The sequence below is a fragment of the Thalia democratica genome, chromosome 4, assembly GCF_965202585.1.
Source record: "Thalia democratica chromosome 4, ktThaDemo2.hap1.1, whole genome shotgun sequence".
Lineage (NCBI taxonomy): Eukaryota > Metazoa > Chordata > Thaliacea > Salpida > Salpidae > Thalia > Thalia democratica.
In genome coordinates this window covers 2,958,274-3,030,362 of record NC_139168.1, presented here as the reverse complement: position 1 = coordinate 3,030,362, position 72,089 = coordinate 2,958,274, and the positions used below count along the sequence as shown (strand labels likewise).

Sequence of the window (72,089 nt, the reverse complement as noted above, 5' to 3'; positions counted from 1 at the left end):
CGTTTAAACCATGATATATATCTATAGTTTAAAATGGCTTTAAGTTTAAGTAGTCTTTCAAAACAGGAGAAAATGTAAATTATAGATATCCAAAATTTTGAAAAGTTTTAAATGACAATAACTTAGTTTAAATCTGAAGCTGAACTAATATATTGTGGTTATATATTTTTTTGTAATGTATTGTGTATGATGTCTATGCTTTTGGTTTTTTACTTTAGTAATTTAGCTACATAAGGTAAAACTTTGATATATTTAAGAGATTTAAATATGTGGGTCTACTTGGTTTTAAAATACAAAATGAAATGGTCAAATTGTTTAAAATGTATAAATAACAAATTCTTACCTGTGAAACACAGTAAGTAAATAATCAACTAAATTTATTCAACAACTGTTGAAATCATTAAGAACTTAATAGAATTTCTTTAAAAACGTAAAATTTTGATCAAAAAGATCAGTCTTTTGTTAATAAGTAAAGATCTTTAACTAGTACTTTAACACATAAGAGTATTAAAACCATTTATAACCAAACAATTTTTTACTGGTGTTTTTATAAGCTAAAATTCAAATTTAAATATTTAGTCATTTATTGTTTGGTAAAAAAGTAGGTTTAATAGAGTTTTTAAAATTTTTAATACAGTAACTAGTAAACGTATGTATACAACTTTATAATTGCATTGTATGTCTACACTAGTATTAAATTTTGAAAATTAACCATATACTTTTCTAAAATGTACCAAAGTTATTTATAAATGTTTTTTGAGATGCTTTTTATTTAGAACAATATTTTCTGTCTCAATTTAAGTTCCATTGTTAGCTTTTGACCATTTTTAGTTTCATTAAAGCTAATTTTTGAGGTTTACACAGTATTAACATTTTTTAATTACTATAATATAATATCATAACTCGTTTGAAAAGTTTATCTCACTGAAAATACGCTAATTTTATACATATATTCACTTACTACTATCATAACTTTTCAGAAAGTTTAAAAAAAACATATTTCATAACAAAATGATACAAACACTACAGAATTTTTCTACCAGCATAACTGTAAAGATTACGCTGTTTATTTATTTGTACTTTCTTGTACCCAACGTACCAAAAGTCTTCTTCAAGTTGCTTCCCTACTTCTGCATATTTTTCCTCCTCTTAAGTGTGGTATGCATTTGGGCAGGATTCAACATTCATAGGTTAATTGCATTGTTTAGATTTTGAAACAGATGATGGTTTTTTGTTTAGTTTTTTCTATTACCATAGTTGATCATGTAATGAAAAGATTTAATTTTGATGTTTATTAACTTGTTGCAAAACAACAAAAAACATATCCTTTTACTATTTTGTTTTAATTTATAAAGGCTGAACTTTGTTAAGTAACTTTTAGTAAACAAGTTTTAGTTTATCAATTGAATATTATTAACACGTTTAGTTTATGCAACAGACAAAACTCACAGAACTCAAATATGTACATTGAAGAAAGTTGATGAAGACAAACTTAATTTGCACGTTCGAGAAGCAGCAAATGGTGTGTTTATTTTAATGTGCAGTCTCTTCTCTTTATTTTTAATAAAGTTGCATTTGCTTTTACATCAAACAAATTGTCATTAAAATGCAATTGATAGTATTTAACACTTCAATTTATTTACTAATAAATTTAAAAAGGTACGATTAGTTTATTTTATTACTATTATTCACTACTTTTCAAAACTGTTCATGTTTTGCTCAATATTTAATTTATAACTTCTAAAAAACTGAACTTTTTATGTAAATTACAGTGTACTAAGTACGTAATTTTTTCATTTTGTTGTATTAGTACTAGTTAAAGATTTAATTTCTTGAAAATTTAACAAGCCTTCAAAACTTGATAAATTGTAGCTTAAAATAATTTGTGATAGATTTTATTTTTAGAAATCTTTTACAACATCTTACTGTAAATAAGTGCCGTCAGAAGTAACTATACGCTAATTTTTATTTGAAATAAAACTTAGGAGAAAAACGTTAATAAAAACAACAGAAAGAATAGATAGTATTTACATTTATTTTCAAACAACGTTATAACCATTCTTTGGTCATTAATAATTTTAAATATTATAATGTTTAAACATAAGCCACAATAATAACACTATAAACACGCTATTTATTATTTTTTTAGATTTAGAAATCTCGTTGTTTACAAAATTTCGGCTTGCGAGTTCTAATGGACAAATTCTATTCAAAGCGAGAAACTCTTGCCATATTATCAGTTTTTAGCAAGCTTATTCTGATAACGCGCTAAAAAAAATAATTAATAAACTTTATTATAATGAGTGACTTATATAAAACTTTTATAGTTAAACCAGTACCAAAACCAAACTCTTCAAAATATTATAAGTGATAATTTTTCATTAGTAAGGGTTAGAGTTTATAAGTCAGTGTATTTTAAGGTGCCGAAGGTAAACTAGTTTTAATTTGCTTTATTAATTTGTAATTTTTATGTAGCTGCAATGAAAATTATCTATTTTATGTAAGCTTAACGCATAGCTAAGAAGATAGAACAATAAATTGTTTAATTGTCTCAGACAAAATTACTTATAAGTTACGTAATATTTAAAGTTCAAAAACATTTAAATCAATTTTTAACTAAACAAGTAGTTCAAATTAATTCAAGAGGTAATCAAATTAAATAAAAACTTTTGGTTAATTTAAACTATTTCGTTAAAGAAGGGCATAAAATTTGCTAAAAAATAAAATGTAGTTATTTTAAGTCGAGACATTAAACTGCATCCGTTGTGTACGACTCAACAGTGTACACCATGTCTTTGGACACCATTAGTGTACACCATTAGTACACCATGTCTTTAGACTAAAATTTTTTAGCGCATTTTGGTCGAAAATAATCAAAAGATGTGAGCTAAAAGTTTTTTTAGTTTATTGCAAAATACACTGAAGCAAAACTTATTTGATTGTAGAGTTTTTTATAAGAATATTACTAGTTGAAACTTTTATCTTCAATTGCTTAAAATAAATATGTATCATAACTTAAATCTGTTTCTTTAGTTTCAAAACTTTGCTTATCAATAAGTTTTATGTTGCTGGTTTACCACAATAGTATAAAAGAAAGTTTAAACTAAATATTTAGCTTAAGCTTAATTTTGAAGCCTTATATAACTTCTAAAAAAACATGATGCTCAACAAATTCTTTTTTTCTCCATAGTCCAGTAGAAGTTATAAAACTCTGTAACAATATATTAATATTTTATTTTAATAAAGTTTTAAAAAATAGTTAAGCTAAAGCCATAAAATCTAAAAATTTAATAATTATTTCGAAAGTTACTTTACTAGCTTATACGCTGCATTGGTAATACAAACTCGAAAACACGCAACAAAAGTTGTTTTTATAATCATTTACTGTAACAATATGATGTTGACATGTAGTTTTTACAAATACAACACCATTGGTTGAAACGGTCAACTTTAAACAAATATGAAAACTATAATATTTTTCGCTTAGTTTTATGTACTTAAGTTATTTTTGTTTCTTTATTTCTAAAGGTTTATAACTTAAGATTAAAAAAGAAAGATTTTAGCTCGTAAGAAGTTGTATAAGCATGTGATGTACGACTCGATAACCGAAAGTTTTTTCGTAGACCAGGTCCTTGGACCAAAATTTTTGAGCGCTTTTTTCATCGTTCAATAAAGAATAATAATTGTTCATTTTCATGTAATCACAATGCTTTTTTTTTAAACTAGTATGTACTAAGCTATTTAAAAAAATAACGTATTTTTGGTAAAAAATTTGTATTGTAAGGAAATTACGAAATTTGTAAAGTAACAGTTTAAATTTTAATTTTACTGTTTTAAAAACGCTTACAAGTGTTTTTTATATCAAACAAATGTTAAATTTTATTTTATACAAATTTGTATTATTCTTAGCGATGTTACCAAAAACGTTTCGAAATGTAACTTTTAAGAAAATATAATTGATGTGAATGTTAAAGTATTGTTGTTTCAAAAGCAGAAAATTTTTAATGAGTATTACAAAAAACATTATCATAAAATTGTATTAAGAAAAAAAATTACTCATGGTATTTAAAAAAAGAAAACTTATAACGGAATATCTTAATAAAAGTATAATTTAAACAAGCATTGTTTTAATAAAACTAAAGAATTTAGGCAGCTCAAGCTTAAATAATAAAAAAAATTTTACAATGCAAACAAAAGTATAACGTAAGATAAGCTAATAAATAAATATTTTGATAAATGACCTCATGAAACTATTCAAAACTTGAAAACATAACAATTATTTAAAACTTATATATTTTAGTAAATTAATATATAGACAACATATTAAACACAGTGAGCAGTGGTGAAGCAACTGTTTAAATGTTTGAAAATTAAAGTTACTTTGAAAGCTACAAAATAAATATTCTTTGCAAAAATTAGTCATGCTTTGTCGCTGCCTTCACTGCCTAAACATTGCCATGTCTTAATCATCACAGATTCCTGTTACTGAGCTTGCAATTCTTACACAGATTCACTTCTCCGACATTTGCCATCTCAACTAATTCCAAACACAACTGTTTAATTCATGGTTCAATGCTTCACGTTATGAAAAAAGCGACGATCAGTGACGTCACGACTAGTATTACGTTTGATGACGTAACAATTGAACTGCTTTCTAAGCCACGGCCGCCCTCACCTGCAAGACACAAATAAGATAAATGTAAAACTAAGCACTTTCTGTTAACTTTTAGTACATTACTTTTAGTTTTAGTGCATTAGGTTATTTCAAAATATATTATTGACACCGAAAGAGCTGTAAGCACAAAAATAAAACGCTAAAAATGTTTGGTTTCTAGCGCCAGATTTTTTCAGTAACACTTTTATGAATAAAAATTTACACAAAATAGTTAACCAAAGCTGAAACTGGTTTATTGTCTTAAATTTCCGACATTTACTAGTCTTTTCTAAAACATAAGTACTTTTTTTTAACTAATTGATATAATTCGTATTTTTTACTAGTGTCACTGCAAATAAACAGCATGTGCTGCAATTTAACAAAAGATGAACTTCATCATTACACCACTTGAAACTGCACTTGATAAAAATAATAAAAAGGTCATCTACATTTAGTCGAGTGGGCAAAAAAAGCACTTCAACGAAAAATACTACATGATCGTTGAATGCTTAGTGAAACGGAAAGCATAATATCATATGTTTATTTATAGCCAATATCAAAAAAATAGTCAAATGACAAAAAATACTATTTTTACTACAAAAACCCTTGTTTAAGTATTGTGCAAGTTTGTTGTCTAATTAATATTATATATTTGTTATGACTATAAAATTGATTTATTATAAACAAAATTATATTATTTATTTAAAAGTTTTAGTAAACATAAATCTTCCTTTATTAATTTAAATCACTATAAAAACATTCAAACCTTTATAAAGACCAGCTTGTTTGACTTCAATATAACTTGTAGTTGTTGTAGTTGATTGTGTAGTAGGTTGTTGGTAGGGCTTTGTAACCAATAATTTTGGCGATGTCCTAAGTATATTTGTTGTAGTGGAAACATTTTCAGTTTTCTTTACATGGCTATGCTTTCTTTTCGGGCGAACTTTAATCTTCATTCTCATTTTATTTTCACAGTTTTCTAATGAATACTTTGCTTGATTGTCATTGGAGTATGCTGTAAAAAGTTTATTAAATTAAAGATTTTTGGTAAAAAAAGTTAGTTTTTAGTAGTAAAATCATATATACAATACAGTGCACAAAACTTGGATAAATTTAAAGGTATTAAAAGCAAAATTAAACATAGATACAGAGATAAATCTTTGCAGAATAAAGAGTTTTAAGTATGAACAAGCACTTATATATTATTCAACATAACTTCTTAGAAAAGCTTTTTTAAGTTCGATAACAATTTTACAACGCTATCTTGAGAAGCATAGGCAATCATACATAGAAAAAGCATCTTATAACTCTAACAAATTTAACTTGATACCTAGATATTTTAACACAGAAATTAACATTTTATCATTTATATTGATAACAGTTTCTTTAACAACTTAAGGTGCTTTAAAGTGATTTAATTTTAATATTTATAATTATATAGTTTATATGAACCTACCCATAAGGTAGTAAGACTCTCCTGGAATGAATATAAGTCCTTTTGGGTTCGGGCTGAACTTTTGGAACTTCATTGTCAGTTTTGTGGTTTTTGTCGGTCTGTTACAGTTCAGTAATTTTATTGCACCTATAAAAATGTATGTTATAAATAGTTATTAACAATGTTTAAACATAGTTGGTAATCACTTGATAACTTATTTAACTTTATTTTTTGATAAACAAAGCTATTTAAATAAGAAATAGTCTAAACTTCAGTATTGTGAGTAAGGTATTCTACCAGTAAAAAAAATCTATTTGATATTGGTAAAAAAGCAAACCATCATTAATTTTTCCACAAGACTCAAACACTTCTTTAGTGACGTTGTAAATAACAAACGTCATAATTTTTGTTTCATCTACGTCATACTGGGGACATATTATGTCCATATATTCGCCTATTTTTACACTGTACTGGAATACGTTACCATAGGATAAACTGTTGAGAAAAAAAAATACTATACAATTTTTTTATAAATATGTTGTGAAAATGACTTAAAAGAAGTACATTAAAGTAAAACTAATTAGATGCTTAAAATTTTACCATTAAGATTATTACTAGTCTTTGTAAAAACGTTTTGGTATTAGCAGTAATAAATTTTAAGCATTAACAGTTTTTAAGTAGATAAATTTACAGAAAATTAGGGCATTTTCAGTTACTTATGTTGAACTATGTATATCTTTATACTTGTTTATATCTTACTTGAATTTTATTATTTATTTTAAGCATAAAATATCTAACAAAATTATATGTAACAAGTAAACTGTTTTTTATCAAAACAAAACGTAAACATAGATAACTTGAAATTACACACAGCTAAAAAAAATCTTTAAAGCGAAACAATTTTTAGGTAAACAACTTCTCCACTAAAATTTTCTAAACATATTAAAATCTTTTAAGTTAATTTTTAAAAAACAATAAAAAGATTTTAGAAATTCCTTGCACCTTTGCTTTCAAGTTGTTTAGGCCTTACTAGAAAACAACTGAAATTTTTAACTTAGTTATAAATTTAATAACTTAATTGATATTTAAAAAGTTTGACCAAATATTAAGTGTTTTGTACTTTTGTTAAAAATAATTATAAAAAACATTCACTTATACTTTTTTTACAGAGAATATTTCATTTTAAAATCACTATATCTTAAAGATAAAAGCACAAGTAAAAAAAACTACCAAAAAAGTTCAATTTTATTAATTTTAATGATTTCAAAACAAACTTACTTTTCAGTAATTTCTGGATTCCAGCTCACATCATGTTTTATTTTTACAGCTTCTACAATATAAATAAAAAGAGAAAACAAAAAAAATAACATTTTCACAAATTTGATTCCCAACGTCGTAGTATTTGTCTTTTATCTAAAATTTTTCATATACTTTTAAATCTCTAAAAGCTTTGTTTGAATTTAAAAAATACATATTGACAACTTTGTTACCAAAAAACCATCAATTGAAAAAAGTAAAATTAATTAATAAGTTTAATCACAAAATCTTTTCAAGCTAAGACCCTGAAATATTGCTGTATAACTTATCTGAAAAGATATTTTAGTCCCATTATAAGAAGTCAGTTCACGTTTGGTTATTTTAATACAAAATCCTTTCAAAATCATTTATGTTTTCAAACGAATGATTTAACGTAAAGTTTGTTTAGAATAGAACATAAACTTTCTTGAATAGCTAAATTAGCTGTAACTGAAATATTTACAACAAAAATTTCGAAAATTTAGACTATAAAACGAAAACTTAAAAATCAGAAAAAAAAATTTAGTCACTTGGCTTCAAGTTTTCATCTGACATGCTTTCGTAACAAAACTAAATACTAAATGAAAAAGCAAAAATGAAAAAGTTTAACGAAGTTCAGAGAAGCGAGAGAGAAAAAAAAAGTTTGTCCGTTTTACCTTTACTCAAACAACCAATAAATTTTCGGTTCTATTTTTCCAACATTAATCCATATAAAAATTGTGACACTTTTGTTTGAAAGTGTATAAATATGAAAAGTTTGAAATACATTCTATGTAAATATTCTTAAAATTAATTTTCAACTTCATATAAATTAGTAACTTATTTTTTAATTTAATGTTTTATATATTTCTTTCAAATGAACCTGACTACATTCGATCTATTAAAGCAATAATGTTCAACACTTTACAGCGAAAAGTAACCGAAAAATATTTATGATCTTTATACTATTATTTTCCATTTTCTGAGCAGTCAGAATTTCAGTGTTCAAAGAAACTACTCTAAGCTTACTTATGTATAAACATGTTATGATGTTTTCACTGTATACTTTTTGAAAACACAGTTGTACTTTTAGACATGTTTGTTTTGTGTCTGTTTTTAATTGTGTAAATAAAAAACAGCTGTAACTTTTGTTTAATGTTATTCGCTTTCGATGTACTGATTTTAACTTGAACTAATTTAAAAAATACGTAACTCTGTGCAGTATTTATAGAAACAATTTTTGCATGCATAAAAATAAGTGCTAGTTTAACAGTGTAATTTAAGCAGGTGTCTAAAGTTGTAACATAGATTTAATTTATGCAATTCGCTTCAGGTAACCTAATTTAAACTATAACTAATTTTAATGTAAACGTAATTTGTAGAAACATGCAAGAAAAATAAAACAGCAGTTACAATGTTTTATTTCAATATTGCAATCCAACGTCGTAATAAATTGATTAACTTGTTTGGTTAAGCTTTACTTAAAAAAAAAACGTGTCAACCTATGTTCTCTATAATAATGAAAATACAACTGTTGTTTAATAAAAGTTTAGATTCACCAATTCACACTTTAAGTTTTTTAAGTTTGCAATTGTATTGCTTATATACAACGCTAAAGCATGTTTATTCAATTAGTGATCGAGTTTTGGTGATTTTTTTTAATCATCTAATTAGGTGTTTTGTTTTGTCATAAATCAAGACGTTACTTTAAAAAAGTAAACCAAAATTTAAAGTCACACAGTTACTTAAGCATTTAAACTTAAAATTTAAGGTTATCTTTTTCATAACGTTTCATCTGCTGACATTTCTTTCGAAAGTAAACATTTAGTTGGTATTTTTTCTATCATCTTAAACATATTTATGTTTGAGAATGGTTAGAATTAACTTTAATTGCAATTGCATTTAAAAAAGAACAGTTTTATAGAAATTAAACACATGTTTGTATAAACATGATTTGAGTTCAACTTATAAAAAAATACAAATTCTCTTTGATCTAAGTATGTTTCGTTTTAAGCCTTGTTAATCAACTTAGACATCTGTTACCAAGAAAACATTCAAGCCGATAAGCTGGTTATACTACAAAGTAAATATGCTTTCATTACTTTTAAGCAAAAAATAAAATAAACAACTTGCAAGACCGCATATAGAGAAAAAATATGATAGACTATAATGAATATATATATTTTTAACTTAATTTATTTTAAAAACTATATCCTAAATAGAGTTTTTGGGTTTTCTCTTTTACACCTAAAAATTAAAATTTAGGAACATTATTAATAAACAAATAAGTAAAAGTAAATTAAATAGATTTATGGCCGAAACTTTATTTCGAATGTAATTTAGTCATTTTACGTACCATGAATTAAAAACAATTAGTTTTTAATGCATATACAAACAACCTGAATACAAATTAAGTAATTGGTTTTTATTGACGGTAAGCGCTTCAGATAACGCTAATGTGTTTAGTAAATAAAGATTGTTGGTTTTTTATATGAATTTTCTCACACTAGTCTACAAAGTTTCACACAAATACGTTTTTGATCGGTTTTTATCGAAAGTACTTAGTTTCAATATGTTAATTAGAAGTATAATTTATTAGATAATACTCTATATGGAAATAACATGTTAGATTGAGCAAATAAAGTAAAATATAACAAATTAACTGCACTTTTCAATTTACAAAGTAATAAAAATCATCAATTTTCTTTATAAATCATAGAAGTTGAATGACTAACGCTAAAATAATTTGTCGTTTTTGAAATTTTAGATGTTAGAAACTGAGCTATTGTTTCTTTAATACTGTTAACAGATTTTTTAGATTTAATTAATTTTTTGTCTAGTATTAGACTAATATAATTCCGAAATTGCTAGATGATTGTAAAAAAAACTATTTAAGAATTAAAACTAATTAAATTTAAGAAAAAGTTAGTAAATTAATATTTAGTTAAACCTAAAACAAATAACTTCGTATTAAGAGTTTTAAATATTTTCCAAATACACTTTTCTTTTAAAATAAACTCTTTAAATTTTAACTAGTACATTTTAGACTTTATAATATTTAAATTATCTGTGTACCTCAAGCTTTGTACAAAGTCATGGTAAAAATATTTTTTTTTGCATAATATAAAAGCTTAGATGTGAAGCTATAAAAACACTGTATTTAAAAAAATACTAGCTTTCAATCAGATACTATTATTTAATTTTATGATTTTTAATTAAGATCACAAATTACTTTTAGTGATAACAATTTAAAAGAAGTACTTTAATTGGTTTCCTAATACGTTTGTTGCAAAAAAAATCTTTATAAAAAATATTCATTCAACTAAACTATTTTTCTAACGAAAAAATTATACTTCAGTAAATTAAAAACATTTTTTAGCTTTTTAAATACTCAAACACTTTAACATTTTAATCTTATTTAATTTGGGTAAGCTCAAAAAGATTATATGACCAAAGAAGTTCATAATCTACCTAAATTAAACTTTTAAAAGCAAAAATAAACTCAAGTTTTATAGTTACTAAAACCATTAGTACTTCATTTAATGAACTTTAGTTGAACTAGATTTCTCAGAAAACCGTTGTCAAAAAATAATGTTTGTAACTGCTACAAAAAATAAGACTAATTAATAAAATGTTTTTTAATAATCAGGATTATATGTCAATTATTAATTGTTTCGAAACAATTGCACTCAAGCAGTTTTTATTTTCCACTCAATACTTTGAAATACATTATGTGTCATGATTTACACTATAAACGAGTATTTACTAGAAAATAGCAAAACATGTTGTACTGAGTTTAGTTTTGACTTATTATTAAACAAAAAAGTTTAGTGTGATTAATTATTTTTGACTAATTCTTATGAAACGTTAAACACAGCTAAAGGCTTTAAACAATAGCAAACTATATACTCTAAAACTAACTCTACTTGCTTGTACATTGTGATCTTATACTTTTATTAATATCACTTCATTACAGAGTATAAAAATTAAGTTTTTTAAAAAATATCATCATACTTTATTACTACTAAACAGTTGAAATTATAAAATAATTATATGTAAATTACGCATATAACTGATTTAACTACATTGTTTTACGATAAATCAGTGGTTTTTTAAAAAGGTAGTATTTAAGTACGTGTTTAGACTTTGAAGAAATCTAATTCGTTAAATTTAAATAGAAAAAACTTTGACAGTAATAAAAATTGTCTAAACAAATACTTGTCTAAAGTACAATTCAAAAAAAAAAACTTTAAACTTACCAAAGCTGATTTAGTTCAAATTAGGTGTAGTCATATAAAAAATTTTAATAAAAAGTATTTAGTTTAATAGTTTAGTGTATGAAATTAAATAAACTCTTTGTCGAAAAATTATAGATTTCTTGTTGTCTAAGTTAGGGTTAATAATATTTTATAGATGTTAAGTTTGAAGTTTAATGTATAGTTAATGTTACATCGCTTCTATGCTAAACGATTACGTAGTTTAGGATCAAAATACACTTTATTAATATTCAAATAGTTTATCATAAAATAGCAAAAAATAATTTTTTAAGAGTTTATAGAAAAGCACTAACGGAATAATAAAGGCATAAAATCAAAGAGAGCTTTTATTATTAACTTTGTTTAATGTTTTACAATATGAACCCTTCATAAATTTTTGGGTTGAGCTAGTTTATTTTTTTTTTTTTGTTTTATTGGTAAAGTTTTTCATGTAACATATTAAGTGTTTACCAGTGTCTTGATAAGGGTTAATAAAAATAATTACATAAGGTCATATTTTCAAGAAGCTGACAAGTAACTTGTTTTTCTATTAAAACAGTTTGTATATGTTTTCACTACCTTTCTTTAAAACATTAATGATGAAAATTAAAAGGAGTTTTATTTTGCAGAATTATTATTAAAGAATCAAAAATTGTAAATATATTGACTACTTTTCGTAAATAAATATTTTTTTGAAAAATAAAGAACGCATTTTTATCTAAAAAGCTATTTGGCTAAGTTTCAATATTTTTTATTTCCTGAAAACTATAGAAAGTTACATAACTAAAAGATAAAACACGATTCATATTACTAAAACAAACTTGGAAAGTGTCATTTATTAAAACTTGATAACTACTGTTGCATTTAGTTTAACCACTTAAACTGAATCTACAAAATAAACACCGTGTCCTATTTATGTCTTTTAAACTCATTACTTTCAGATGTTAATAAAATTTAAAATTAATTTTGCAATCTTAAAGTTAAATACATTTTAAAACAGCTGAAACATACCATAAACATTACATGAGTTCAATCTGAGACAATTCAATTCAATTTAAATACTTTTTTAAATTATCTAAAAATCATTTCGTCAAAAGTATTTTAAGATTTTAAAACAAAGGAATTATTGTTTAAAAAAACCTATTGTACTGCTTAATTGTATTTAACTGTTTTAAAAAAGTGAAGAAATGCTAAGAACAATCTTTAATTCAGTCTTCATTTTCATATCTCACACGGGCTTTGCAACAATTTGCTTTCATTTCCTGGTAGTTTTTCTTCAATTTCTTACAGAATCTTACAGGATAAATTCACACAAGGACATCTCTCAGCATCATTTTTCAATGTGGACAACTTATCCTCAATATTCCTCTTCAAAGAATCTCGTTCTTCTGAATTCCTCACTTCAGTTGTAAACGACCGAATCCGCACAATATCCTCAGTAATTGTTGTTTTGAGATCCATGTAAGCGATGAAGTTCTTGAACTCAAAAGTAAGTTCCTGATTGTCTCCAGTATAATTGCAAATTTCATTAAATTTTGCGATAAATCTGTCAAAGTCTAATTGCTCCCATTTTTTCTCAGACATTTTTCTTGTATAGTACAATCGTGGTTCTGTCTCAATGTAAAATACTTATTTAGTTTTGCTAGCATTGTTTTTAGTTAGCTGTTAATATTAAATTTATTGATTATAAACTTTAATTACTTGAATAAATAGAGTTTTAACTTTCTAATGTGATTTTTAAGTTTTAAAAGTAACTAAATTAAAATTTTATTTAAAATTTTAGAAATTAAACAAATATATATATTGAAATAGATTAATATTTTAAAACAACTTATGTTTTTGTAAAACTTTAAAAACTCAATATCATACTAATTTTGATATTGATTAATTTTTTCTGATTAAAAACTTTATAAAAAGTTAATAGTAAGTATGTTGTTTTATGCAAACATATATATATATTTTTTGTCCTAAGAGCGTACTCAAAATTACAAAGCAGAACTTTAAGATTCCCATTATGTATGAACATTGCATATAATTAATTACAAATAGTTAAATTATTATTTAATGTTTTGTTAAGACTTAAATAAAAATTGTTATAAAAATAACCTATATAAAGTAAGTGTCATATAAATTATGTAATTCTAAGAGTCAAACTTTTTCGTCAAACAGTTATGTAACAATTGAATAGTCATAATTTTTTAGCAGCGTTTTTGAGAATATTTAAATGCTTAAATTTAATTTTTAAATTTGATGTATTACACAGCTAAAATTATTTACGGAGTTTAAGGATGTTTGTTATACTTAACCAGATTTGCTTACTTTTATTTTTTTCTTATTTACTTTTTTATTCGAAATGAGGTATTTGTAAAATTATTAATACAAATTTGAATCTATTTTTAACTGTTTTTAATAACTTGATTCCAAAAACTCTAATTAATTTATACCTTTACTGTTTTTGTTAGTTATGATCACTTTTAACTTACAAACAGTTCAAAATTAATTCCGAAGTTATTAATTCTTTATACATAATATTATAAGTTCAATAAGTAATATTAAAACTATTAGGTACTACTTCATAAAAAAATACTTCATGCTTTTCAGACTCAAAATGTTTAACTTTATACTAGTTTCTAAAATCCAAGTAAAGTAGGAAAATCAATAAGGTACGAACTTTAAACCCAGGCAAAAGTTTTAAAAAGAAGTTAAACTTTTTAAATCAAATAATAGCCAATATATAATTATTTCTAATAAAACATGAATTAAGTAGACTTTGCATCAAAAGGAAAAACAAGTGTTGTATACTCACAATGATCAAGTTTTAAACGCCATGTTTTTGTTTATTTACTTTCATTTGTTTAAAAAAAATACTCTACATTATTAATTAACTTAAATCCGATAAATTTTTGGGTTTTAGTTCGTACCTTACGCGAATGCAAAGATCTTAAAATGCGAGTTATTTTTAGATGTTCCTACTGTACCAACAAAAACAAAGAGAAATACGCAGTCTGTTTTCAAGGTTTCATTTAAAAACATCATTAACTGAAAAGTTCATCAAATAGAAAATCTTATTAAAATTTTGTTAAATACAAATAGTAAACTTGCTGTTTATTTGGGTCAACAGTGTAACTTTATATTAACAATAGATTTAATCAAATTAATTTCTAATAGCTTTTTGTTTCACTTTGGTTTTGCTACAAAAACCTTCTTGGTACAATTATTCAGCAATTGGTACTTTTTTAACAATTGTATCGTTGTTTTACTTTACTAAGATAAAAAAAAAATTTGTATTCTTAATCTAGTTTAAACTAAGTGAAACGTACAATAGATATGTTTATTTTGTACAACCTCATTAAGCTGTAATAAAAAAAACTGTCTATTTGAAGAACATTGTAATCATAACTCGAAACTTCTGATAAAGTTAAACATTGTTAATAACGTAATTCTTTGAAACAAAGTGTTTATACTGATAACTTAGACTAAAAAATTAATTCTACATCCAATTTGCTGTTTTTTTTTACATCTAGTACAAATCATTTTTTACTATCAAAATTTCTTTTAGTAGACATTGTTGATATTATCTAGTTATTAAACTAGGATTAAAAACAGATTTAAATCTTATGATATTGTAAGTAAACCTTTTATTTACAAGCTCTTTTGTAACAAACTAAACTAGTCCAAAGTTAAAGATCAATTTGCACTTATATTGATAAGTTTACTTCTAGAGTAGATATATTAATGTACGATAAACATATATTCTATACTTCATGTCGTTTTTCAATAGCTCAAGACTAGTTAGAAACATAAAATTAAATGTCAGAAACTATAATAAAAAATATGTTATACTTAACCAGATTTGCTTACTTTTATTTTTTTCTTATTTACTTTTTTATTCGAAATGAGGTATTTGTAAAATTATTAATACAAATTTGAATCTATTTTTAACTGTTTTTAATAACTTGATTCCAAAAACTCTAATTAATTTATACCTTTACTGTTTTTGTTAGTTATGATCACTTTTAACTTACAAACAGTTCAAAATTAATTCCGAAGTTATTAATTCTTTATACATAATATTATAAGTTCAATAAGTAATATTAAAACTATTAGGTACTACTTCATAAAAAAATACTTCATGCTTTTCAGACTCAAAATGTTTAACTTTATACTAGTTTCTAAAATCCAAGTAAAGTAGGAAAATCAATAAGGTACGAACTTTAAACCCAGGCAAAAGTTTTAAAAAGAAGTTAAACTTTTTAAATCAAATAATAGCCAATATATAATTATTTCTAATAAAACATGAATTAAGTAGACTTTGCATCAAAAGGAAAAACAAGTGTTGTATACTCACAATGATCAAGTTTTAAACGCCATGTTTTTGTTTATTTACTTTCATTTGTTTAAAAAAAATACTCTACATTATTAATTAACTTAAATCCGATAAATTTTTGGGTTTTAGTTCGTACCTTACGCGAATGCAAAGATCTTAAAATGCGAGTTATTTTTAGATGTTCCTACTGTACCAACAAAAACAAAGAGAAATACGCAGTCTGTTTTCAAGGTTTCATTTAAAAACATCATTAACTGAAAAGTTCATCAAATAGAAAATCTTATTAAAATTTTGTTAAATACAAATAGTAAACTTGCTGTTTATTTGGGTCAACAGTGTAACTTTATATTAACAATAGATTTAACCAAATTAATTTCTAATAGCTTTTTGTTTCACTTTGGTTTTGCTACAAAAACCTTCTTGGTACAATTATTCAGCAATTGGTACTTTTTTAACAATTGTATCGTTGTTTTACTTTACTAAGATAAAAAAAAATTTTGTATTCTTAATCTAGTTTAAACTAAGTGAAACGTACAATAGATATGTTTATTTTGTACAACCTCATTAAGCTGTAATAAAAAAAACTGTCTATTTGAAGAACATTGTAATCATAACTCGAAACTTCTGATAAAGTTAAACATTGTTAATAACGTAATTCTTTGAAACAAAGTGTTTATACTGATAACTTAGACTAAAAAATTAATTCTACATCCAATTTGCTGTTTTTTTTTACATCTAGTACAAATCATTTTTTACTATCAAAATTTCTTTTAGTAGACATTGTTGATATTATCTAGTTATTAAACTAGGATTAAAAACAGATTTAAATCTTATGATATTGTAAGTAAACCTTTTATTTACAAGCTCTTTTGTAACAAACTAAACTAGTCCAAAGTTAAAGATCAATTTGCACTTATATTGATAAGTTTACTTCTAGAGTAGATATATTAATGTACGATAAACATATATTCTATACTTCATGTCGTTTTTCAATAGCTCAAGACTAGTTAGAAACATAAAATTAAATGTCAGAAACTATAATAAATAATAACTTGTTGTCTAAAAATAATTTTATTAATAATTTATTTTATTTACCTCTTCAAGTTGAAAATTTTTAGCTTAAACAAAATTAAACACCTAAGTTAAACTTTTAGTAATTTTGTAATGACAACAGGTTTTTTAAAGTTACTTTTACAGATAATTTTTGTAGTACAGTTTTAGTAAAAGTACTTGTTGTAAAAGCAGAGCTTTAAAAGAATAAGATAAATTTTAACTCTAAATCATAAAATTTTTACTTAAGTTCTTATTACTTTTTATTGTTCTAGTTTTTACACTTTTCTATAGTATAATAAACAACTTGTATTAAGGTTATAATACTTACAACTTTTTCAGTCCTTTTGAATTGTAATTTTAACCTCAATCTATCTGAGCATCTTTTGAGTGCACTGTGAATTTGTAGGCACAATGCAGTTAAATAAATAAAACAAACACTATTTTCACGTTTTATCATTGCTTTGTTGATATTTTCAAAAAGTATCAAAGTCAGACAATATTCAAAACGTTTAATATTTTAAAAGATATCAGTAGTAGCTTAACGTTTCAAATATTTTTTCTTGTTCTGAAATTTTTGCAAATAGTGTTTTGTAAAACAAAAAACTTCTTAAATGAGCGTAACACAGTTTTATTGTGAGGACAAAAATAGAGTTTTACTTCAATTTTATTTATTCTTTTAGGTTCGGATGGGGACTCAGCGTTTTACTATCAAGCATGAAGTGAGTTATAAAAACAAAAAAGTGTTGGAAATAAAAAAAAATCGCTTTATTGTTTTTATTTTAAAATTGAATTCAAATATTAAGCAACAAACTAAAAATTCAAATATATCAAGTAGTTTATTTTTATCAATACTGTATAAGGCTTTGTATGAAAAATAATAATTTTTGTACCTAAGTAATTAAAAGGAATGATTCTAAGTAGTCTGCATAAGTTAAACTCACCTATATTTATATAAAAAACAAACTTATTCTTTAATTTTTTATATTAAAATGAAACAGACAAATTAAACAAAAGCATTCGATCAAAAACTAAGGTGTTTAGTAACCTATAACAAAACTGATAAGATCATACAATGAACTGCAAATGTCACAACCATTAAGTCATAAACAATTTCAACAATCGAAAACTCACAAGTACACTTCCCGGTCTGGTACCACCATCTCCAAGTTGGCGTTGAACCTCATCACGACAAACTGACCGGCAACGATGCCTCGTCTGCATTTTGGGCACTGCCCCATTGCCTCGATTCTATCGCCACACCTGCCCCATTGCCTCGATTCTATCGCCACACCTGCAACACAGAGGGTGGCCGCACAACGGGACTACGATGTGGAGCTCCGCATCCAGAATCTCCTTGTAGGAGCTCAGACACACGGAGCACTTGTTGTCATGGAAAAACGCCACGTCAGGCTGGGGCGTCAGAGTTTGGGGCGCGTGATTGTCGCACGAACGGTGATCTTCTCTCGGCAACACATGGATAGTTTTCCAATGCGATTCGTCGAAATCAAAACTTATTTCGCGTAACTCCTTGACGACCTCATGAACGGAGTCTCTCATGTGTTCCAAACCCCATGCTCCGAGAAAGCCATCCACGCGGAGTCTTTCATCTCTGCCCGCGTCCACAAACCTTACATTTAGTAAATCATCATCGCCGTCTCTGAACACTAATATAAAGCATTTCAACTGACGTTGCTCACTGACCCCGTAAATATGAAACACCGACATTTCAGTAAAAATTTTCCACAGTCTGTAAATTATTACTTTGTTCTTATAACAGTTGTTAAGACAGAAATAGTTAAATTTAGTTTTTACTACTTAATTTGTTGTTTTTTTTTTGTTAAATATAAAGCAAACGTTTGGAGCTTAAACTTTCTTTGTTTTAAATTTGATTTGAAATTTTTTTTAGATATTGAAAGCTAAAGTTTTATCAAGTTCTACTAGTATATTTAAATATTTCTAATCATTAAATTTTTTGATATGTGCTGTTATTCTAAAAGTAAATTCGTCTTATACTTACATTTTAAGTTTAAAGTTCTACTACTTTTAATTATTACTATACACTTTTGTAAAAAATCAAATGTGTTTACCAAAACAGTACGAATATTTTGTAAAATTATATATCTTTTTCATAAGGTAAAGTTTAATAAGCTTTGTAATAATATTTAGAAATTTCTATCTTTATACTTAAAACTTTGTATTAAAATAAAAAAAAATATTTGCAAAATTTTATAGCTGTTAACATAGCAACTTAAAATCATTAATTGGCCTTTCATCCAATTATAACTTAATTATTTCGCCTTAAGAGTTTAGATGTCAAGTAATGTTAAACAAAGTTATTAAGTTTTAAAACGGATGTTAGAATTATGAGGAAGACAAAAGTATTTATTCAACTTCACTTTTATCATCTCAGTTTGTTTATATGCTGAAGTGTGTTATTTAAAATTTTCTCTTATCAAACCTTCGTTGTTTACAAATTACATTTAAAAAATCAAACTTAAAAGGCATTAGCCTATCGCGAAACTTAATTTAAACTTAGTTCACCTGTCTCATTAACTTTAATATAACAGTTTATGTCTAACCTAGCACCTTTTACGGTGCTTTGCATTGTTGAAGCAATGCTTTTTAATATACTTAAGAAACCCAGCATTTTTCAGTTCTTGCCTTTTTTTAAATTTTTTTATAGAAGACATTTATGTAGCAAGGTTTGGGTCCTGAGGTAGATATACTTATATATATATAGAGCCCACTCGAAGGGCTTTTAAATAGTTTTTTACGAATATTGGAATTTAAAAAGAACAGTAAATATGTTTCATAAAAACAGTAATGTAGGTTTTAATGTTTTATAGTTTATTGAACGACAAAAAGACGCTCAAAATTTTTGGTCCTGGGACCTGGTCCACGAAGAACCTTTCGATTATCCAGTCTAAGCTTATAGAGGGTTGATTAAACAAGAAGAGTGAATTTTGTCTTCTTGTCGACATATTGAAAAAGCTTTTCTTTAAATTCAATAAATTTAAAGTAAAATGTTATAGTCAATTGTTTGTAGTTTTGCAAATTTTATTTGTTTGTTTTTAAGTTAAGGAAGAAAATTAGTATTCTTTTACATTTCATTAAGTATTAATTCGTATACAAAACAGTTTTAATTTAATTTTTTAATGAATTTTTCAAACAGTTTATTTATATGGAATTAAGACGCAGTATCATAGTATATCGTTATCAAACTCATTTTATATAAGTGTGCTTTTCAAATTTTAAAACATTAGTTTATTTAGACGTTTCAGTTTAAATTTAAATTAGTTATCAAAATTATATTCAAAAGTAAACGATTTCATTAACTTAAATGTTTTTAGTTCAGATAACAAATACAAATCATTATAACCTAACTTTATGAGCACAAATAGAAAAAACTTTATAATTAAAAAATAAGCAATCAAGTGTTGAACTCTATGAGATTAAAATAAGCAAAATGGTTTAAACAAAACATTTTGAAAAAATTGTTTTTGTATTCAAAAACTGTTGTAAACGTATTTTATTGCTATAAGTTCCTTGACTAGCTTTAATATTAGAGCACCCATAAATCTTTTTCAATAACCAACTATCTTGTTGAAAATAACTTGAATGCTGTTGTAAATTAAAACTTTTCAGTGTTTATTTTCATTTTACTTTTGAAAGTTTTTAAGGCTAAAAATTAGTCAAACGTTTACTTTTTTTAACTACAGTCTGTTCGAAAAGCTTTAAGGGACTTTTTTATAAAAAATTGTTTTCGGTAGTTGTTTTTGAATAAATTACAGGTTGTTAAAGAAACACTGTAAATGTTTTATTGCGTATTATCATCGTTTGTTTGTTTATAAGGTTGAAAAAGTTTCACAACACTCTCTGTAACTGTTTTCAACTAATTTTGTTTTAGTTTTGGTGATGTATTTTTTTATAGTTAAATATTATTAGTTATAAACATTATCGTAATAAGTATGTTATTTTTAAACCAGAGCTTCTTTGACTTAAACTTTCTGATTTATTTAAAACTATGCTAGCAAAAAGCCTCAAACATGTTGAACTTTTTATTTGTTAACTAAGATTTTTTATATCTAAATAACAAAAGTTGATAGAATTATTTGGCATTTATTACTTCTTAGTTTTGTATAACTTTAAAATTGATGAAAAAAAAGTAAAACCAAGGCTATGAAAGTAATTTACAACATTTAATTTCAAATCGATAACTTTTTCATTTATGTTTCTTTTATTTCAAGTAAACACAATCATGTATAGTAAATTAATTTTTTATTCTTATTGTTGTATACGTTATATTAACACACCATACTCGTATAAAAAATAACGTAACAAAGCGTTAAATCGTAAACATCCAATCCAGAAGAGCTAATTAGATCAAACAAACGTTTGTTTTTGCGAGCCAACACAATATTGACTTACGGCGTTTTGCAGCTCGTAAAATATTAACAGCTCTACGGAGTTGATGTTTGCAAAGTATTTTTATTATTTTGTTAACTACAAAACTTATAAACAACCATGGTAAAAACATTAGTTGGTATACTTCTATTTTTTTAGGGTTTTTATATGGGTTTAAACTAATGTATGATATACAAAAATTAAAAGATAAATAGTTAAATAAAATTGATAAAGTACGCTTAAAACAAACTTTACGTTGAGAATTCTACTAAACTAAACAAAAAAATTGATTTTTATTTCCGTTTTTTAATAAAAGCTGTGTAGTAAAATAAAAATTAAATGATTTTAAAATTAAAAAAAAGGTCAATTAGAAGTTATTCTACAGTTTATTTTTAAAACAGTTTCAACTGTTCGCCTAAATATTTTTTTATGTTATTTTATTTTCAGCTATGAGTTTTGGTTAGTAGAAAATAAAATGTTTTAATAGGCTTTAAGTTAAATAAAACTAAAGACATTAAACTAGTTAAACAAATTAAATTTTTAGTCATAAAACTTTATAGTTAGTCGTAATACGTACTTATGTAAAAATAAACTTTTTCCAGATTTTTATTGAAAAAAAAACACTTTTAAGTTTACGATTTGAGCTAACAAAAGTTTTATTGGCTTTGTCATATTTTTTTTACTTTAGGTGATAAACCACGAAAAATTATTTTATTTACTATTTTAATTCACCAAGTCAGTAGTAAAAGTTTTAGCTAGTTTTTTTTATGTTACCTATCTTAAAAAAACTAAAAGTTTCAACTAAAAAAATAATTGTATAGCTTTAGATGATTTATTTTAGAATATTACTAATAGTTGGTTAATTTTATCAAGTAATGAACAAATTAGTAATAAAGACTTTGGTATTTTTTATTTTAATTGTTTTGTTTTAAACCTTACGAAACCTTATATCCTTTATATTGGTATTATACACCTCACAAAGTATAACAACCAAAAATTTAAATAACTAAAATGATTTATAGAATCATATATTTTCATTATTAGTTAAAATTTCTACCTCACAGAAAAATCTTTTAACTAAAACTCCGTAAATTTTTAATTTTCTATTTTATATTTCTGAGATGAGATTAATCTAAGCAGCACGAAGCTATTTATTGTCAGCTTTTTATGAGTTATTATTTTACTTTAAGGTTTGGTGTTTTTAAAACTACCACAGTAAAATATAGCAAAAACCAATTCAAGTTATATTTTTAAAATGTGTATTAACATGATGATAATAAAAAACAAGTATAGTATACATAAGCATTTTTTTATTTTATATATTGTTGTAGATCATATATTGTTGTAGATTATATATTGATCATTATATACTAATGTTTTATGTTATAAACTGTTGTATTTTTGTTGTTTTTTGTACTATGTTGACTAAAAAACCTAAAAAAAACTATTTTAAAAATTTAGTTTGTACACTAATGTTTTTATGGTTGTTCATAAATAGTTTAACTAATGTATGTTATAAATAGGTGATAACACTTTAAAGCAAGTTTAAAAAAAAACGTAATACTTAAAGAACTGTTCTTTTAGAACATGGTTTTACTTTCACTTGAGTGATATAAGAAAAAGTGAAATGATCACTAAAAAAAGTGTTGAGTTTAAAAACTTTAAAAATTTTATATTTAAAAAAAGTTTTCATTGTTTTCTCTTTTTACCTTTGTTTTTATAAACAGTATAATATTCTTTTAGAACTAAGTTTAAAATTAGAAACAAAAGACACTGTTTCTGTCAAATAACTTTACTTTTTAAGTCATAAATTTTTATAGTTTATTTTATTGTAACACGTACTTATAGAAAATTAAACTTTTGTCATTTAAAACTTTGTTGCCATTGTCACAACCTTATTACTCAAATAAACCAAAAACCATGAAACATTATTTTATTTACCCTTTAAATTAAAATAGTTGGTTTGAAAGTTCTAGATAATTTTTTAATACACTTTCTATTTTAAAAAATTCTAAAAAAAATAAAATCTGTGTAGAAAAAATTAAAATTTAAGTACTGAACAATTATTAAATATAACTGCAATTTAAAACAGCATTAATCAAAAAATATTTTTTTACATTCGTAATTAAGTTTAAGAGAAAATTTTATGACTCAAGTCAGGAAAAAAGAAATTTTATAAAAATTAACAATTTAAGATAAAGAAACTTTGTACGACAAGTAAAGATTAAATAAAAATTGTAATTAGGAAGGTTTGACAACATCCCAAGATTTTATCAAATTTTCATTTCTTTCTTTTTCCTGAAAATAACAAATTATTCCTTTTTTTTTTAATATTGAAAACAGTAAAACAAATCTATAATATTACTTTAAAGTTTAAAATTATTATTTAAAAAAAGTTTGACATATCAGTCAAATACTTTTTGTCTATTTGTATTAAGAATCAAATGAGAATTTTCAAGTTTTTAATATTTTTTTCTCAGAGGTAGACAAACAAAAACATATTTATAAAAAATAGAAAATTTTCTCATTACAAGTACTTTTTTTTCTTAATTAAATTCTTAAAAATATACTACTATGGTTTACTTATTTTATAGGAGTCTAAATGAATCATAAATTTTTAAGACTATAAAATAAATTTTAAAATTTATTAATTTTAAACTATAGTAATGTATATTTTATTTTATTTACTTAAGTCAAACAAAAAACCCTTAGAAACACCTACTACAAGGTTCTAAACATATTTTAAACACAGTATTAACCTTGTCTTTTTAACAAAATTACTGTAAAATATTATTGAATTAATTTAAGATACTTTGAAAATAGTATATGGTGTTGATAGGAGTAAAAAATTGGTTTATTTAAATAAAAATGAAAAATTGTGAAAGCACAGTAGTAGTAAAAAAGTTAATGCGGGTAAATTTTTTAATTATGAACTGAAATAAATTGTATATTAAACGTAATTTACTAAACTATTTTAACAAAAAAACGATATGAAGTATAAAATAATTAATTGTTATTTAAAAAATAGCATAGAAAGCATTTATTTATACTCATTGAGACTTGATAAAAGTAGAAGCTTAACTTATAGTTTCCTAAATACTTTAACAGATTAATGCAGAATTTGTTTTTAGAATACAGAAAACATAGATATTTTTAGATAAACACCTAACAAAAAGAAACGAATTGACACACATACTTAAACTTCTCAGTTTAAAAACACTTAAGCTATTTTAAATGATTGAGCTATGAAAAATTATTATTTTTACTTATTTGGGATGAATAAGTATCATAAATGTATTGAAACAATTATATTAAAATACTTGTTAATTTTTATACAAATTAACTTTTATAAAACTTCTTAAACATGGTAATTACAAAAATAAACCTTAAGAAACATATATAAATTAAAAATATAAAAAACTATAAATAACAGATAGATTAGCTAGAACTAATTTTACAGAATTAATTGCTATTGGAAGTAGGTAAAGTTACAAAGTATTTACTACCCTATATATAAATATTGTGATGAAGTAAGAACTAACTTATTTTTTTTAAATATAAAAAATTCAGTCTTCGGGGTCTACAAGCTTTATAATTTTATATTAAAAAATATTAAAATTTTAAAACATTGAGATATAAGTTTTTTTCTTCAATTATGATTTCATAAATTAGACTTTTGATACTTGTTTTATTTAACTGAACACAAAAATAGGCATTTTCAATAAAATATAAATTAATATTTGTTTAATTAATTTAATAACTAAATTTAAAAATAAAAAAAAAAAAAAAAGATTAATTACAGTTAAATTCTGCCTATTGGCTTCTTTAGTAACTAAATTTGAAATAAGAAATAAAATTAAACAAAAAAAAAACGCTTAAAAAATTATACTAAAATTATCAAAAGTCCTACACAGCTCAGATGTCAAACGAAATATTTTTAACATGTACAAAACTAAATGATCTATAAACAAACCAGTGTAACACTCAGAGAAAAGCCCTCATCTTGTTTTTCTTCAATTAGGGGATTTTTTGTGATCTTCCGAATAAGCTCTTCATCCTCATCTTCGATTTTCAAGCTCTTTGACTGAAAATATGACAAAAAAAAATTTTTTAGTAACAAATTGAAAAAAAATCTGAAAAAAAGTTCGTTAATGTTAATAGTTTTTGTCAATCTTAAAGCTTGAATTAAGAAAATTTTGAAGTTTGCAAAAGTGATAATCTGAATAAAATTGACAATAATCTTTTAATATCTTCAATTATTTCATTCCCATCATACTGTTAATAAACTTGCCAAATTTGCATAAAATTACATTTGATTTTGTTTGATATTAAATTTTTTGATGCTTAATACTTTTCTTTAAGAAAAATACAAGCACTATAGGTTTTTTTTTAATAAAATTTGTAGAAAAATAATGTCAGCTTCTATTATTTAGTAAACAAAAAAAAAAGTCACCTACCATATCAAGAGATATGTCTGCCACTTTTTCACATAAACTAACATCTGTTTCTAGTTCTTTTGAAAAGTCTACAGTGGAACTTTCGTCCTTCAAAAATATGTAAACATAAATTAATTAATTTAAATAGTTTAAAAATACACTGTATGTTTTAATTAATTAACAGGTCATTTGTTAGGTTTAAAGGCAAAAGAAACTAAAAAAAAAAGAAAAATAGTTTAATATCTTGGTGTGGTATAAGTTCTAAACAAGTCATCAATTGCTTTTTACTGTTTAATAATAAGCAAACAAACGTCTGAGATATTTGAAATACAGTAGATCAAAGTTTGAGAGTTCAATAGATTGCTTCAAGAATATAATTAATAAAAATACAAAATAATACTTTAATTAATTAAAAATGTTCCTTTTCCCACAATTTTCAAGCAACAATATTCAAAGGTATAGCAAACGGTACTTCTCTACTCACTATACCAAAGGCTTTATAAAAGCAATGTACAATGACATGTTTTGTTCATTACATTTCTTTTACAACTATACAGTACTATACACACAGAGATAATACAGTACTTTTACAACTGTACAGAGAAGATCATTTCAGTAATCATTTAGACCTAAATCCACATTGAGACTTAAGGTATACTTTCCTTGGAAGCTTCTGGCGTCGAGGAAGAACAATTTTGCAAAATATTTACAAGCAATAGAAGAAATTTCTCTTGTAATCATTGCAGTCCGACCTAAAACCCTTGATTTTATATAATTTTTAAATATTAGCATGCTTTGTAGGCACCATACCTTCCCATAATTAATTAGTTGGTTCTTTTTTTCTGAATTTTGGTTATTGGTTAAAACTTTGTAATAGCTAAATCAAATCTCTACAAAATAAATAAAGATGGAGCCACTTATGGCCTTAAATGTTAATACAAAAGTCTGTCTCTAGCAACAAAAAATACTATTTGAATTTTTTTTTTTGAAATCTAAGTTGTACACAAAACTGTACATAAGTTTACCCAAAAATTTTTAGCTGTTCTTAAAAAATTGTGTAAGAATAAATATACAGCTAGCTATATTATTTTTACTATCGAGTTTTTAAACTTTTTTAGGGCTATAAATATTTTTGTAAATTTTTTTCCAGCTAAAACTTAATATTATTCTACTTATAAAAAAATTAAATTGATTCTTCACGCTTGATTTTTATCTAAGTTTTACAACGTAGGCAATACCACCCCTCTGGGGGCAATAACTAGTAAAGGGTCGGAAGGGGGGGGGGTGGTACGTTTTTCAAATTTTAGGCAGTTGTAAAAGTGTTACTATTTAGCTTGCTAAATTACTAATACTTACACTTGATATTCTTGATTTGCAGATGAAGAGCAAAGAAAGGTTCTTAAGAATTTTTAAATGGTAGTTTTTTGAGTAGTCTTGTATGAGGGGGCCATTTGAAAAAAAATCAGAAACCTTGGTCTTAATACTTATGTGAATTATAGTATAAGTAAATTAATTGTTTAATAAATAGCAGAGACTATGTGCTACGATTGAAACTTTCTCTAATGTTTTTAATAACATTAAAACATTCAATTATGAAAAACTGCAAAAAACAGAACACAAAGTATGAGAACAACTGTATTTAAGTGCTTTATGTTTCTCCTTACCCCAAAACTAGCCAAATAAATAGTATAAAGATTTTAAGAATTATCATTTAGTTTAATATCAAAGTTGTTTTATTTCAAAAATCTAACAGGCAACAATGATTTTAAAAATCTATAATCAAAAGTTCAAAGCAATCACTTATACCGTATTTGACCATTTAAAAAAATATTAAATTTAAAATATTTACGAGAAGAATACATAAACTTAAACTTTATAATACAGTTTTATTATTCTTCTCTCTTTATAAAAACAAAAAAAAAGACTTACTTCAGATTGGAGATACTTTTTGTCCAAATATTCCATGAGTTTCAATACTATCTCTTCAGTATTAGAAGGCTTGACAAAGGATTCAGAATATTTCTTAAAGAAAATATAAAATTATTTATTCAGTTAATAGTTAAGTTAAAATTTACAAAAGTTACTTATAAGAGTTTATACTAATAAGTTCTTTATAAGTTTTTATGAAAAATATAAAGTTGTGAAAACTTAATACATGTATCTAGCTTTTATGAATAAAATCTAATAAAATATTTCTAAAATGTAAACACAAGGAAAAACAAAACCTTCTTAACTTTGTTATCTATAAATATCTCCTATAATGCACCTTAACAGATAATAAAACTAATATAGATATATATCAACAACTTCAAAAAATTTGCTTGAAGTAAATTTTTAATTTATGAAAAATACTAACAAAATTATCCACTACGGCAAATGAAAAATTTATAAGTTTTCAAAATACTGTTCAACTATTTATACAAAACAAATGCTAAAGAGCAATAAATAAATTGAATCGTATTAAATTTTACTTTTAACTAACATACCTCATGGTCTCCAAAGTAGCTTCTGAAAATACTATTTATCAAAAAAAGTAAAAATAAAATATTAAATTAGTTCTACAAAGTTATGATAGTTGCTAAAATTTTGATGGAGTAGAACTCAATGGCGTTCTAAAAATGTCAAAATCTATAATGAGTGACTTTAAGCATAAAAGTTAAGTTTCCTTGCTTTTGTCACTTTGTCAACCAGTAATGACTTATTTAAACTTAAATAAAATGTTTAAACTGTGTAAATACTTTTAAGTTACAAAAATGAGTCTAATTATAACTTTAAATAAAAATTTGTTCCGTAGTATATTCTTATTCTGTTGTATATGAACATATAAACTACTTACTTTTCATATCGAATAACAGTTTGATTACGAATAGGTCTTTTTGATAAGCTTTCAGTGCCACTCATATCTCTCAATTTTATAATTTAAGTAACTATTTTAACACTAGATGCCTGTTTTCAAACATGACTTTAAACATTTTATTTTAACAATACTTCAAATAACATTTAATAAACAATACTTTAGTTTACAATTTTTAAATGTCTTATAAAAAGCTAAACCTTTTGAGTCTTAAAATTACAACAAAATTATGTAAATTCTTGAATTTTGTCTAAACTATTTGGAGAATAAACTATATTGAAAATAATTACAGGACTGATTTATTAGTGTAAAAGCAGGCTTAGTAATTAACTAGCTTAAATTAAAGTATATAATTATATGGTCTTATTTTACAATTATTTTAAACAGTTGCACAATTTTTTTCTACATTTAAAACTGTTTTTTTCTGAAATTGTTTTTTATTAAAGTACTACACTGACAACAATGATGACAAGCAAAAGTTTAAGTTTATAAGCTATGCGAGGCTAACTAGTTTGTGCTCATTTTCTTGTTTCAAAGTTGAAAAATTGTGCTTAATACTAATTAGGTTTCTAAAATAGTTTTATCATAACTCCTGAAAAAGTAGAACCAAAGATACATCAAAACAAATCATTGAAAACAAATCTAAAAAAGTAAAAAAATTGAATCTGATAAGTTATGATACAAATTTTAAGAACTAAAATAATTTAGTAAAAATACACAGTGCTTGATTTTAATAATTTAGAATGATTCTAACATTATTTTTTCTCTTTTATTTAAAAAATCAATAGTTGTCACTCTTGGTAAAAAGAAGAGTTTTGAAGGTCAAGCAACACCAATTATGTAATTATACCCATTCTCTAAAAATGACACTTCAATAAAAGATAACAAACAAAAAAAGTTGTTTTTATTTTAAAGACTATAAGAGGCACATAACTTAAAAGTTTTCACAACTAAAAAGTTTAAGTATGAAAATTTTGAAGCCAATTACAAAAAAAATATCAAGTGTTTATCAACTCTTCAACTTAAAATATAGTAATAAACTCAAGTTTATAATGTTAAAAGAGTTATGAGCAGAATTATTTTAACATTTGTTAAAACTTAAAATAGTATTAGGATAAAAAGATAAAATCTAAATTCTTTAATTAAGAATTTACTAGATTGAGATCAAACTTTACTATCCCTATAATAGTTAAAGTCTAAAACTATGGTCAAAAAAGACATGGAATATAATTTAATTTCAACTTGATATTAGTGCGACATCATCTTAAATAATTACCAACTTTTTTTTGTTATATAAGTAACAATATTAGTTCAATAAGAAAAAAGAAATTGGTTTGCACTTTTTTTTAAAGCATACCTGCCAAAACTGGTCATGGAAATCAAAGTCTACTTTGGGCACCACAACTAAATAATATGTTTGTAAAATTTTAAGTATTACTATATATTTTTAATTTTAAAAACAAGTATTTTAACTATTTTTAGCTTAATCTTGAAATGGGAAGAGTAAGAACTGTTGTTGGACAATTTTTTTTTTTAAACATTATTTAAACTTAATATTTATCAAAAATATAATAAAATTAGGTTAAGTTACACAAATAAGTAAAACGTGTTTTAAAGTTTTTTACTGAAGAAATGTAGATGTTATTGACCAAAACAGCAAAAATATTTTTGCATAACTTTTGTTTGATTTATGTTTACGACTATTGTTATGGTAATGTATAAGCCAAAGAGGGAAACACCCAGTTTAGCTAAAGTTTGTATCTTAAATTGAATGAAGTCAAAAATTAGTCAAAAAGTTAAATAAAATGTTTGTCTATCTCCACAAACGTTACGCGAAAATAATGTAACAACCAATAAAAACAGAATTTGGAAAAAAAGTTTACTTATTTTATTAGAAATATACTTTTGAGTTTTTGTTAAACTTACTTTGTATATTTTGTTTTTGTGTATAAAACCAATTTTTTTTTACTAAACTCAAAACTATAATAAGCTTTTACATTGCTTTTTGATATTTAAGTCAGCATTTTAACAGCAATTTGAATCAGTAATTTGTCAACTTAAAGTACTAATTTATGTTTTCTTGTTAAAAAGCGCAGTTAGGTTATTTTTAAAAATAATTTTATGCAACTAAATTTTTTGAATACTTTTTATTTTAGATGTAATACTTTTTACTTTATGTTTGTACTTTACATATAACTAATTATAGTATTAATTAACCGAATTTAAAACTACAAACCATTACGCTTAAACTTAATCAAACTGTTGCTAAATTTAAAACTATTACTCTAACCAAGTTTTGTTATTTCGAATTGTTCTTCATACTTCACCGTAATTTTTGATATTCGTGTTCGTATTTTAAAAATCTACGAATTATTCAATATATACAGTTATACTTAAGCTTTGTAAATTTTGTTTGTTAAACTAAGTTTTTAATGAATAAACATCTACCGCTAAATAGTATATTAAAAAAAAAACTGTTTGTTATCTAAATGATTTAGAATGTTTTCTAAGCTATAACAACTGAACAGGTTTACTATGAAACTGTAAAAAAAAATATTAGTTTTCTTTTTAGAAGTTTTATTAAAATTATATAGAAGGAGTCATCATTTATAAATTTCGTTTTTTGTTATTTTTTTTTATGAAAGTAAATGAGTGCATTATTAAAAAAAACATATTGAAAAAAACTTGAGCTAAAATTGATGTTTCTTAAACTAAACACTTTTTGTATCTTTATTACTTTTTTAGTTCTCCATAACCTTTTTATTTTTATTTGACCGTGGTTATTAAGTTTGAAATTATATTGCAACAATGAATGTCTAACAGGTAGAAATAAGTTCAAACACCACTAATGCTTACAAAGAGAATGCAAATATTCAAATACCTGCACCAAAAATATCTTCATCCATACAAGATTATTGAACAACAAAAAAGCGCTCATAAAATTTGGTCCATTATTCGTTAATCAATTACATGAACATGAATTACAAGATTATTCATTAAACTGAAAAATATGAGCTTTACACTATTCAAAGTTTATAGCTAATTAATTTTGAAAAGCTAAACACTATCTCATTCTTACTGCAAGTTGATTTAAACAACCTAATTAAAATTTCATGCTGATTTTACATATCCTATTTTAAAATTATGTAACCTTTTATTATGAGTTTCTAAGAGAAAAAGTTTTAACTAAAATGTTAAAATATACATTTAGTATTTTGAATAAAACAACAATAAAAGTGTTTGAAACAAAGATTATAAGAAATTTTTTCTATTTAATTTCAATAATCTTTTTTTTGTTTATGTTGGTGGATAAAAAACCTGGAACCCTGGAAATACCTGGAATTGGACAGTTTAGGCTGAAAAACCTGGAGTTTATTAATTTTTTTTTTTTACCATAAAAAAAAAAATTTTGTAAAATACCTGGAATTTGTGCAGAAATAATTTAAAAAACCTTGAATTTTAAACAGAAGTAGTAAAATTTTGATATGATACAAAAAATCTATCATATCAATAAATTGTTTTGATTAAATACAGTATTTTTAAAAAAATGTTTTATTAATTAACACAGTTAATTTCACCTAAATCTAAGGGCATAGGGGGATGTAACACTTTATTTTACAATTTAATCTTATTTTATATAGTTTTTACTAAGCTACAAGATGCTTTTTACAAATTTAAAAAATTCAAAATACTTTTGAGATATTGCCGGTCAAAGTCGGAGGCAACAACAGGTTTGTTATGGGAGGCGTAAACTAAAACAGAAAAACATAGACTTTTTCACCAAAAATCTATCTTCTGCTACGTTTTCTGAGATAATTACCTCAAAATTTCAGGGAGTGTTCCTTGATATATTTAAAAAATTCTGTCGAAAAGATTTAAATACAATAAAAAATAAAAAATTTATATAAAAAACAAACAAACAAACATTTACTTTATTATAAAATTTTTATTTTTTAACTTTAAAAAATTCTCTTTCAACATTTCAAATCATTTATTTCATCTCATATTTTACTTTCAGAGAAGGTAAAACGTTTAAGATTAAAAAGCTTGTTAAAATTTTAATTATTTGGATACAAAAAGCTTGTTGTAACTACCAGCATAGTGGTTATTTTACTTCAAATTTAAGAAAAGTAAGAAAAATGAGAGTTGAATACTTTTGAAGAACCTGGAATTTTGAACTGTTTATATTTATAAATAATTTATATTTTAGATAAGAAATAACTTTTTTTTATGGTAGAAAAAGCTCAAAAAAGAAAACTTATTTCTTATCCAAATATATTTTATATATACATAGATACAGTTCAAAATTCCAGGTTCTTCAAAAGTATTTATCATTTTTTAATTTTCTAATAAACACAACATAAAGTTATACATTATTTAGTTTTGTTAATTTTTTTTTCTTTTCAAGTAACACTACTGTATCTAATCAGTAATTTTGTACTGTATAAGTCAATTTTTACTTTATATATAATTTTGTACTAAAATAATGAAAAAAAATTACTTTAAAAAAGCTTGAAGAAAATCTGGAAGAAGTTTTTTTACACACCCTGGATTTAAATCATTTTAAAGTTTTTAACATCTAATATTTTTTCATTAGTTTTATGCAATTAACATTTGCATTCTATATTTTATTGTGTATGAAATTTTATGTTTTTTAAATAAGTACATTAGTTTGTAACTTGCTTTTATTAATTTTTATGAAATGTAAACAAAAAATTGCTTTTTATGACAACTTAATTAATTTTTTTTAGATTTATCTAAGTAATCACAAATGGAGGATCAACCAAAAGATGACAAAAGCTCCTTTGAAAGAGTGAAATCAATTCCTCTGGTCAAATGGTCTGCTCAAAAAACATCAGATGCAGCCAACGCAGTAAAATCTGCCACAGACCACTACATACCTGGCAGTGGAAAAGTCATTGACAAAGTTGGCAGTGCTACTGTGGCATCTGTGAGTTATGTTGGAGGGAAATTAGGTCATTTGGTTCCAAAAAAAGTTAAAGGTCTTTGAGAAAAAGTCAATGAGATCTCAAACAAGGGTTTAGACATGATTGAAAAAAAGTATCCAGTCGTAAACAAACCTGTTGATGAATTGGCTGAACATTCTAAACAGGCAGCAACTGATAAGGCCCTTGGTCATTTTGGATTAAGCACAAGTAAGGTTAAAGAAAATTCAGAGGATAAAACACAAGAAAAAGATCACAAAGTTTTTTCACTGAAAAGCAATGTTTCAGTGGAAATGAAAACTCCAGAGGGTACTCAATACAAACTTAATTATGAACCTTTTAACTTGAAAGACAATGTTGTTTATAAAACTGTCACCAGGCTGTGGCCCAAAAATGACTAAAACATGACCATAGTAAACACAAAGTTGTTTTCCTTTTTATTCCACACTTTTATACTTGGATATATTGCACTTTGTTGTCTTATTTTTTTTGTAAACAAAACAATCTTTTGTTGATGTTATTTTAGAAATGGACACAATGGAATTTTTTTGGACTTAAACCTTCTTAGATATGGTTTCATGACAACTTCTTATAGTGTCTGCTAATTGAACAATATTGATAAAACTTGTATAAATACCTCATGTTTGCTATACAGTGTTTGTTGAAATTAAAATAAAAACTTAGTGTAAAAAAACAATTTTTACAATTCTTCTTTGAAATAAATAAAAGTTTTTGACCACAAATATTGTTGGCTAATATATATACTTTCTTCAAATTATTGCAACTCACTAAAAGTCATACACAAGTATTTTTCTTATTACCTCATATGTTTTAAAATTTTTATGTATCTTGAAATTAAAATTTCTAAAATGTATAAAACTAACTTTTGGTTTCAATATTAGTTCTAAGAGTAATAATATTTTTTTATATATTTATTTTATATATTTATGTTAGGTGAAAAAAATTAACATGTTGATTTCAATATTGGTTCTTTTGATTTCTTATTTTAATTATTTTTTGAAAATTTGTTTGATATGGTGGTAAAGTTAGTATAAGTTTGAAAGTTATTCTTCTTCTTAAAATAGTACAATACTAAAATGAAAAAAATACTCAAACTAAAATTTTAAATATACAGTTCATTATAGATGTTGAAAAATTTGATAATGTTGTATGTTCTGCCTTATGATTAAATTGTAAATCTGAAATAGTTAATTAAATAAGTTTTAGTAGAAAATATTTTATAAGTTATTTAAAAACTAAACTTTTATTTACCTTTAAAAAGGCATATGTAAGTATGTTGTTTATTAAAACTTAAATTAAATAGCTTTGTAGTTATTTTCATAAAATTTTTAAAGAATTTAAACTATAATTTTGCTAAAGCTTTCATATATCAAAGTTAAAAACTTGATTTTTTTTTTAAAGTTATGATTTTTATTCAAGCTTTTTTCAAAAATTAGTTATTTCTTCTGCTTTAAATATATTTTGTTAAGCAAATCATAATGTGGTTATGCATTTATGTTTTACCTATTATAAATATTGCATGATGCTGTTTTAAATGTTATTCTAATTTCCTAAAAGTCCTTGTTATAGTTTATATATTTTTTACAAAGTACTTTACAACAACTTTCAGAACATATATATAAAATAAATAACATGGTGGAGTCGATTTTAAGTTGCATATACACATTTATTAAAAGTTTAATTTTAGAAGTTTTTGCATATCTGGATTGGTTCTCAGATCTTCTTGACTACTATGTTCCAGGTGAGAGTTTTACTTGTAAATATTTTTAACTTTTTTTGAACGTAAATTAGTGTATACTATTTGTCTCAGGGTTTGTGCGCGTCAGGCTAAATCAGGCTAAGTCAGGCTAAATCAGTTTTTTTGAAAAAAGTTGAAAAATGTCAGGCTAAATCAGTTTTTTATTGTAAAATTTGAGAATCTCAGTTTTTCTCAGTTCAAATGCTTGAAAATTTTTGATTAAAAAATTGAGAAATCTTTTCAAGATCAAATTGAGATGTTAATTTATTTCTAAATAAATGTTTAAATATTAAAGACAAATCAGTCAGTGTTTGTAGAAATAAAAGCTTACCTTTCGTTAAATCTCTAAAATTTTTCAAAGAATCTTCATTATTTTGTTTTTAGTAGATTATATACGTCATAATTATGAAAAATCAATAAAAAAATACAGTTTGAAGATTACAATTTAGTTAAACAGCTTAACTGTTTGTTTGAACTCATGTAAAGGTTTCATTTTAAATTTTAAAAAAACACGACAATGTAAGTCGTTTTAATCTAAATCTTCTGGTTATAGTGTTTACTTATTGCCTAATTAAATTGAACAATTGTGCTTAGTAATGTATATTAAATTTTTACACTAGTAATAGATTAGATATAACACTTGTTGTAAAACTTATCACTGAATATGTTATGTTAAGGGCATAGGGGGGTCAATCACTTCTCACGATTTAGTCTTAATTTTTTGAGTTGTAACTAAGCTATGAGTTGCTTTTTGCAGATTTTTAAAGCTCAAAATACTTTCAAGATGAAGCTGGTTGAAGTTAGAGACTACAATCAATCAAGACCCCCAATATCTAAAATGACTTCTAAAGGGGATTTTCCTTATTTTGAAAAATGTCAGGCTAAATTGGTCTCAGTCAGGCTAAATGAAAAAAATTTCGCGCACGAACCTTGTTGTCTGTAAAAGTACTTATTTGATATTATTAGTAATAATTAATAAACTTTACCAAAAGGTCTTGATTTTATAGGGTAATAGGATGTTAAAAGTTTGTTTTTAGAAAAATTTAATTTTAGCTCTTAAATGGAAGCTAAAAGTATGAAATGATATTTTATATTTATAAATATATTAATATTTTTTGACCATAATTAAGTGTATGCAGCTTGAACAAATCTACTGTTCTATAATTTCTTTAAAATTGTACTATTGATTTATATCTTCAACTTAAAGTAGTTTTTAGTTATCTTAAACCAGGGTTTCCCAGACTTTTTTTCAAATGGCCCCCTTAAAAAAAATTAAAAAAAGTTATGGCCATCTCCAACAAGACTACTCAAAAAACTACCATTTAAAAACACCTAAAACTTTTATTTTTGCTCTTCATCTGCAACTCAAGAATATCTAGTGTAAGTTTCAAATTACAACCTATGGCCCCTTTAAAGGGGGCCACTTGGCTCACTTTGGGAAACCCTGTCTTAAGCTAATAACAAGATCTTTTAAATCTAAAAATATAAATCTTGATTGTATTTTAATAAAATTTAGTGGTTGTAATTAAGCAATGTCTCTAGTATGTACTTAAAAAAAGTAGTCATATATTTTTTAATGTAAAATAATTATTCAAGAGATTACTAAACCATCTAACTATAGTTCATATTTTTAACATAGTGTGACATGATCCTTTTCTCTTATTCACTAACAAAGTTATCGTTTTAACATATTTTAAGCTAGAAAATTAAAACTTTCAGAAAAACTATCTCAACTATTTATCTGTTTATTTTAATTTGAAATGTTTTCAGCATGGAAAATGATCCTGTTTTCTCCTTTTGTCATCCTCTTCGTCATCATGCCTCTGATAATCGGCATCTTGCTGTACGTCTCCTCACTCATGCTGTACATCTACAAGAGGAGAAGCAGAATATTGGAGGCCATCAACAACCAGGACTACATGGAGGTATACCGGAGAATTGTCACCGCTTTGTGGGCGGGTCACGGATCTGTGTGGTACAGTTAGTTTGTTTATTATATGTACCGGAGAATTGTCACCGCTCTGTGGGCGGGTCACGGGTCTGTGTGGTACAGTTAGTTTGTTTTTTATATGTACCGGAGAATTGTCACCGCTTTGTGGGCGGGTCACGGGTCTGTGTGGTACAGTTAGTTTGTTTATTATATGTACCGGAGAATTGTCACCGCTTTGTGGGCGGGTCACGGGTCTGTGTGGTACAGTTAGTTTGTTTATATATGTACCGGAGAATTGTCACCGCTTTGTGGGCGGGTCACGGTCTGTGTGGTACAGTTAGTTTGTTTATTATATGTACCGGAGAATTGTCACCGCTTTGTGGGCGGGTCACGGGTCTGTGTGGTACAGTTAGTTTGTTTATTATATGTACCAGAGAATTGTCACCGCTTTGTGGGCAGGTCACGGGTCTGTGTGGTACAGTTAATTTGTTTAATATATGTACCGGAGAATTGTCACCGCTTTGTGGGCGGGTCACGGTCTGTGTGGTACAGTTAGTTTGTTTTTTATATGTACCGGAGAATTGTCACCGCTTTGTGGGCGGGTCACGGGTCTGTGTGGTACAGTTAGTTTGTTTATTATATGTACCAGAGAATTGTCACCGCTTTGTGGGCAGGTCACAGGTCTGTGTGGTACAGTTAATTTGTTTAATATATGTACCGGAGAATTGTCACCGCTTTGTGGGCGGGTCACGGTCTGTGTGGTACAGTTAGTTTGTTTATTATATGTACCGGAGAATTGTCACCGCTTTGTGGGCAGGTCACGGATCTGTGTGGTACAGTTAGTTTGTTTATTATATGTACCGGAGAATTGTCACTGCTCTGTGGGCAGGTTACGGATCCGTGTGGTACAGTTAGTTTGTTTATTATATGTACCGGAGAATTGTCACCGCTTTGTGGGCAGGTCACGGATCTGTGTGGTACAGTTAGTGCGTTTATTATATGTACCGGAGAATTGTCACCGCTCTGTAGGCAGGTCATGGATCTGTGTGGTACAGTTAGTTTGTTTATTATATGTACCGGAGAATTGTCACTGCTCTATGGGCGGGCCACGGATATGTGTGGTACAGTTAGTTTGTTTATTATATGTACCTGAGAATTGTCACCGCTTTGTGAGCAGGTCACGGATCCGTGTGGTACAGTTAGTTTGTTTATTATATGTACCGGAGAATTGTCACCGCTTTGTGGGCAGGTCACGGATCTGTGTGGTACAGTTAGTGCGTTTATTATATGTACCGGAGAATTGTCACCGCTCTGTAGGCAGGTCATGGATCTGTGTGGTACAGTTAGTTTGTTTATTATATGTACCGGAGAATTGTCACTGCTCTATGGGCGGGCCACGGATATGTGTGGTACAGTTAGTTTGTTTATTATATGTACCGGAGAATTGTATACCGCTTTGTGGGCAGGTCAGGATCTGTGTGGTACAGTTAGTTTGTTTATTATATGTACCGGAGAATTGTATACCGCTTTGTGAGCAGGTCAGGATCTGTGTGGTACAGTTAGTTTGTTTATTATATGTACCGGAGAATTGTATACTGCTTTGTGGGCAGGTCAGGATCTGTGTGGTACAGTTAGTTTGTTTATTATATGTACCGGAGAATTGTATACTGCTTTGTGGGCAGGTCAGGATCTGTGTGGTACAGTTAGTTTGTTTATTATATGTACCGGAGAATTGTATACCGCTTTGTGAGCAGGTCAGGATCTGTGTGGTACAGTTAGTTTGTTTATTATATGTACCGGAGAATTGTATACTGCTTTGTGAGCAGGTCAGGATCTGTGTGGTACAGTTAGTTTGTTTATTATATGTACCGGAGAATTGTATACTGCTTTGTGAGCAGGTCAGGATCTGTGTGGTACAGTTAGTTTGTTTATTATATGTACCGGAGAATTGTATACTGCTTTGTGAGCAGGTCAGGATCTGTGTGGTACAGTTAGTTTGTTTATTATATGTACCGGAGAATTGTATACTGCTTTGTGAGCAGGTCAGGATCTGTGTGGTACAGTTAGTTTGTTTATTATATGTACCGGAGAATTGTATACCGCTTTGTGAGCAGGTCAGGATCTGTGTGGTACAGTTAGTTTGTTTATTATATGTACCGGAGAATTGTATACTGCTTTGTGGGCAGGTCAGGATCTGTGTGGTACAGTTAGTTTGTTTATTATATGTACCGGAGAATTGTATACCGCTTTGTGAGCAGGTCAGGATCTGTGTGGTACAGTTAGTTTGTTTATTATATGTACCGGAGAATTGTATACTGCTTTGTGGGCAGGTCAGGGTCTGTGTGGTACAGTTAGTTTGTTTATTATATGTACCGGAGAATTGTATACTGCTTTGTGAGCAGGTCAGGATCTGTGTGGTACAGTTAGTTTGTTTATTATATGTACCGGAGAATTGTATACTGCTTTGTGAGCAGGTCAGGATCTGTGTGGTACAGTTAGTTTGTTTATTATATGTACCGGAGAATTGTATACCGCTTTGTGAGCAGGTCAGGATCTGTGTGGTACAGTTAGTTTGTTTATTATATGTACCGGAGAATTGTATACTGCTTTGTGAGCAGGTCAGGATCTGTGTGGTACAGTTAGTTTGTTTATTATATGTACCGGAGAATTGTATACTGCTTTGTGAGCAGGTCAGGATCTGTGTGGTACAGTTAGTTTGTTTATTATATGTACCGGAGAATTGTATACTGCTTTGTGAGCAGGTCAGGATCTGTGTGGTACAGTTAGTTTGTTTATTATATGTACCGGAGAATTGTATACTGCATTGTGAGCAGGTCAGGATCTGTGTGGTACAGTTAGTTTGTTTATTATATGTACCGGAGAATTGTATACTGCTTTGTGAGCAGGTCAGGATCTGTGTGGTACAGTTAGTTTGTTTATTATATGTACCGGAGAATTGTATACCGCTTTGTGAGCAGGTCAGGATCTGTGTGGTACAGTTAGTTTGTTTATTATATGTACCGGAGAATTGTATACTGCTTTGTGAGCAGGTCAGGATCTGTGTGGTACAGTTAGTTTGTTTATTATATGTACCGGAGAATTGTATACTGCTTTGTGAGCAGGTCAGGATCTGTGTGGTACAGTTAGTTTGTTTATTATATGTACCGGAGAATTGTATACTGCTTTGTGAGCAGGTCAGGATCTGTGTGGTACAGTTAGTTTGTTTATTATATTGTACCGGAGAATTGTATACCGCTTTGTGAGCAGGTCAGGATCTGTGTGGTACAGTTAGTTTGTTTATTATATGTACCGGAGAATTGTATACTGCTTTGTGGGCAGGTCAGGATCTGTGTGGTACAGTTAGTTTGTTTATTATATGTACCGGAGAATTGTATACTGCTTTGTGAGCAGGTCAGGATCTGTGTGGTACAGTTAGTTTGTTTATTATATGTACCGGAGAATTGTATACTGCTTTGTGAGCAGGTCAGGATCTGTGTGGTACAGTTAGTTTGTTTATTATATGTACCGGAGAATTGTATAATGCTTTGTGAGCAGGTCAGGATCTGTGTGGTACAGTTAGTTTGTTTATTATATGTACCGGAGAATTGTCACCGTTTTGTGGGCGGGTCATGGGTCTGTGTGGTACAGTTAGTTTGTTTATTATATTGTACCGGAGAATTGTATACCGCTTTGTGGGCAGGTCAGGATCTGTGTGGTACAGTTAGTTTGTTTATTATATTGTACCGGAGAATTGTATACTGCTTTGTGAGCAGGTCAGGATCTGTGTGGTACAGTTAGTTTGTTTATTATATGTACCGGAGAATTGTATACCGCTTTGTGAGCAGGTCAGGATCTGTGTGGTACAGTTAGTTTGTTTATTATATGTACCGGAGAATTGTCACCGCTTTGTGGGCGGGTCATGGATCTGTGTGGTACAGTTAGTTTGTTTATTATATTGTACCGGAGAATTGTATACCGCTTTGTGGGCAGGTCAGGATCTGTGTGGTACAGTTAGTTTGTTTATTATATTGTACCGGAGAATTGTATACTGCTTTGTGAGCAGGTCAGGATCTGTGTGGTACAGTTAGTTTGTTTATTATATGTACCGGAGAATTGTATACCGCTTTGTGAGCAGGTCAGGATCTGTGTGGTACAGTTAGTTTGTTTATTATATGTACCGGAGAATTGTCACCGCTTTGTGGGCGGGTCATGGATCTGTGTGGTACAGTTAGTTTGTTTATTATATTGTACCGGAGAATTGTATACTGCTTTGTGAGCAGGTCAGGATCTGTGTGGTACAGTTAGTTTGTTTATTATATGTACCGGAGAATTGTATACTGCTTTGTGAGCAGGTCAGGATCTGTGTGGTACAGTTAGTTTGTTTATTATATGTACCGGAGAATTGTCACCGCTTTGTGGGCAGGTCATGGATCTGTGTGGTACAGTTAGTTTGTTTATTATATGTACCGGAGAATTGTATACCGCTTTGTGAGCAGGTCAGGATCTGTGTGGTACAGTTAGTTTGTTTATTATATGTACCGGAGAATTGTATACCGCTTTGTGAGCAGGTCAGGATCTGTGTGGTACAGTTAGTTTGTTTATTATATGTACCGGAGAATTGTATACCGCTCTGTGAGCAGGTCAGGATCTGTGTGGTACAGTTAGTTTGTTTATTATATGTACCGGAGAATTGTATATCGCTTTGTGAGCAGGTCAGGATCTGTGTGGTACAGTTAGTTTGTTTATTATATGTACCGGAGAATTGTATAATGCTTTGTGAGCAGGTCAGGATCTGTGTGGTACAGTTAGTTTGTTTATTATATTGTACCGGAGAATTGTATACTGCTTTGTGAGCAGGTCAGGATCTGTGTGGTACAGTTAGTTTGTTTATTATATTGTACCGGAGAATTGTATACTGCTTTGTGAGCAGGTCAGGATCTGTGTGGTACAGTTAGTTTGTTTATTATATTGTACCGGAGAATTGTATACCGCTTTGTGAGCAGGTCAGGATCTGTGTGGTACAGTTAGTTTGTTTATTATATGTACCGGAGAATTGTATACTGCTTTGTGAGCAGGTCAGGATCTGTGTGGTACAGTTAGTTTGTTTATTATATGTACCGGAGAATTGTATACTGCTTTGTGAGCAGGTCAGGATCTGTGTGGTACAGTTAGTTTGTTTATTATATGTACCGGAGAATTGTATACTGCTTTGTGAGCAGGTCAGGATCTGTGTGGTACAGTTAGTTTGTTTATTATATGTACCGGAGAATTGTATACTGCTTTGTGAGCAGGTCAGGATCTGTGTGGTACAGTTAGTTTGTTTATTATATGTACCGGAGAATTGTATACTGCTTTGTGAGCAGGTCAGGATCTGTGTGGTACAGTTAGTTTGTTTATTATATGTACCGGAGAATTGTATACTGCTTTGTGAGCAGGTCAGGATCTGTGTGGTACAGTTAGTTTGTTTATTATATGTACCGGAGAATTGTATACTGCTTTGTGAGCAGGTCAGGATCTGTGTGGTACAGTTAGTTTGTTTATTATATGTACCGGAGAATTGTATACTGCTTTGTGAGCAGGTCAGGATCTGTGTGGTACAGTTAGTTTGTTTATTATATGTACCGGAGAATTGTATACTGCTTTGTGAGCAGGTCAGGATCTGTGTGGTACAGTTAGTTTGTTTATTATATGTACCGGAGAATTGTATACTGCTTTGTGGGCAGGTCAGGATCTGTGTGGTACAGTTAGTTTGTTTATTATATGTACCGGAGAATTGTATACTGCTTTGTGGGCAGGTCAGGATCTGTGTGGTACAGTTAGTTTGTTTATTATATGTACCGGAGAATTGTATACTGCTTTGTGAGCAGGTCAGGATCTGTGTGGTACAGTTAGTTTGTTTATTATATGTACCGGAGAATTGTATACTGCTTTGTGGGCAGGTCAGGATCTGTGTGGTACAGTTAGTTTGTTTATTATATGTACCGGAGAATTGTATACTGCTTTGTGAGCAGGTCAGGATCTGTGTGGTACAGTTAGTTTGTTTATTATATGTACCGGAGAATTGTATACCGCTCTGTGTGCAGGTCATGGATCTGTGTGGTACAGTTAGTTTGTTTATTATATGTACCGGAGAATTGTATACTGCTTTGTGAGCAGGTCAGGATCTGTGTGGTACAGTTAGTTTGTTTATTATATGTACCGGAGAATTGTATACCGCTTTGTGAGCAGGTCAGGATCTGTGTGGTACAGTTAGTTTGTTTATTATATGTACCGGAGAATTGTCACCGCTTTGTGGGCAGGTCACGGATCTGTGTGGTACAGTTAGTTTGTTTATTATATGTATCGGAGAATTGTCACTGCTCTGTGGGCAGGTCACGGGTCTGTGTGGTATTAGTTTGTTTATTATATGTACCGGAGAATTGTCACCGCTATGTGGGCAGGTCACGGGTCTGTGTGGTACAGTTAGTTTGTTTATTATATGTATCGGAGAATTGTCACTGCTCTGTGGGCAGGTTACGGATCCGTGTGGTACAGTTAGTTTGTTTATTATATTGTATCGGAGAATTGTCATCGCTCTGTGGGCAGGCCACGGGTCTGTGTGGTACAGTTAGTTTGTTTATTATATGTACCGGAGAATTGTCACCGCTTTGTGGGCAGGTCACGGATCTGTGTGGTACAGTTAGTTTGTTTATTATATGTATCGGAGAATTGTCACTGCTCTGTGGGTAGGTCACGGGTCTGTGTGGTATTAGTTTGTTTATTATATGTACCGGAGAATTGTCACCGCTTTGTGGGCAGGTCACGGGTCTGTGTGGTACAGTTAGTTTGTTTATTATATGTACCGGAGAATTGTCACCGCTTTGTGGGCAGGTCACGGGTCTGTGTGGTACAGTTAGTTTGTTTATTATATGTACCGGAGAATTGTCACCGCTTTGTGGGCAGGTCACGGGTCTGTGTGGTACAGTTAGTTTGTTTATTATATGTACCGGAGAATTGTCACCACTTTGTGGGCAGGTCACGGGTCTGTGTGGTACAGTTAGTTTGTGGGTTATACTGTATCAGAGATGTACCTTGGTACGTTTCTGCAAATCTACTTGCTTTTACATAGGTACAGTTAGTTTGTTACACTGTATCAATATCTATTATTTGGATGGTTTATGTGACATAGGTAGTTTCTTTATATAGTTAAAAAATATTAATACAAAATAGAAATAAAATGGAATCATACTTGATGCCTTCCAACTGCTCTTAATAAAAGTACACGCACAGATGAAAATTTATAAAGTGATACAAACTTAAAAATTGCAAAACAAGTTTAATATATTCAACACTAGTTAAAAAAAACAAGATGTAGGAAAATATTTTCAGCTTAGTAATTTTTTGCTACCTACCAGTTCTGAAAATATATTGAAAAAATTTTAAAACGTTGATTATGACAAATTAATTTTTAAAACAAACTTATGTTAAATAAGCTAAAAAATTATATAATATGCATATGTTATATATATTAGATACTAATACTTATATGATTAAAAGAGAGTAGAAAATAAAAATTCTTATGTATACTTTAATTTTTAAAATATTTCATAATAAAAAGCTTGTGTTTAGTACATGTTAGTAAAACCTAACAAAAGTTTATATATTAATTTAATACAAAGTAAACAAGTAGAATAATTTCAAGTTCAGTTTGTGTAATGTTATATTTTTCAAACTAGTTTTATTTTACATCCTCGTTTAGTTTTATATATAAGTAATCTTAATTTATTTTTGTATTATTAAAGCATTTGACAATAAAATGCTGGCAACAATTTATTAGCTTTAAACAGTTTATTATAAAACACTTAGAGTGCAAGTTTATTTATTGTTTTATTTATTTAAAGGCATAGGGGAGTTTTTTTTTCTAATATTTTCAAATTTTATTCCAACAGAATTTTCTAAATATTGCAAGGAACATTTCCTGCAAGTTTGAGCTACTTATCTCAAAGAAGATAGATTTTTAGTGAAGTAGTCTTTTTTTGCCGTTTTAGTTTTCGCCCCCCCCCCATAAAGAACCTATTGTTGCTTCAGACTTTGGCCTGATATATCTTAAAAATTATTTTGAACTTTTAAAATCTATAAAAAGCATCTTGTAGCTTCGTTAAAACTCTAAAAAATAAGATCAAATTGCAAAAAAAGTAATTTGTCCCCCCTATACCCTTAACTGTTTTTAGTGGGATGAATTGTTTCCAGTGCATCCCAATAAAACTAGGTATATAAAACAATAGAAAATTTGCACGTATTTTTTATATAGATATCACATAAATTATAATATATTTTAATTAAGTTTGCACTTGTGTAACTGTATTGTTTAGTTTTTATGATTTTTTTTTTGAAAACTTCAGAACCAATCATTTAATAATCAAATATGTAGGTAGTTAAACTAAATAAATGAATTAACAGACTACGAAGTAAAAGGTATGGAAAATATACCTGGAAAATTTATAAGTTTATAATTTAAAAATATTAAAAATTTTAATATATATATTCAAACAGATTATGAAGTGAAAGGCATGGAAAACATACCTGAAAAAGGTCAGGGTGCGTTGCTAGTGTATTACCACGGAGCCATACCCCTGGATTTGTACTACTTGCTCGCTAATTTGTATTTGGCCAAGGGTCAGACCTGCAAGTCAATTGTGGACAATTTCGTGTTGAAAGTTCCAGGTTATTTGATAATTAAAATGTGTTTTTCAGAGTATACGCATAATAAGTGTTTTGTAATTATTATGTATATTTTTGTGAAAAATGATTATACATACAATTAACATTTGTAATTTAAAATATATTTAAGTGTTGTTGGTAATTTTTTTTATTGTTTAGTTAAAATGTTTACTATATTCAGTATTAAGTTAGGTTTGTATTTTTGAGTATGTTCAGTTGTTTTTAGGATCTTTGGTGTTAATGATACAATTTTACTATTAAAAATAATTTTGTGCTAAAACTTGCAAGGCTAAAGTTTATTTTAAAAACTATTTACTTAAGCTAAAAAAAGAAGGTACAATCACAATTAAATTACATATAATTGACTTTCAAGTAAAACGTTTTTGAATAAAAAGATGTTTTTTATTAGTTATGCAGGTTTAATGATTTGCTGAGTATATTCAGTTAGAGCATTTATTTTACCACAAAACCAATTAAAATATTTTCATAATAGGTTTTTAGAAATGATTAAACAAAGTTTTTAACTTTTTAAAATTTAGATGAGAAGTTTTTTATTGCTTTTACTGTTGTCTCATTTGTTATACAAACATTTAATCAGAACAACAAAAATTTTTTAATTAAAATTATATTGATAAAGTTCATAATAATTAACCGTTAAGTTACTTTGTGTCACTACTAAAAGATAAAAATTTATGAAATATTTTTTATATAATAATCGTATTCACAATCAGTCAACTCAATTGAATTCAAATTTTAATACAAGTGATTAATAATAACTTTGAAAGATTTTTTTTTATAATTTCACCTTGAAAACAAAGTTTAAAACAGCTGTGTTTTTGTGTTATCTTTTGTTAATTCACAAAGTCATTGCTGTGCTTATTAAAACAAAGCAAGTGAACAATAAAAATACATAAAACAAATATTTATTGTATTTTTACAGTCTAACATCCTTGTACAAATAGATAATTGTTTTATCTACTTCTTTTTTGAAGTTTATGTAAATATATTTTAAAAACTTTAGTTTTCTTATATCCTATCATTTAGTTTGAAAAAGCCTGTCGAAATTTCATTTACTATGCACTATGTAGAGCTATTAAATGCAGCATTTAATTCTCGATTAATGTTTTTTAGAGTTTAAAATAAAATATTTTCAACCAGTTTTCAAAGTTGTGATAAAAGTTAAATTACTTTTTCGTTCATCCGTAAAATACTTTAGTTTAATAAACTGATTCAATAAAAAAATAAAATTTCTGCATAAAACAAGTTTCATTGTTTATTACCAAGCATCATGTATCAGTCTAAAAGTATAGTCTATCGAAACTCAAATGAAAATAATTTTAACAGTTTGAAAAATAACCAACTTAAGTAACATTATCCAAAAAAGATTCATAATTAAAAAGTCAGTTACAAAGTTTTGTATTTCGTTAAGAAAAAAACTAAGTTTTTAAACTTTTATAATGCTAGTTTAATGAAGAAGCATAAAAAAAGCAAAACGTTTTTATTATCAATCTTAAAGTCACTTAGCATTTTTTTGGAGTTATCATCATAAAAGTTTTAATTTGAAATTTTGTTCTAACAATAAAAGGTATTTAGTCTTTTAATAGTAAGTTTTCTGATTTCATTTTCAAACCTCTTGAAAATTTCAAAATGAATACATCTTTACAAATCATTAATTTTCAACGTTTTTTCAGGCCTGGCAAAATTTTTTGCATATTGGGGGAGTTTCCCAGGACCGAGAGAAGTGGTGGTGAAATTTTTGAAGGAAGGCGAAATTGTGTCGGTTGCGCCAGGTTCTAAAGTTATGATATACATAAAATTAAAATGTAGTTCATAAAATGTCTTTTTAATTGTTTCAGATTGTTCATTATTGATAAATATTTGAATTAATTTATAAACCAATTAAAGCAATTAAATTAGGTATTTTATTTTTACAACTTAATTAAGTTTTCAGGTTCTTATTATTGATTAATAATTTAAACAAATTCTCAGGAGGTCTGAGAGAGGCTCTGTTCAGTGACAAATACAATCTTGTTTGGGGCGAAAGGTGTGGATTCGCTAAAGCAGCGATTGAAGCTAATGTGGTAAATTAAATTAAACAGTTAAATTAGTAAAGGTGCTAATGTGATTTGTTAAAATTTAAATGAATTAATTGAAAAGTTAGCCCAAAAAAAAGTTTATGTCGACTTGTAAAAAATGCTTTATCACGTAGTACACCATTGATATTTAGTATCATTACGAATCTAACTCTTGTAAAAACTTTCTTGGAATCATCTCAAAAAGTTATTCATAATTCAAAAAATTATATGTATAAAAAAAATCCGAATAGTAAGTAATATAATGGTCCAAAAAAATAAAAATAATATATTAAAAGATATTTGGAACAAACAGAATTATCAGAATTCAAATCGTAATACATCCAGTAAATATGATTAAAAAACAACATTTAAACATTTCCCTAAAACTTGTTATTAATGATAAAAATTATAATGAGATGGATATGGTCCCAAGAAAAATTGAAATAATACGTGTTTTTTATATGGTGTTCAAAGTTGCGACCAGATTGATTAGTTACTTTTATATGATGGTAAAAGTATAATCCATGTAGAAAATACTTTTGTTTAGGGTTTACTGTTATTAAAGTGATGAGTTGTTTTAAAAGTTATAATGGGCTTGTTTTTTATTGAAATCTCATTTTAAAATGATGGAAACATGGAAAAATATTTTTTATAACATTTTGTAGTATGTTAAAATAAACGTCTGGTTCAAAAAACAACATGTTATTTTTATAAATATTTTTAATATATCCATCTCGTAATTAATTCAACTATTTTTGTTGTTTTTTAATTGATGTAAAAGCAGTTAATACTAAAAAAATAATTAGTCTCATTACTTTGTTGTATTAAGTATTTTTTAAACTAATATCATAATAAAAAATAAAATCTAAAATTGAAAAATGTTTTGTTTTTTATTTGTGGTTACATGCTTGAATGAGTCTCTTAAGAAGTTACCACAATAAACACAAATATTCAATTTTGTTGGCTTTGATTAAAATCTTTTAAGATTTACACAAACTCAACGCTTTTATTTTATTCATGGTGTAATTTATAATACGATTTAAGTACGTTTTATTTGTAAAAAAGTTTTATATTTTAAAATTTCTGTTTTTAAACTATTCAACAACAGTTTATTAAATTTATTTCATTAAAGTTTTTTTTCAAAATCACTTACTGTTCTTAGTATTTTACTTATTAAGGGCTTTTTTATTTCATTTTACAATTCTAAAATAATCTCTCAATTTTTTTCAGCCAATTTTGCCAATGTTCACTGAAAACTGCCGGCAAGCTTTCAATTACTTCGGACAAACTAACAGTTAGTTATTTTACTTTAAATAAAATAATTATTATTCAATGTTATTAATTTTCAATTACTTCGGACAAACTAACAGTTAGTTATTTTATTTTAACTAAAATAGTTATTATTTAATAATATTATTTTCAATGCTTCGGACACACCAACAGTTAGTTATTTTATTTTAACTAAAATAGTTATTATTTAATAATATTATTTTCAATGCTTCGGACACACCAACAGTTAGTTATTTTATTTTAAATAATATTTATTTAATATAATTAGTTTTCAATTACTTCGGACAAACTAACAGTTAGTTATTTTTAATAATAATAAAAATTATTTAATTTTATTAATTCTAAATTACTTCGGACAAACCAGCAGTTAGTTATTTTAGTTTAAATAAAATATGCTGTCAATTTTAGTTGACAATTTTCAAATGTAGCTGTGTTCAATTTTAGTTATTATAACCATTATTATAACTGATACAAAACAATAAAACGCAGTGATTAATTTTAGTTGGTATATATAAGAAACAAAAAAATTATTAGTTAATGTTTTATTTACTCAGTTAAATGATTTTTATATCTATAATGCTGAAACTTTACAATATGGCATTTTTCTTCATTATTTACTTCAAGTTACTTGTAAAAATTATAAAATTAAGATTAACTTGTATTTTTATACAATCTTGCTTTGCTTAATTTAGATTTTATGTGTGGCAGTCTAACTTTATTATTTTTTACAGCTTTGATATATGTTATTGCTTTACTTTTGAAATTTATACTTTTATATAAGTTCAATATGTTTTTATTAGTGTTTCGAAAATAGCAGTTAATTTTTGATTATTACTACCAGATTATTTAAAATTTAATATTAAGATTGTATTTTTGTAGCTAATATAAGTTTTTATGCTAATATTTTAAATTTTAATGCATAAAAGTACAAAGAAAGCTCTACTCTACCAAGTCTTAAAGTTGGTAAATTATTTTAGTTTAGTAATAGTTTGATTTTTAGTTTTAAATTTAGTAAATGCAAGTTAAAAAATTTAATGTTTCAAATTACAATAGTATTATTATTTTACAGGAGGTATATATTTATAAATTTTTATGATTTCTAAAAGATAAATTTTTTAATCAACATTAATTTAAATATTAAAAAAAAGTTGCAATAAAAACTACTTACAACTTTATATGTGAATATTAATGAGAAAATCTGTCTACTATCTCATGACTTAATCACGTTTGTTATAGTTAAAATTATATTTATAAATGTTAAATGTAATACAATTTGCATATGATAAATTATATAATTTGATATAATTATGATGAAAATAAAAATTTATATCAAAAAGTACTAGTTTTAAAGGCTTCAAAATCTTGAAAAGTAATGTAATGAAGTTATAAATAAACAATTATAATTTTATGAATAAATATAAAAAACCATGAGCCTTAAAAAACTTGTTATTTAACCAAACTATGTAAAATTATTGATTTGAATTTGATTTTTTGTTAAACTATCAGTGAAGCAGTCTGTAAAAATCCATATTAATTAAGTTTAACTATGCAAGCTTTTAAAAGTGAAGGTAGTAATAAAATCAATATAAATTAGTTTTATATTGACAGCCTTTCATAATTGCATGGTTTAATATTCATCACAATTTAATTATGAACGAATTTGACCTTGTTGTTTTTAATTGTTCTGTTTTATTTCTCTGATCTAAATTAACCTTGCATTTGTTTATATTAAAAGTATGTAACTTTGCAAATTTAACTTTTGATCTTTACCTTGTTTGAAATGATTTACATGTTTCATTAGAAATAAAAGATGCTTTTCATTCAATTTTTACTAAATGGTTTACTTATAATAGTTTTTATTTAAAATTATCTTTTGTTTGTTATATGTTTTATGTTTACTTTTTAGTTTTCTACTTTCTATTTTGAATTAACCAAAACTTGAACATGTAAGATGTATATTATCATCATTTCTTTTTGATGAAACCAAGTTTTATATGAAATTTATTTTTATCATAGCACTTTTTTAGTATAATGTTGTACAATGTTGAAAAAAATTTGTAATTTATTTAAACCATCGTATTTTTATTTATTTACTACATGTTTAAAGAACTTTGATTTTTTTTCATCTATTCTAAAACTGATATTTTTCTACTTTTCAATAATTTTACGTTTCGTTTTATTTTTAGTTTTATTACTTTTCTACAGTTTACTTCATTAATCTACAACCCAGTTTTTATTACAGTGTACGTTTTAGATTTTGATAAACACGTGATTAAGTTATAATTATTTATCATTATTTTAAATTTTTATCATTATTTATTGTAGTTTATTTAAAACCGTACAAAGATTTATTAGTTTTTAGCTTGTTGTTATATTATTAAATACTTAAACATAATTAAACGTTATTTTATTTTCAGTTAGATACTTGGTAATAGTGTTTTTATGATTGTATATTTGTTTATTAACTAATATGTTGAATGTTTAAGACAATTTTTTTTACAAACTTTAGTTTTTAGTTAAAATTTTGACGTTAAGAATAAAACAGCACTAAAATAACATCAAAAAAGTACAAAAGGTAATCTATTTTATTTAAAATCGCAGCTGAAAAAATTTACTACCATTTAAAAACTCCCTTTAATTAAGAATTTATCTTTACAAGTAACAAGTCAGAACCAGTAATTGTTTGATATAAAATTGTTTAATTAAATATTAGATTTTAAAGAATTAAAACTAGTAATTTATTTTGTGACAATTAGGTAAAAAAAGTTTTTATTGGTCTAAAATACTTTTATGTTATTAAATTTAGTTGTATTTTAGTAATTGAGTGTTTTGGTTTAATGTGTCTCTTAAAGTTTTAAGTTTCTTAATGTTTAAGAGAACTATGTTTAAAACCAATCGATTAAACAATTATTTTTGAATACTTTTAAGATCTACTTTTTTTTTTGAAAAATTTAGTTAGTTTCATATTCTATTTTAAAATATCCTCGAATAAAAAAACTTGTTTTAAATCTTAATAGAGCTAATAATATTTCAAAAATAGTTGATATAAATATAGTTATTATGCTATTGATCAGTTTAAAAAAAATAGTAATCTTAATTAGTCGGTTAGTTAAAAAAGTTAAACAATTAATTTTTGTTTTTTTTAAGTCTTACGTTGACTGTTTCTAAATTCACGGGTAAACAAATAAAGTTTGTATTAGGTCAAAAGTACGTACATTTTAGATGTATTTAAAAGTTACGACTTCCCTTAAAATTGACAAGATAATTTATTATGAGTCAATTACTATCATTTTAAAGTAAAGTTGGTTTATTATACTACAGAGCTTTTAAAGTTTTAAAATGTTCAATAGTTTTTCTATTGATTTCTATTTTGAAGTATTAAAACTGAAAGTTTTTGAAATTTTTAGTCATAAATAACCTTCATTATAAGTGGAAAACTCTACATTTGAATTCTGTACATTTAAACTTAAAAAAAAATAACTTAAGGGTTTTGACTTGACTATAACAATTTATGCAGTTGAAAAAAAGTAGTTCGAAATTATGTTAAAACTGAATTTGATCAAAGCGTTTTTGCATTTTTAATTAAGAACCGGATAAAAAGTTTACTTGTGAAAACAAAAATCATCAAAGCAATTTTGAATCGATTTTTGTTAGAACTGGTTAGTTCAGTTCGCTGTTTTTAGCAATAAACATTTAAAAATAATTTTATTCGTTAGTTTATACTAACCTGATAGTTTTTACTAATGCTTATGTCATTTGTACTAAAATGTCTTGTTGATTTCAGTTTATTGGTTCATAATGCAGATTTAATTGAAAATATTTTAGACAATTTTTCAAAACTCAAATAAATTCTAAAGATAACGGACAGTTTTAATGATATATATATATATATATATATAACAAGTTTTAGTTACATTTATTAAACTTGAAAAATTATATCATTAACATGATATTAAAAACAGTTCACATGTTTTATCCTTTGCATTTAAATTAAAAAAAATGAAGTAATAAACTGCTTAGACTAAAAGATACCTTTGACACACTATTTATTATTTTCCGCATGTTTAGTGAACTAAACAACTTTTTAAATTCTTGCTACTATAAAAATTTTTAATACTATTTTGTTCAGGTACCACGCAAAAATATTATAAAACTGTTTTTATTTTCATCTAGTGAGATTTATTTGTGTAATTTTATGATATTTAAACGTTTCAATTATTGCGCAAAATATATGTTTTATTTTATTTATCACAGGCATAGTAAGAAGGATTTACGAAAGATAAAACTTCCTGCATGCTTTTATATGGGGGTTGTTTTTATTTTAAATTAAAATATTAATGCTTTTTTGTTTGTTTCACAATTCTTACACATAGAATTCACGAGTTAGTTTGTCATAAAAACAAATTATACAGTAATATTCCTTTATTGTACCAACACATGTTTCTGTGTGTCAACGAATCAACACACTTCAACTGGGTTCTGTAAAAAATAATTACTGTAATGAGAGAATAGAAGCATAGAATAAAGTTTATATATACACTTTATATAAAGTAAGTGTATATATGTCTTAATTAAAATAAAAATAAGTGTTGATTCGTTAACACACAGAAACATATGTTGGTGCAATAAAGGATGATTACTGTATAATTTGTGTTTATTTATATTCCATTGAACTTGTTTCACTAGGATCTTTTACTAGCAAACACTTAATTATATATTTTGAACAGTTAAGAGTTAATTTGTCTACTTTTTATGCAAATATATAAGGGATTAATAAATAATATTTTATTCATTGCATTAATTTACACAGGTATAGTCCGTACAATTTATGAAAGAACCCTGCGTGCCTATATATGGGGGGATTTAATTAAAATGAAAAAATAAATTTTATTCTTACAGGTTATGTCAGAAGATTTTATGAAAGATTTCGCCTTCCCTGCATTCCCATGTACGGGGGTTTCCCGGTGAAAATGACGACTTACATCGGTCAGCCAATCACGTGGAAGACCGGGCAGACAGCACTCGAACTAGCTAATGAGGTAAGAGTATTTACTTTTTGTTTTATTTGATTGTTTCATTAATAACCAACTGGAAACTGGGCAGGCAGCACAGAAATTGACCAATATTTATTTTTATTTAATTTGTTTGATTGTTTCATTAATAATCACGTGGAGGAACAGAAAGGACGCCCTGAAATTAATCGATGAGAATTTAGTTTGTAGATAAAATTTCAATTGCAACCATTTCTTTTTAAGTTTCAGTTCAGGTAATTTTCCAAAGTAGTGGTTGACATTTTTTTCAATCGGATATAATCCAGATGTGGAAAAATGTAGTCTTTGATGGACCGGAGCGTTTCAATTAATGTAGTCCACGAAAGTTGCTCAAATATCCAAATGCTTTCGATAAAGAACTAATCTTAGTGACTTTTTTTCTTTAGATCATATAACTTTCAAATCTCCCGTAAACTGCATAAACCTTTTTTGCTCTTCGTTTCAATTTCCAAAATAAATATTGCAAGTTTCGAAATTTGGCTTAGCGGGCCAGATTTACATGCTCACGGGCTGTATTTTTATGTTTTGTGGGCCCGATTTTAAATTTGATAAAAATTTCCGGTCCAACCTATCCTAAAGTAATCAAATAAAGACTAAAAATATAAAAACAAGTTATAATACTCACTACTTTTTTTTGTTAACTTTTTCTGTAGAGTTAAAATTCTCACCTTCTAGTATCCTGGATTGAGAGTTTATTTGATGGTTTTGAAATAAACTAAAATGAATACATCTATACATGTAAATGAATTACTATCAGAAATATTTTATAGATAAAACTTGCAATACAGACAAAGCAAAAGAATTTAAAAGTTATTTTAATAAGTAATTAAGTTATAAATTGTTGTCAAATTATAATAAAGTATAATATTAATAAACGTACTTGTAATTTTTTTTTGGTTTATGATAACAAAAGTAGGTGTCAATTTGAATGTTTGAAATTACTGTTATACAAATTTATTTTATACACAACTAAACTTAATGTGAGCGATAATGTTATGAAAACCTACAGATGTTTCTTATTGTTAAAAGTTCCTTTTGAATTTAACATTGAAATAAAACGTAACAAAAATAATGTTAACCATAAAGTTAAATCAGGTTTTGTCATTAAGTTGTTGTTTTATTTCTTTGCTAGCTGCATATAAATATTTTAGTCCAAAATTACTGTTAGTTGTCAATTTAAGATGTTATTGTTTATATTAGTGTTTATAAGAGTAGGCATCAATTAATTTTCTGTGCACATAAGTTTTAATGATTACTGAAAACACTTTTAGTAAAAGTTTGGAATATTTATGTATTAAAGGTTCTTATGTTATATTGTTCCTATATTGTGGAATATTACTAAAAACCAGATATTTAAAAAAATCTAAATAAAATTATTGTAGTTTAAAAAAAAGTTGCTCATTTATATAGAATACACAAAATTTGATTTTTGATATTTTACGGTGCACAGCTTTTTAATAAAACCACTGGTGTATATTTAAAAATGATTTTATACAGTTATCTATAAATAAGCATACTTACGCATAGTATTACTCATAAACGTCGATTAATTTTTTTTGTACTTGACTTTTCGTGAATGAAATGTTCATAACATGTAATATTTTTAGCTAAGACTAATAAAATTCACCTTTTTTTAATCAATTTTTATAACTCTGACTGTATTTTTAGCTCTAATTTTAATAGAATTGAGATAAACTCATTTGGTAGGCAACTTAAATATGAGATTATTAAATTCCTAAATGTAGTTTAACGTTTTCAAGTATAAACCAAGTTGTAATCATGTGTTTGTCCATGAAGTTTTTTTTTTTAATAATTATTTTTTAGAAAAGAAATATTGTAGTCCAAATTTATCAATAGTTAATAATTTTTATATATTTATATTGTAGTTATAAATATTTGTACGTATTACTTTATTATTCAAATCAGTTTTTCTCAGAGGTGGCATTAATTTTAATGAGCACTAGAATCTATTTTAACAAGGATCAATTTTTACAGAAGCAATAAAGTTGCTTTCTGATAACTTTTATATTCTAAATCGAAAAACTTTTTTTTTTTCAATTATTTGCAAAGTTTTATAGTTAGTATACACAAAATTTTATTATGAGATTTTAAAGTGCACATTTTTTATAGAACCACTGGTTTATATTTTAAATATGATTTTATACAGCAGTTACTTTGTAATCTATAAATAACCATACTTACGCATAGTATTACTCATAAACATCGATTAATTTTTTTTGTACTTGACTTTTTGTGAATGAAATGTAATATTTTTAGCTAAGACTAATAAAATTAGCCTTTTTTAATCAATTTTTATAACTCTGACTGTATTTTTTAATTTCAATAGAATTGAGATAAACTAATTTGGTAGGCAACTTAAATACGAGATTATTTAATTCCTTAATTCAGTTTAATGTTTTTAAGTATAAACCAAGTTGAAATCATGTGTTTATCCATGAAGTTTTTTTTTTATTAAATAATTATTTTTTTTAAACCTTTAAATTTTTTATAATAATCTTTTTGAAAGTACTAAAAAGTTAAATTATTTTTTTAAATTAAATAAAGATCCTCATATGTTTGTAGGTTGTTAATTTATTTGAAAACTTGTGATGTTAATTAATCTGTTACCATAACGTTTAAAAAAAAAGTTATTTTTAATTTAAAAAATTTTAAACTTTAATTTTCTATAAAGATAACTAAGACTTACTATTTAACTTACATGACTAAATACATATTCAATTAAACAGACAAAAAGAGCTTTACAAACAATGATAAGACAATATCAAGATCCGAAACCAAGTATTTTAAAAGGTTAGTATAACAGATTTATTACGAAATTAAAAATAACATTAACATATAGTTTGTGAAGTTTTAAAAAAGTATATATCAGTAAAATAAAATTAAGTAATGTTCATAATAACTTTGTTTAGGTTTGTACCAGATTAATATCAGTAAAGTAATAAATGATAATATTATGTTTGTTTATTACAAGAATTTGTCATTAAAATAATAATTGTAATAAATTATTCTTTAAAGGTCTGTATCAAAGATTTGTGAGTAAAAAATACAATACTGATGAAAATACTGAAATTGAAACATTACTAAACAATGGCAATTTGAAAGAACTATAATAAAAGATTGGTACAAAAATAAATATTAATGGCGTGTATAAAAGTCATTTAGATCATAGGTGTTTCTTTTTGAAAATAATTTATTTTTTATTTAATTTTTTACTGTTTTTTGTTTTGTAGTGAGTACATAAAAGAACTTACACATGAATAAATTAACTTATTTTAATCGATGTGAACTTTTTAAGTTTAATCATGACGATTCTACTTATAATCTTTTTTGTTTTAGCACATTTTAAAACAAAGAATTCCAATAATTAAAAGCCTAATTAATAGAACAATAAGCTTTTATTATTAGCAATAAATTTAATATTTTCTTAAGCTTATTTTCAACATTTTGTAAGTATGCACTTTTTTAAAAAGCTTATTTTTTAGCTGCTTTTGAAGTCGATTTTATATCTAAAACATTTGCAATTTATTTATTTCCCAAAAAAGTGCATATCTTTCGACTTAGGATGCAAAGTTTGATAAAAGTAAAAATATTGGATTATTTTGTAAATGTTTTTTTTGTTTATCATTCTATATCTCGACTAAGTTTTAATTTTTATTGCTTTTATTTTGAAAATTACCTAGATAAAAAGATACATTTGATTTTTTCGAAACCTGTAAAACTTAATGCTTTTTTTTTGAAAACTAATTCAAAGTAATACGTTTTAAACTGCCAATATTTTTTGAATTTTACAATACTTTTGTTGTATTTTTTAATTCTTTTAATAATTTTTATGCTTGGTGGAATAGTTAGCTTTTTTTTATTCGTATCATTTTGGAGCCAAAAATTTTTATGAGATTACAAAAATGATAGGAAGTTTTTATAATTTTATTTTAATATTTATGGTATTATAATTATGTAATTAAAGGTTTTATTGTATTCTCTTTAAACCAAACTTCAGGGTTGCTAAAAAACCTTAGATCCTGAAAAACCTGGAACTTGACAATTTAGGCTAAAAAACCTGGAAAACCTATAATTTGAAAAATTTTGAAAAAAATCTGGAATTTTTAACAACTTTTTCATGTTAAGTACATGGTAAATTTTGACTTTACACGAAATATTTATTGTATAGATAAAATTTTTTGTCATCATCAAAAATCAAATTTTTTTTTATAAAAACACACATTTAAAGTAACTTTAAATTATCTTTTAAATATTGTTATACTTTTTAAAAAGTTTTTTACCTTAAACTTGCTTTTAAACTAAAATATACTGTCAAACTTGAAGTTTAAAAACCTGGAAGAGATTTTGAAACCTTGGAAAAAACTTGCCAAAAACATTTGGCAACCCTGCAAACTTACAATTTGTTAGTTATGTTTGTTTAAGTTTAATATATCGAACTTATTACTTTATTTATGTTGATGGTTATGTGATTGATTAGTACATTTGGTCTTTAAAATACAAAACCAGAAAAATTATAAAGTATAGTTTTCTAAGATGTTTTATCTATGTTAAAGATTAAATTAAAAACTATACAAAATTAGTATGTTTTAAATATTAGTTTTTTAATCTTTACCATCTACAGAGTTTCAAAATCTATAATTTCAAATTACACTAAGTATTGTAACTTAACTTTGAAGAATGCGTTTATTTGTATTATTTTTTGGGTTTTAAATAATTTTTTCAGGTTGTTAGAAAGCTTAACATTATTTCTCTCTTTTTATAGTATTATTAAGATATTTATTAGAAAATAAGTTAACTAAACAAGTAGTATGTGATAATTATTTATTTGTACTTATTAGAAACACATATGATAACTTTTGAAATATGATAACAAAATTTCACGTCTAAAACCAATCTTGTTATATTTGATATATATATTAATTGAACTGTAAAACTCCAAACTAATGCCATCAAACCCTTTTCTTCAATCTTCAGATAGATTTTTTTCAACTAAAAGAGTTTTACATTCAGCAAGATTATTTTAAGCTACACTCCACATATAAGTATTAAATTTCTATGTTCTGTAAAAAACAATACTTAGTAAGGAGCAACTATTTATTTAAAATCAGAGAAAAATGAGTAAAAATTATTGACTTAAACTTGTTACTTTCTTTACTGCAAGGTTATTTTAAAAAAAGAAAAGTAAAAAAACTACTAACATACTAAACTTCTTCAATTAAAATAATAACCTTTTAGTATTTAAGGTTTTAAATTCCTAATTTTGTTAAAATACCAGTTAACATTAAAAACTTCATAGAAAGTAGTAAAATTGCAATTTTTGTTGAATATTTTGGCAAAGTCTCAAACACCGCTTGGTCGTATACATTTAAATACAAAATATGCTTTTACCTAAAAGTTATTTAACTAAATTAAAAGATTTTTTTTTTGTATAAAAATGGTCGTCAATAACTGAAACAGATTAACACTTAGAATCTTTTTTTACAGTAAAAAATCATCAATCTTACTTATCCCTATACAACAAAAAACGTTTTTTTAAATTCAAGCAATTTGTCATCACCTGTAATTCCAAATACTCTTAAAAATGAACACTAAACTAACTAAAAAATAAATAAACTATATGTTCAACTGTTGAAAAGTGTTCTTGATGACACGTCATTTGGCAAAAACCCACAAAGTTGAAATCTGAACACTAAAAACCACAAAGTGTGGGAAAATCATGAAGCTCAAACTCCCAAGCTAGTATTTGCCAACGCTGTAGTAAAAACACATCAACAATTCAATCATGTGATCACTGCCACAGTGTGAACTCACAATCAGTTGTTGCAAACTCAAAAAACCTAAGTCTAACTGAAAGTATTAAGTTCTATAAAAATATTTAGAAAATAAGGAAGTATTGAAAAGTATAGAAACTTGATTGCAATACTGAAGTTTTTATCCGACCGGTCTGTTATTTAAACCCATATATTTTAAATTATAACCCGTATAAACAAAGGTTCTGAATTTTTAATGCATAAACGGATGTGTTACATTATGAGTCAAAAATAGAAGAAGTTAATTTTCAATCAAAAATAACTTTTAAATGTGTCTGAAAACATACATACCTCATAAAAACACTTAACTAGTACTATTTTTATAAGTTTATAAAGCAAAGTTTGCCTTAATATTTAAAAAGTTCTAAGCGAACCACACACGAACTAGCTTTAATATTCTTGTTCCATATTAATTTTGACTTCGTAAAAAAGTTTGAACACAAGCTAAAGTTTTAAATAAATTAAAGAAGTTTATTGTGATTTATGACAATTTAATGATCTGCCAACCTTTTAGATGTTATCAAAGATTTTTTTATTTATACAAAAAAAAAACATATTTAGATATATAGCAATGTACTAAGTTATGCAATTTTAAGTTATATTAGTTGCATTTTTCTTTTTGTATTAAAAAACACGAATTAAGTATTAAAGTTGGTTTTAAAACTTTTTTTTATAAACTTAGTATCTTTCATTTTCTATGATATAACCTTGTAAATGCGCAACTTTTAAAAAAATATAAAAATTAAGCAAATTTTAAAACTTAGTGCAGGTATTAGGTTAAGTATGAAATATATCTTGGGATTAAATCTTAAATTGATCAAAATAATAAACTTGGTCTGATTTGAATTCAAACTTTTGCCTAGAACCATTCGAAGAATTTTTTTACGAGCTACATTTTGTCACATCAACAAATAAGTAAAATAGGGTATTTGTGAGACTTATAATATCCCATAAACTACACTTTGCTTATCCTACAAGCAAATTGTTTATTTATCGACAAAAAAAAAAGCGTTCAGAAACTATTTTAGACAAAACTTTAAACTGTATATATGGTATATGACTTGATAACCAAAATATATACAAGAGTTTATATACACTTTTGTAAGAAAATATCTTTGTGTCACTTTGAGATTTTACCTTGCAAGAAAACTAACTTGGTTTTAAAATAACTACGGTTTGAAAATAAACTTGCTTAATTAAGTTTTTGGTTTCTTAATGAAAATTTATAAATTTATTGTTAATTTGTTAAATTAAAATTATGTAAAATTTTTATTAGTAAGCAATGAGAAGAATACTTAAATATTCCTAAAAACTAAGTATGTTTCTACTTAAGCTTTAAAAATCATTAGGATAAAAATTTTTACTAGTCAGAAAATTAAGATATATCTTTGTGTATAAAAGATTCTCATGTTAGGCTAAACTATGCAGTATTGAAATCGATTTTTGTATAAGTTTTTTTACAAGAAAAATACGTTAAACTGTATCTAAGTAATATACGGGTCGACAACAGAAAGGTTTGCTCGTTTACTAGGTATTATAACAAACTATTTAAAGCGCTTTTTTGTCGTTCCATAGAGAACTAATTTAAATATAAACAGTACATTTTACATAAAAAAAATACTTTAGAAATCAAACAACTGATGAGTTATGTTTTTTACGTTGATTGTATTAGTAAAAAAATATAAAAGCTCTCATTTTAACTAATAACGTTTTTTACTTTTCTCTTTAAAAAAAGACAACTTTTTATTACTTATTAGTTTTTGTATCTTGCGAATTTGTTTAATAACCTCTTTTTATATCATTAATTTTGTATTATCAATTATAGTTTTGCTGTATAAATAACTTATAAGTTTTATAAGTAGTAGCAGATTGTTTGGTAGTTTAACACTTAATGAAAATAAAGACGAAAACTTCTAATACTCTTAATATTTCATTTAGTTAACTTAAAGATTATAAACTTTGATTGAACAAATTAACAAAACAAATAGTTTAGTAGTACTTAAATTTATAAACGATGATTTACAAATAACTTAAATTATCTAAAAACCTATAAATAAACAGAACTTATGCTACAATAACCAAAAAGGTTTCTTCGTGTACCAGGTCCTAGGACGAAATTTTTTATGTAACTTTTTTTTTGTTCTTCAATAAGCTACACTACATGAAGATTGGAAAAATTAAAATGAATTTACTTATATATTAAAATTAGTGTTTCAAATACCGAACTAACTGATTTGTAGTTATTTTTATTATCTTCTGATTTAGCATTTTTTAGTAGTAGTTTAAAACTTTACTTGAATTTTTTATATTCACAATATTATATTTCTCTATCCAGTTGTGTAGACCAAAATCCAGATCTCATTAAATTCCATTGTTCTAACAGAAATTATTAACTTCAAACCAAAAATCCAATTGTCATAAAAAATACTGGTATCTGTAAAAATTATTTCAGTCTTGTAAAAATTTTAAGTGTACCAACTACTTATCAGTTTCATATTATAAATATGTATTTGTTATGTAACATTGATATGTAACAGTTGGTTAAAAATAATTATATGGTAGTTAAACACTTTTTAACACAACTAAAATAAATGTTTTTTTTCAATTAAAAATACCACTGCCTTAAGTATACTCTAAATTTTAAAAATTAACAAAAATAATTTACAAAACATCAAAGCCAGTAGCTATTCATTTTAATTATGTTTTGCAAAACATTAAAGTTTGAATAATAAATATTAATTTAATACTTATGGTTTATTTTTAAGCGAACGTATTTATCAACTAATTGAACCTGTTACAATGAATTTTTTATGTCTGTACTAATTAATTTTAAGTTGTTTTTTGCATATTTTGATATCAATTTAAAGCTGTTTACTTGATGTTTATTAGTATAACTTCAAACTTTACATTTTTACTGATTTATTACTAAGCTAAATCAAATAAAAATAGCAAGTATTATTATTAAGTAATGTAATGATTGGAGTAGCAGTTATTGGTATTAGAATGATTTTATGTTCTGATCATGTTTGCAACAATGGACAAATTCTTGACTGTATCAAAAACAAATTAGTGGGTATAAAGAATTAATTTTTTGGTTGCAACGATAACTCGTAAGTAACTCGTAAGCAAGACAAAATTTCAAATCTTTATGAAGTTAGGTTTTGTTCTCCGCTGAAATTTGATTTGAAAAAGGAGTCTTTAGTTAAAGAAGAAAAAGCTGAAGAAGAGAGGATTTGGCTCACAAAGCAGAAAAAAGTAAAAAGAATCAAGTAATTAACGAGTAAATTGATAAAGAGATTAAGACATGAAATAGCTCCTAAGCTTTTAATGTATGATGCGTGATTTATGTGGTATATAATTTGTGTTGATTGCATAAGTTAATTTGTTGTGATTGATACTATTTGTTTTTTTATGGAGTTTTTTTTCATGGAGTTTTTTTTGTTAATTCAATAAAGTACTTAACTATTTGCATATGACGTTTAATTTATTCAAAATTAAGACTACTTTAGTGTTAAGTCTACAAGTATGTTAAAATTATTTTAAAATGAAAATTATATACTAAAATATCACGATTTGGAATTTTATACCGATCCAAAGCAGCTAAAACCGTGTATAATCTTAACTCTAAAACCGAAACAAAACTTTGATGATAGTTGTAATGACATGGTAAAATTTTTTAGCAATTTGTCTATTTTTGATGACTTTATTAATTTATTTGAAACATAATTGATAATTAAGTATTACACATGCACTTCGAAAATTGTTTGTGTGGTAATTTTTTTTTATTCTTGTATTTTTTCCATTAGTATACAATAATTTTACAAACTAATTTAAAAATCCGATTATTTAAAAAAAATTAAACACTATGATAAAGTTTCTAGTATGTATCCTAACTTGTCGTAAACTATACAATGATTTTGTAAAAGCAACTGAAAAGCTAAACTTATGTGATTTAAATTGAAAAGTAGTTTAAAATGCTTCTTTTACTTTTGATTTATTTTTTACTTTAATATTAAGCTAATTCATTACACAGTTACAATATTTTACAGCTTTATATATTTAAGTGATTGATAAAACTTGAACAAATTAAAGTAAGCTGTAATAGAATTTTTTGTCTAGTATACACATAAACTAAAACTAAAGCAGATATCTAAAAAAATAGTTATGCACTTTGCACCTATGTTATGTAAATGTCATTTTGTATTTTTTGATATACGAATTTTTTGATAATAATATCTATCTAGGGACAATTTGTAGTTTTGGGGTGCAGAAAATTTACAAGTATTGAAAACAACCCTTAGTTTGATATATTTTTAAAATCTTATTTAGTAAGGTAAAGCAAGTCGTTTGTAAACAGTTTTTTTTATTAGGTAAAGCCTCTACCCTATGTGGCGCCCTTGATGTCTACTTAATAATAGTTTAAAAGATAATGAACAGTATACGGAGTTCGAGTCTGAAAAAAAAAGAATAAATAGTATGTTATTTAGACAGATTTATGGAAAGACCTTTTTATCTTTATGCTACAAAAACAAATACTCTTACTTAAACAACCTTTTGTAAAAAAACTTAGTTTTATTAATAAAAAATGTTTAAAAATACTTTTTGTCATTAAACACTTGATTTTTTCAATTGAGTACAACTAAAAATCAAAATATCAATCCCGGTAAACATTGATTACCATAAAAACCAGTAGTAGAATATTTTTTGCTTAGATTTCTGAAGTAATAACTAATAAACTCGCTATGAAATCTATGAAATAGATAAGTTTTAAAGTTGATTTGATACTTATGTGCTTGCAGAGAAAATTACAATACATTCATTTAAACTTCTAAACTATTTTGAGCTAACAAACTTTCATAACTTCAAATAAATTTATACCAGGTTTTAATTTAATAGGCGGTCAGAGCGTATTGTTTAATCAAGATACTAAGCTGAAATACTATACTATAAACATAAAATTGTTTTTTTTTTGATTGTATCATACAAAGCTGTGTACAGAATATTATAAATTGAAAGGAAAGAATTTTCAAGTAACTCAAAAAAAATGATAGTTGTATATATTTTTGATTAAAAAGTTTTTATTCCTTAAAATTCCAGTAATACTAAGATATTTTTTTATAATTTTAGCCTCAAAATGAAGTAAATCTGACCAAAAGTAAAACTTCAGCTGGTAAAAAGTACAAATTAATAAACAACAAAGTTTTGAAAACTCCCTATTATAGGACCTACCAACACAGCAACTTACAAATATATTATTTTCATTAACACATAAATAATTCTTTTGAAACTGAAAATAAGAAACATTAATAAAACTAATTAAATTTTTCTAATTTAGAAAAAAAAGCTCAAGCAGTTTAATGTTTGACAGCTTGTAAAAATAATTTTAAACTTTAAAATTTATTTAAAAAATATGTTTTGGTACTTATGTACCAAAGGCATTAAAAGTTGTCTGTGCTGTCCAACTTGATAACATTTCTTTGTGCACCAAGTTCTATGACTAAATATTTCAAACGTTTTTTATCGTTCAATGTATGTGTTTAATATTTCAAAAAATTATTAAAACACTTATCTTAATTCGGGTTTAATGTCATTCTATGACTTTGACTTTTTCTAAGTTTAGTGTTTGTTTTACTTTTTATAAGAGTATAAATCTAATAAAAGCTTGATGATGGTAATAGCTTTATAAATTGAACTCTACTGAGAAATCCAGTAGTTGACACATATACAAAAAAAGAGAGATTTTCCATTAAAAGTTAAAATAATTTTTAGGAAACATGTTTGTGTTATTAAAATGATGTGTTTAAAAAATTAACTATAGGTCAAAAATTAGCCCATATATTTTTTGTCAACCACTTGGTTTCAATTTTGCAACTCAGAGACTTTTCAAATACTGTTAGGACTCTTAAACCATATTATCTCTGATGTCTAATTTTGTGTTTCAATGGTTGGAAAACTGTGGCCAAGAAAAAGAAAATATGCTTCCTGAAGTATGTTATCATAATATATGGAACTTTTGCCCATTAAAGGTGAAACTATGGCCAACATGGTAAAATGTTGCTTCTAAAAGGTAAAATATTTTGAAAAATACAATAAAAATAAAAGGTCTTAGGTACAAGTGCTTAGGATTTAAAGCTTACACTAGTATTGAGTGAACAACAAAAAACAACCACTCAAAAACATGTTTAAAGGATCTGGTGTACAGAAAAAATCTTATGGTTTTCTAATAGAAATTTAATATAAATATAAATTTAAAGTTTTAATTCTCAACAAATTAAACAAACAAAAAATGAAATAAAAGAAAATAAAATGAAAGTTTCCTACGTAATGTATTTACTTAAAAAGCTGTATTCAAAATGTACCCAAAAACTTGTCTAATAACATAAAGATGAAATTAGAGTCAAGGTAGACCTTGAAGTTTTTTAAGAATTAAAAATAGTTTTTGGGAATATTTTAACACCTCAAAAATTAACTTTTACTTAACTTATAAATTAAAATAAATAATTCTAATAGCAGACATGAAAATGCTTGGAAAGACGGGTTTTTATCTTCTTTAAAGAATGTAAATATGAATAAGGTAAAATATTTTTATTAGATATCCTGGATCTGTTATCATTTTTGGCTCAAGACCACCAAAGGCCTGCAAATACCTTTTTGTTTGATCTTAAATGTTCTCTAGTTTTTATTATTAAATGTTCACTTATCACTAATTTAATTGACATAATAACTATAATATGTCATTATAACTATTATTTTTTTTATTAATTAATGTTTTAGCAGCCTGGACAGCACTGTCTTGCATTTTTTTATTTCTTAGTTCTTATTTTATCTGTTAAAAAGAACTGGTCAGTTTAAAGTAAATTTAAAAAAGAAATTTTGCACTCCAGGTTCATTAAAAATGTTTTTACACATTTACTTTTTATAAATTTAAACAGCATAGAAATAATTTCCACAAACCCTAAGGCTACTAAATCAGACAAGTTTAAAGCTTTAGAAATGCAAAAACTCAAAATAATTGGACTTTAAATCTCAGGGGTACATGGAAATTCAAACTTATATAGAAATACTCAAGTGGTTTGTGTTTGTTGTCTGTGTTCACAAAAAAGGAAAACAGTTAATTTGTTCAGATGGTTTTTGTCCTTATTATTTGTTCTAATAAGTATGGATTTTAAGACCATTGGGAGTTCCAACATTTTTTTTTTTACAAAAATTATCTTTGGCTTTTATATGAAAGCTTTAAGTACAAACTATTAGCTAGTTTTTATAGAATTCAAAAATATCATTTAACTTTTGAGATATTTTTTTTGTAAAAAGTTTCTGATACAAATGTATGGACCCCAAATTTTTTAGACTCAATTTTCTTGGAAATTTAAAAAATCACTAAAAATCTATTTCCTCCTTCATATCCTCCCTTCAAGCAATCTTCTTTAAATTTTCAGGAAATGTTTCTTACATTATAAGAAAAAAACATTACTTGTGAGTTTCAATAATATAAAATAATAAAAAATTTATGACAAAAAAAAGTTTACTTAAAATTTTTTAAAGTCCAAAATAAAGTTTTTTTTATTGTATAAAGATTAGACTGTGGAAGTTTGAAGAAGATTGTTTGAAAAATGTCAAGGAGATAGATTTTAAATTAAACAGTCTTTTTTTTGCTGTTTTAGTTTTCCCTTCCCATAAGGAACCTGTTATGCGGCCCAACTTTGATTGATAAAATGGTAAAAAGCAACTTGGAGCTGAGTAAAAACTCTATATCAACTTGTAAAAACATGGGCTACCCCCTATGGCCTTAAAATATATTGTGTAGTTTGTATTAAATAATGATGTGCAAATTTGATATTTTGTATTAAATTATTAGGAATATATAAAAACTGTTATCTACTAATATGTGTGTTCGGTTAAAGTTCTCAAAGTCAAACATAACTCACAGAGTTTTTAGGTTTTATTTACTTTTGTTTTTGGAGAAATTACAAAATATTAAAAAATAATTAACCTATTTAGTATGGAAAGAAGCAGTTTTACAAAAGTTAAAATAAAAACATTTGAACAATTTTTTATTGGTGAATGACGGACTAAAATTATTGTATTTTTTAATGACAATTACAAATATTTTTACAAAAGTGTTACATTTTGTTATAAAATTAAACATTAAACTGTTTTACTGAAGTGTTCTGTAAAACTATATGTAACCAGACAAGTTCAGCTTAATTTGAAGATTTTAGTAGTTGTCTTTAGTAACTGTGTTTAATTGTCCTTAGTAAAGTACTTGTGTTGTAGAAAAAGTACGTAGTTTTACTTTGAGGAATGGTTAATTTGTTTAAATTTACCTAAACATAAGAACTTATAATCTCAAAAGGTGTTAGTAGTTTTCATAAAACATTATACTAAAGTTTGTTTACTGGTATTAAATACCAATAATCGTTATTGTATTAAAAGTTTAAATAACAAGGTTTAGCACAATTTTTTTCATGAGATTCTATTTTTAACTAAAAAAAATGAAATAAATTTATTAATGTGAGTTTTTTATAAACTTCAAAAATTCAATTAGTTTGTAAAACTTTGATTTTTAAATATAAGAATCATTGTCAGTTTATACTAGGTTTGTTTTAATTTCTTCTTCTTTAACTAAAATCAATTAACTTACCTATGAACTATTTATGTAAAGTTTCACGACCAATATAGCTTTCAAATTGTCATAGCTTTTGAATTCTTTTAAATTTTTTATTTGTTGAAACTAAAAGAGATGATAGCTTTATAAAATTAAGGTGAAAGAGGTATTTATTAAGTTATGTTGTTAACTTAATTTTTAAATTTCAGAAAAACAAACAAGTAAAAATAACCTAAAATGTTTATCAAACTTCTATGTAGTCAAAGCCTAAGTGTTACTTTTGCCTCAAAAAACGTTTTTAAAAGTATCCAAAGTAATAGTTATAAAAACATAGCTGGTTATAGCCAGATAGAAAGTTTATTATAACTTTAATTTTTAATTAAAAAGAACATAGATATATAAATTCCAGAAAAAAGTTATTCAAACTTCTATTTAGTGATGGCTTACATATTACTTTTGCCTCAAAAACTGTTAAAGTATCTTATGTCACAGTAATTAAAAATTAAATATAAAACTTATTATAACTCTAGTAGATTTTAGTATAAAAATTCCAATAATTAAAAGTTCCAGAATACCATGAAAGAATTAATAAGACAAAGCTTGTATATTACCATACCTGAAAAAACGTTTCTAAAAATACATAAGGTAATAGTAGTGAGAAATTAAGTTATAAAAGCTAATAAGAAAGTCTAATACAATTGTACTTTAAATTAAAAAACTGAACAAGTATAAATTATAGAAAATTTTATTTGGAAACAAAATGGAGGTTACAGAAGTGGCAACCACTCCATACACCGACCAGAAGCCTGGCACCAGTGGTTTGAGAAAAAACACAAAAATCTTCACCAGCAACCCAAACTACACCGAGAACTTCATCCAGTCCATCTTGTCCAGCATTGATGGTATGAAGGGCAGCACTCTGGTCGTAGGCGGAGATGGCAGGTGGGGCACTGACTTATAATAACTGATACTGTAAAGTAGAGTATTACATTTTTTTATAGATTATTCTGTAAAAAAAGGAAGCTTTTGACTTATACTTGTTATCAGTACTTTTGCATTTAAGTAGTAATTTTCCAAAACTACTTTATTTTTAACTTTTTTATGATTAAAATAAAAATGTTATCATATGTACTTATTATCAGTACTTTTACATTCGAGTATTATTTTTTTACAACCAAGTAGAGCTATTTATATATATATGTTTATACTTAAATCAGGTACTTCATGGACACAGCCGTTGAAATAATCTGCCAGATGGCGGCCGCAAACGGGGTCAGCCGCCTCATCATCGGTCAGAACGGCATTTTGTCCACCCCATCAGTTTCCAACCTCATAAGGTTGCACAAAGCCGTGGGCGGGATAATCCTGACCGCAAGCCACAACCCGGGCGGGCCCGATGCAGATTTTGGTATCAAGTACAACTGCTCAAATGGAGGCCCGGCCCCCTCATTGACCACAGACAAGATATTTGCCATGTCCAAGCAGATAACTTCCTACAAGACTTGCAAGGAGGTCAAAGTTGACATCAACAAGGTTGGTGAGACTGTTTGTGAGACCACATTGGGCAAAACTACCTTCAGTGTGATCAGCAGTGTTAGTGATTACATCCAGATGATGAAGGAAATATTTGACTTTGACCTCATCAGAAAATACATTGCTGACAAGAACCTCAACTTGATGTTTGACTCTCTCCACGGGGTCATGGGTCCGTACTCCAAAGCTGTGGTTTGTGACGAGCTCAAAGCAGGTCCTGGCTCTGTTGTAAACGCTGTCCCCTTGCCTGATTTCAACAGGGGCCACCCTGACCCAAACCTAACGTACGCAAAAGAGCTTGTGGACGAAATGGCAAAGGGTTGTCATGACATTGGGGTGGCTTTTGACGGAGATGGGGACAGGAACATGATAATTGGCAAAAATGGTTTCTTTGTGTCTCCTTGTGACTCTCTTGCTGTCATTGCTGCCAACTGCAAGCTGATTCCTTTCTTTCAGAAGAACAAAGTTTGTTTATTTAAACTTAAGATTAGTTTCTTATGTAAAAGTTAGTCGACTACTACTTACTCAAATTTCTATCTATAAGTTTTCTTCTTTATTAAGATTTATTTAGCAAAGTGATTTTAGTTAATTAAAAATGAATTTTAAAGTATTATTCACAAATATATATGTATGTTACTTTGGGGAACACTTAGTAAATAAAACATCAAATCCAAAACGTTTGTAAAGTAGTGTTTATAAAAAACTTTTATATATACATCTATAATACATTTATGTACTCAATATAGGGTTTGCAAGGTAAAATATTAGTCCTCAAAACAGTTCACATACTAAACTACTTGATGTCGAATTTAATAAATGTTTATGTTTAAAGTCGCATATACCATTTAAAATTTATCTTATGTTTATTTTATTTGTTTATTAACAGGTGACAGGGTTTGCAAGGTCGATGCCCACCAGTGGCGCTGTTGACCTGGTTGCTAAGGAGATGGGGGTTGAGATGTTTGAGACACCTACTGGTTGGAAATTCTTTGGTAATTTGATGGACGCTGGCAGGTAATAAGTTGTTAGATTTAAAAGTATATTAACTCTAGTTAATTTAAATATGAAGTTTTAGATAAGTATATAAAACCTAGTATTTTTATATTATAATTTTTGTTGTAATTTTTCTCATGGATGCTGGCAAGCTTTTTTGTTTTTCAAAAGTATTATGTATCTGTCTTAAATATATAATTATTTGGTTAAAAATTTCAAGACAATTATATAAAGGTTGTACATTGTTTGTTATATTTAAATGTTGTAAACAAATATTATTCACATTTTTTTAGTTATACTTAAAATAAACTATATTTCAGTGTAGTTTTAATAATTTTTCTTGTTATTTTTTCTTTTAAAATTCAATATATTTTTGTAGGTCTGCATATTTTAAACTTTTTAAACATATTATTTACAACTTTTCTATTTCAGTTCATGAGATATTTTTTTATACAAAAATTTACATAAGCCCTTGTCTAATTGTATGAAATTAAAGCGAATATAAGAACACTGTTTGCAAAATACAGAAGTTTCAAAAAGTGTTCAAAAAATATAGGTTTAATCGTTTGCTAACAAAAGATCCTAGTGAAGTAACTTCACTGGAATATAAATAAAAAGAAATTGTACAATAATCTTTTTTTATTGTACCAACATATGTTTCTGTGTGTTAACGAATCAACAC

General features: G+C 26.0%; 3 protein-coding genes across 4 annotated transcripts in view; 2 read left to right on the top strand and 1 right to left on the bottom strand.

Moving 5' to 3' along the window:
- Positions 1-6,096: 6,096 nt before the first annotated feature.
- Positions 6,097-7,489, bottom strand: LOC145835105 (ephrin-B1-like). Its single transcript, XM_082942645.1, has 3 exons — positions 7,368-7,489; positions 6,427-6,584; positions 6,097-6,236 (listed from the first exon to the last, which is right to left on the bottom strand). Exons 1-3 carry the CDS (start codon positions 7,457-7,459, stop codon positions 6,097-6,099), a joined length of 390 nt encoding a protein of 129 aa, XP_082798771.1. The 5' UTR covers positions 7,460-7,489.
- Positions 7,490-35,276: 27,787 nt separating this feature from the next.
- On the top strand, positions 35,277-57,612 carry LOC145834252 (DGAT1/2-independent enzyme synthesizing storage lipids-like). The gene is made up of 9 exons (XM_082941631.1): positions 35,277-35,402; positions 37,170-37,379; positions 45,862-46,032; positions 47,721-47,819; positions 48,019-48,110; positions 49,335-49,398; positions 54,294-54,433; positions 57,193-57,256; positions 57,482-57,612. Exons 1-9 carry the CDS (start codon positions 35,294-35,296, stop codon positions 57,574-57,576), a joined length of 1,044 nt encoding a protein of 347 aa, XP_082797757.1. The 5' UTR covers positions 35,277-35,293; the 3' UTR covers positions 57,577-57,612.
- An 8,530-nt stretch (positions 57,613-66,142) lies between these two features.
- The window catches only part of LOC145835082 (phosphoglucomutase-1-like), a 14,078-nt gene continuing 8,131 nt past the window's right edge, over positions 66,143-72,089 (top strand). Inside the window, exons 1-4 of one of the 2 annotated variants that reach the window (XM_082942625.1) lie at positions 66,143-66,343; positions 69,621-69,823; positions 70,099-70,879; positions 71,301-71,428. In XM_082942625.1, coding sequence (XP_082798751.1) covers positions 69,642-69,823; positions 70,099-70,879; positions 71,301-71,428 — 1,091 coding nt within the window. In that variant the 5' untranslated portion in view covers positions 66,143-66,343; positions 69,621-69,641. Of the gene's footprint in view, positions 66,344-69,351; positions 69,527-69,620; positions 69,824-70,098; positions 70,880-71,300; positions 71,429-72,089 lie in introns of those variants that run through there. The other variant, XM_082942624.1, reaches the window with a different exon arrangement.

Bases quoted from the DNA above. Each gene is read 5' to 3' on its own strand.
- LOC145834252 (XM_082941631.1), top strand. From the start codon at position 35,294: ATGGTGGAGTCGATTTTAAGTTGCATATACACATTTATTAAAAGTTTA. The intron at 47,820-48,018 runs GTTCTAAAGTTA...ACAAATTCTCAG, and splicing joins AATTGTGTCGGTTGCGCCAG to GAGGTCTGAGAGAGGCTCTG. The intron at 57,257-57,481 runs GTTAGTATAACA...TATTCTTTAAAG, and splicing joins GAAACCAAGTATTTTAAAAG to GTCTGTATCAAAGATTTGTG.
- LOC145835105 (XM_082942645.1), bottom strand. From the start codon at position 7,459: ATGTTATTTTTTTTGTTTTCTCTTTTTATTTATATTGTAGAAGCTGTA. The intron at 6,585-7,367 runs GTAAGTTTGTTT...TTTTCTCAACAG, and splicing joins AATCCAGAAATTACTGAAAA to TTTATCCTATGGTAACGTAT. The intron at 6,237-6,426 runs GTTTGCTTTTTT...ACATTTTTATAG, and splicing joins TTGTGGAAAAATTAATGATG to GTGCAATAAAATTACTGAAC.